The sequence below is a fragment of the Ovis aries genome, chromosome 6 (assembly GCF_016772045.2).
Source record: "Ovis aries strain OAR_USU_Benz2616 breed Rambouillet chromosome 6, ARS-UI_Ramb_v3.0, whole genome shotgun sequence".
NCBI classification, from domain to species: domain Eukaryota; kingdom Metazoa; phylum Chordata; class Mammalia; order Artiodactyla; family Bovidae; genus Ovis; species Ovis aries.
Window position 1 is genome coordinate 335151 of NC_056059.1, and position 72089 is coordinate 407239.

A 72089-nucleotide genomic window follows, 5' to 3' on the forward strand; every position below is an offset into this window, starting at 1 on the left:
GTGATCCAAGGTGCATGGCCTGGGAGGAGGTCACCATGGAGACTGTGGTTGATTCCAGGTATACGGCCTGGGAGGTGGGGTTACCCTGGACTGTGTACATGTGATCCCAGTTATTCAGTGTGGGAAGTGGGGTCACATTGGAGACTGTGGACGTGTGAGCCCAGATACAGTGTTTGTGGAGGGGTATCACACTTGACACTGTGGAAATGTGACCCCAGGTCCAGGGTCTAGAGGGTGTCACACTGAATACTGTAGACATGCAACTCCCGGTGCAGGATCTGAGAGGTGGGGTCACCCTGGAGACTGTGTGTGAACGTGGGACCCCAGGTACTAGGTGTTGAAGGTGGGGTCACACAGTAGACTGTAGACATGTGACCACAGGTACAGAGTCTGCAAGGTGGGGTCACCCCAGGGACTATGGACGTGTGACTAAAAGTGAAGGATTTGGTGAGGCAGCTCTCCCCAGAGACTCTGACATGTGATCTAAGGTGAATGGTCTGGGAGGGTGTCACCGTGGTGACGGTGGACTTGTGACTCCAGGTATAGGGTCTAGGAGTTAGGGTTACCCTAAGACTGTGAACATGTGACCCTGGTACAGGGTCTGAAGGTGGGCTCATCCTGGAAACTGGAGGTGTCACCCCATGTTTATGGTCTGAGGGGTTAGCCTGGATACTGCAGATATTTGACCCCAGGGACAGGATCTGCAAGGGGGCTCACCATGGAGACTATGCACATGGGACTCCAGGTACAGGACCTGGGAGTGGTATCACCCAGGGGACTGTAGACATGTGACCCTGATCCAGGGTTGGGGAGGGTGTCACCCTGGAACTTGTGTGCATGTGACCCAGGTGCAGGGTCAGGAGAGTTTCACCATGGAGACTGTGGACACGTGACTGTAGGTACAGGATCTGGGAGGTGGGTCACCCTGGAGGTTTTGGACATGTGACCCCAGATGCAGGGTGTGTAGAGGGGGGTCACCTTGGAGTGATAAAACTGGAAGTTTTATCCCAGGTACAGGGTCTGTGAAGAGGGGTTACCCAGGATACTGTGGATGTACGCCAGGGTATGTTCTGGGAGGGATTCACCACGAAGACTGTGGACATGTGACCCCAGGTGTAGGGTCTGGGAGTTGGGTTTACTCTGGAAACTGGAAATGTAATGCCAGGCACATGGTCTGGGAGGTGGGCCACCCTGGAGACTGTGGACTTTTGATTCCAGATGTAGATTCTGAGAGGTGGTGTCACTCTATAGAGTGTGAACATGTGCAGGGACTTAAGAGTAGACATGTGAACCCTGGTATTGGGTGTTGGAGGTGGGTCACACAGTAGTACCTGGGGACATATGACCCCCAGGAACAGAGTCTGTGAGGTGGAGTCGTTGTGGACATGTGACTAAAAGTGCCAAATTATGTGAAGGTGCTCTCCCTGGAGACTCTGATGTGTGATCCAAGGTGCATGGTCTGGAAGGGGATCACCAAAGAGACTGTGGACTTGTAACTTCAGGTATAGGGCCTAGGAGTTGGGGTTACCCTGCAAACAGTGGACATGTGACCCTTGGTAGAGGGTCTGGAAACTGTGGAGGTGTGACCCCATGTTCATGGTCTGGGGGGAGTTACACTAGATCCTGCAGATATTTGACCCCAGGGACAAGATCTGCAAGGAGGCTCATCATGAAGACTATGCACATGGGACCCCAGGTACAGGACCTGGGAGAGGTGTCATCCAGGGGACTATAGAAATGTGACACCAGGTGCAGGATCAGGAGTAGTCACACTGGAGACTGTATAAGTGTGAACCAGGTGCAGGGTCTGGAAGGTGGGGTCACCCTTCGGACTGTAGGCATGTGACCCCAGTCCAGGGTCTGGGAGGATGTCACCCTGGAGCTTGTGGACGTGCGAGCCAGGTACAGGGTTGGAAGGGTTTCATCGTGGAGACTGTGGACATGTGAACCCAGGTGTAGGGTGTGGGAGGTGGGTTTACTCTGGAAACTGGAAATGCAATTCCAGGTACCTGGTCTGGGAGGTGGGTTCATCCTGGAGACTGTGGACCTTTGAACCCATGTGTAGGGTCTTGGAGGTAGAGTCATTCTGAGGAGTGTGGAAGTGTAACCTTAGGTGCAGGGACTTGAGAGGTTACTCACCCCAGAGTCAGTGACATCTGACCCAAGATACATCATCTGGGAGGTGAGGTCACCTGGAAATGGTGTACATGTTACCCTAGGTGCAGGGTCTGTGAGGTAGGTCATGCTGGAGACAGTGGACATGTTACACGAGGTGCAGTATCTGGGTAGGGATTCACTCTGGATTGGGGAAGTATGACAACAGGTACAGGGTCTGGGAGGGTTGTCACCCTGGAAACTGTGGACGTGTGACCCACGTACAGTATCTGGGAAAGGGTATCACCCTGGAGACTGTGGATGTGTGACCCCCGGTACAGCATATGAGAGGAAGGTCACAGAAGAGACTGTGGATCTGTGAATCCAAAGACAGTGCTTGGGAGGGGTCATCTTGGAGACATGTGCCCTCAAGTACAAGGTATGAGTTGTCACCCTGGAAACTGTGGACATGTGACATCAGGTGTAGGGTTTGTAAGGGAATGTTACCCTGAAGACTGTGGACATGTGACCCCAGGTGCAGGTACTTCTGAAAGTTCAACCTGGAGCCCATATACGTGTGACTCCAGGTGAAGGGTCTGGGAAGGATTTACCCTGGAGACTGTGGACGTCAGAAGCCAAGTGCAGGGTCTGGGAGGATGGCCATCTGGAAAACTGTGGTTTTGGTACCCTAGCACAGGGTCAGGGAGGTTGGGTCACCCTGGAGAATGTGGACATGTGACCCCATGTATACAGTCTGGGGGGTATTGTCACCCTGGAGACTGTGGGTAGGTGCCCACAGGTGCAGGGTCGGGTAGGTGGGTGTCATAATGGAGACTGTGGATGTATAACCCCAGGAACAAGGTCTGGGAGGGTTGTCACCCTGGAGAGTATGCATGTTTGACCCCAGGTGCTGGGTATATGGAGACAGGTCACCTTGGAGATTGTTGACATGTGACCCCAGGTGCAGGTTCTGGGAAGAAGCTCACCTGGCAGACTGTTAGACATACGGCCCCAAGTACATGGTCTGGGATGTGGGGTCATCCTGGAGATAATGGACATGTGACCCCAGGTGTAGGGTCTGAGAGGGAAGGTTCCCTGTAGACTGTGGTTGTAAGACCCCAGTACAGGGACAGGGAGGTTGGGTCACCCTGGAGAATGTGGATGTAACACCATGTACAAAATATGGGGAGTACTGTCACCCTGGGGACTGTGGACATGTAACCTCATGTACAGGGTCTGGGATGGAGGTCATGCTGGAGACTGGACATGTGACACTAGGTTCAGGATCTAGGTAGGGCTGTCACACAGGACATTGTGGAAGTGTGACTCCAGTTACAGGGTCTGGGAGGGTGTCACTTGGGAGGCTGAAGATATTTCTTCCCAGGTACAGGGTCTGGGAGAGGGGTCACCCTAAAGACTGTGGACATGTGTCCCAGGTACAGGGTGTGGGAGGGGGTTTCACACTGGACACTGTGGACATGTGACCCCGCGTGCAGGTTCTGTGAGGTGGTGTCCCCCAGAGACTGTACATGTGACCCTAGGTACAGGGTCTGGAAGGTATGGTCCCCCTGAGGACTGTGGATGTGTGATTCAAAGTGCACAGTTTGGGGAAGGTTCTCTCCCTGCAAACTGTGGACGTGTGATCCAAGGTGCATGGTATTGGATGGGGTCACCGTAGAGACTGTGGACCTGTGAATCCAGATATAGTGTGTAGGGCTTGGGGTTACACTGCTGATTGTGGACATGTGACCCCAGGTGCAGGGTCTGGGATGTGGGGTCACTGTGGAGATTGTTCAGGTGTGACCCTAGGTACAGGATCTGGGGAGAAGTGTCATCCTAGTGATTTTGGAAATGTGACCCCAGGTGCAGGGTTGGATGTGAGTCAACCTGAAGACAGTGGTCATATGATCCCAGGTGCATGGTCTATGAGGGAGTCACCATGGAGACCATGGATGTGTGACTCCAGGTTTAGGCTCTAGGAGGTGGGGTAACCCTGTAATGTGGATATGTGATCCTAGTTGCTCGGTCTAGGGGGCGCAGTCACCCTGGAGATTGTGGATGTGTGACCCCATGTACAGTGTCTGCAGAGGGGTGTCACCCTAGGCACTATGAAAATGTGACCCCAGGTCCAGGGTCAAAAGGAGGTCACCCAAGAAACCGTGGACACGTGATCCCATGTGGAGGGTATAGGAGGTGCTGTCACCCTGGGAACTTTGGGTGTGGGACCCCAGCTGCTGGGTCTGTGAGGTGGGGTCTCTCTGGAGACTGAGTACACATATCCCCTGTTACAGGTTCTGGGAGGTGGGTTCATTTGGGGGACTGTGGATGTGTGACCCAAAGTGCAGTGTCTGGGTAAGAGGCTGACTCAGGAGACTGTGGGCTTGTGACAACATGTATATGGTCTGGGAGGGGGTAACCCAGGAGACTATACATGTGACTCCAGGTGCAGGGTCTGGAAGGTGGGATCACCCTGGTGACTGTGGACATGTGACCCCAGTTACTGGGTGCTGGAGGTGAGGTCACGCTGAGGACTGTGGACATGTGACTATAAGTGCAGGGTTTGGGAATAGGGCTCTCTCTGGATAAGGAGATCATATAATCCCAGGTGAATGGTATGGGAGGGGGTCACCATGGAGACTGTGGATGTGTGACCCTAGGTATATGGTCTGTGGAGGGGTGTCACCCAGGACACTGTGGAAATGTGTCCCCAGGTCCAGGGTCGAGAGGGGGTCACCCTGGATACTGTGGACATATGACCCCAGGTGCAGGGTCTAAAAGGTGAGGTCACCCTGGTGTCTTTGGATGTGCAACCACAGATGCAGGGTCTGTGAGGTGGGATATCACTGGAGACTGTGTATGCGTGTCCCCTAGTACAGGTTCTGGGATGTGGGATCACCCTGGGTACTGTGCATGTGAGACACAAAGTGCAGTGTCTGGGAAACAGACTGACCCTGGAAAGTGTGGACATGTGTCCCAGTGTGCATGGTCTGGGAGGGGGTCACCATGAAGACTGAACATGTGACCTGAGATGCAGGGTTTGAAAAGTGGGGTTACTCTTGAGATTGTTGATAGTTTACCCTGGGTGCATGTTCTGGATAGAGTCACCTTGGAGACTGTGGACATGTAACCCCTTGTACAGGGTCTGAGTAAACCCTGAGGACTATGGACATGTGACCCCAAGTGTAGTGTCTTGGAGGTGGGGTCACCCTGACACTGTGGACGTGTGATCCCAGGTGCATGGTCTGGGAGGAGGTCACCATGGAGACTGTGGACGTATGAATCCATGTATAAGTTTTGGGAGATGGTTATTACCCTGGACTGTGAACATGTGATCCTTGTTACTCAGTCTGGAGGGCAGGGTCACACTGGAGACTCTGTATATGTAAGCCCAGGTACAGTTTTTGCGGAGGAGTGTCATACTAGACACTGTGGAAATGTGTCCCCGGGTCCAGGGTCGAGAGGGTGTCACCCTGAATACTGTGGCCCTGTGACCCCAGGTGGAGGGTCTAGCATGTTGCATCACCCTAGAGACTGTGGCCATGTGACCCCAGGTGCAGGGTCTAGAGAGGGGTGTCAGCCTGGACTCTCGACATGTTACCCAAGGTGAAGGTTCTGGAAGTGGTTCACCCTGGAGATTCTGGATGTTTGATTCCAGGTACATGGTCCAGAGAGGTGTTTCACCCTATAGACTGTGGTAATGTAATCCAGGTACAGAAGTGGAGGGGGGGTCATCATGGAGACTGTGAAGGTGTGACCACAGGTGTATGGTATGCAAAGTGTGTTGTCCCTGGAAAGAGTGGACACTGACCTCAGGTACAAGGTCTGGGGAACTGGAGTCACCTTGGAGACTGGACACGTGACCCCAGGTACAGGGTCTGGGAGTTGGGATCACTTGGGGACTGTGGACATGTGACCCCCTGGCAGATTCTGGGGAGGGTTCTCACCCAGGAGACTGTGGACAAATGACCCCAGGTACATGACTGGGAGGTAGGGTCACCCTGGAGATTGTGGACATGTTCCCTCAGGTGCAGGGCATGGGAGGGTTTCACCCTGGAGACCATGGATGTGAGAACCCAGGTGCAGGGTTGGGAAGTTTGGTGACCCTGGAGACTGTGGTCGTGATACCCCAGTACTTGGTCAGGGAAGTTGGATCACACTGGAGAATGTGGACGTGTGACCCCAAGTACAGGATCTGGAGATAATTGTCACCCTGGAGACTGTGGACTTGTGACACCAGGTATAGGATCTGGGAGTGTTTAACAGGAGACTGGACATGTGACCCTAGGTGCAGGGTCTGGGGGGGGGGGTAACCCTGGAAACTGTGCACATGTGACCACAAGTACCAGGTCTTGAAGGCAGGATCACCCTGGAGACTGCAGACATGTGACACCAGGTACAGGGTCTGGGAGAAGGGATCACTCTGAGGACTGTGGATGAGTGATTCAAAGTACAGGGTTTGTGGAGGGGGCTCTCCTTGCAGACTGTGGATGTGTAATCCAAGGTGCATGGCATGGGAGGGGTCAACATAGAGACTGTGGTCCTGTGAATCCAGATACAGTGTGTAGGACTTGGGGTTACCCAGCTAATTGTGGACATGTGACCCCAGGTGCAGGGTCTGGGGTATGGAGTCACCCCACAGACTGTGAAGATGTGACCCCAGGTGCACAGGTAAGAGGGGAAATCTGGGGACAGTGGTTGGTGATCCCAGGTGCATGGTCTCGGAGCGGTTCACCATGGAGACTATGGATGTGCAACTCCAGTTATAGGGTCTGGGAGGTGGAGTTACCCTGGAGACTGTGGACGCATGATCCTAGTTGTTCAGTCTGGTGGATGGGGTCACCCTGGAAACTATGGACATGTGACTACATGTATAGTGTTTGCAGACAGGTGCCTCTCTAGACACTGGGGAAGTGTGACCCCAGGTCCTGGGTCTGGGAGGTAAGTCATGCTGGACACTGTGGACATGTGATACCAGGTGGAGAATCTGGGCAGGTGAGTTAACCTGGATATTTTAGCAGTGTGCCTCCAGGTACAGGGTCTGGGAGGGTGTCACTCTGAAGACTGAATACACTTGACCACAGGTACAAGATCTGGGTGGGAGGTCACCCTGAAGTCAGTGGGCATGTGACCCAGCTAAAGGGTCTTGGAAAGGGTGTCACCCTGAAAACTATGGTCATGTGACCACAGGTAATGGTCTGGGAAGATGATCACAGCAGAGACTGTGGGCATGTAACCCCAAATACAGTGCCTGGGAGAGGTCACCCTGGGAACTGAAGACATGTGACCTCAGGTACAGAGTCTGGGAGGGTGTTACCCTGTAAGGTGTGGACATGTGACCATTGTGTAGGGTCTGAAAAGTGAGTTACCCTGGATACTATGGACTTGTGACCGCAGGTATAGGCTCTAGGAATGGTGGTCACTCTGGTGACTGTGGACGTGTCACCCCAGGTGAAGGGTCTGGGATGTTTGTTACCATGGAGACTGTGGACAAGTAACCCCAGTATAGGGTCTGAGAGGATAGGCTACTGAGGAAACTCAAATTGTGACCCTAAGTATGGATCTGGGAAGGTGGCCACCAAGGAGACTGTGGACATGTGACCCCAGGTGCAGGTACATTGAAGGGGTCACCCTAGAGACTGTGGATATGTGACCCCAGGTGCAGGTTCTGGGGAGAGGTCTCTCACTGAAGACTGTGGATAAGTGACCCCAGGTACAGAAACTGCGAGGTGGGGTCACTCTGGGACTGTGGATGTCTAATAAAAGTGCAGGGTTTGGGGAGGGGGCTCTTCGTGGAGATAGTGGTGGTGTGATCCCAGGTGACTGGTCAGAGAAGGGATCACCATGGAGACTGTGGATGTGCGACTCCAGGTATAGTGTCTGGGAGGTGGAGTTACCCTAGATTGTGGACATGTGATCCTAGTTGCTCGGTCTGGGAGGGTTGGATCACGCTGGAGAATGTGGATGTGTCTGTGGAGTGTCACCCAGGTCACTGTGGAAATGTGACTCCAGGTTCAGGGCCAAGAGGGGGTCACTCTGGATACTGTGACCCAGGTGTAGGGTCTAGAAGGTGGGTTCATCCTGGAGACTTTGGCTGTGAAACCCCAGATGCAGGGTCTGTGAGGTAGGGTCTCCCTGGAGACTGTGTATACAGGGCCTGCAGTACAGGTACAGTTTCTGGGATGTGGAGTCAGCCTGGGGACTGTGGGCATGAGACACAAAATGCAGTGTCTGGAGAAGAGGCTGACCCTGCAAAGTGTGAATGTGTGTCCCAATGTATACGATCTGGGAGGGGGTCACCATGGAGACTGGACATATGACCTCTGGTCAGGGTATTGGAAGTGAGGTCACTCTTGGGATTGTTGACAGGTTACCATAGATGCATGGTCTGGCAAAGACAAACCTTGGAGTATGTGGACGTGTGAACCTAGGTGCAGAGTCTGGGAGGTGGTGTCACCCTGTACACTGTGGTTATGTGACCTCAGTTACTTTGCCTGGAGGTGGGCTCATCCAGGAGACTGGACATGTGACCCCAAGTAAAGTGCCTGAGAAGGTTTGTCACCCTGTAGACACTGAACATGATACCAAGGTGCAGGGTCTGGGAGAGGGTCACCCTGGAGAGAGTGGACATGCAACCCCAAGTACAGGGTCTGGGAGGGGGATCACCAAGAGGACTAAGCACATGTATCCCGAGGTAGAAGACGATGAAGAGGATGAAGTCACCCAGTGGACTGTAGAAATGTGACACCATGTGCAGGGTCAGGAGGGGTTCACCCTGAAAACTGCTTAAGTGTGACCCCAGGTGCAAGGTCAGGGAGATGGGGTCATGCTTCAGCATGTAGACATGTGGCCTCATTTCAGAGTCTGGGATGGTGTCACCCTGGAGCTAGTGGACATCCAACCCTGAGTACAGAGTTGGGAGAGGTTCACCATGGAGACTATGGACACGTGACCCCAGGTGCAGGGTCTGGGAGGTGGGTCACCCTGGAGACTGTGAACATGTTGCCCAGGTATAGGTTCTGGGAAGGGTTCACCATGGAGACTGGACATGTGACCCCAGGTGTAGGATCTGGGAGGGGGGTTAGTCTGGAAACTGGAAATGTGATCCCAGATACATGGTCTGGGGAATGAAGTCACCCTGGAAACTGTGACATCTAACCTCAGGTACATCATCTGGAAGGTGAGGTCACTTAGAGAAGGGATATGTTACCCAAGGTGCAGGGTCTGTGAAGGAGGTCATGCTGGAGACTGTGGACATGTGATACCAGGTGCAGGACCTGGGTAGGGGTGTCACACTGGAGATTCCATACTTGTGATTCCAGGTACATAGGCAAGGGGGACTGTGCCACTCTATATACTGTGGAAATGTGACCACAGGTGCAGTTTTGGGGAGGCGTCTCCCCAGAGACTGCAGAAGTGTGACCCCAGGTGCTGGGTCTGCGAGGTGCTTTTTCCCTGGAGAAAATGGACGTGTGACCCAAAATGCAGTGTCTAGGGTAGAGGCTGACCCTGGAGACTGTGGACATGTGACCCCATGTACATGGTCTTGGAGGGGGTCACCCTGGATACTGCAGACCTTTAACCTGAGGTACAGGGTTTGTGGGTTGTCACTGTGAAGACTGTGCACGTGTGACCCCGGGTAAAGGGTCTGGGGAGAGGTGTCACCCAGGGTACTGTGGAAATATAACCCCAGGTGAAGGGTCTGATGGAAGTCACCCTGCATACTGTGGTACAGTGACCCCAGGTGCAGTGCCTGGGAGAGGTCACCCTGGGGACTCTAGACATGTGACTGCAGGTACAGGGTCTGTGAGGGTGTCAACAGGGACATTGTGGACTTGTGACTCCAGTTTCAGGGTCTGGTTTGGTGGGGTCACCGTGAAGACTGTAGACGTGTGACCCCATTTACAGGATCTGGGGGTGTCAACATGGAAACTGGACTTGTGACCTCAGATTCAGGGCCTGGGAGCAGTGGGCACCCTGGAGACTGTGGACATGTGACCACACTTACAAGGTCTAGTGAGATGTGGTAACCTAGACACTGTGGACCAGTTACACCAGGTACAAGTTCTTGTGAGGTAGGCACTGGACACCGTGGACATGTGAGACCAGATGCAGTGTCTGGGATGTTTGTTACCCTGGAGACTTTGAAGATGAAACCTCAGGTGAAGGGTCTGTGAGGGGGTGGTCACCCTGAGGATGGTGGACGTGTGACACCTGATACAGTGCCTGGAAGAGATCACACTGGGGACTGTAGACATGTGACCTCAGAACATGCTCTGGGAAGGTGTCACCCTGGAGATGGTGGATGTGTGACCTCAGATATAGGGTCTTACGGGGTGTCACACTTGAGATTTTTGACGGGACCCCAGGTTCAGCTTCTGGGAGCGGTGGTCACCATGGAAAATGTACACGTGTGACCAGAGGTAAAAGGTCTGGTGAGGGGGGCTCAACCTAGAGCCTATGGGCATGTCACCCCAGGTCTAGGATGGGAGAGGGGGAGTTGCCCTGGAAACTGTGGACATGTGACCCCAGAAACATTTTGTGTGAGGGGTGCCGCCTAGGATACTGTGGACATATGACCTCAGGGGGACGGTCTGGGATGAGTTCACCCTGGAGCCTGTGGAAGTGTGATCTCAGGTCAAAGGCCTGGGAGAGGGGTCACCCTGGACCCTGTGGAAGTGTGATATCAGGTCAAAGGCCTGGGAGGGGCGTCACCCTGGAGACTGTGGACATGTGACCCTGGGTGCAGGGTCTAGGGAGAGGGCTCACTCTGGAGACTATTGGCATATGACTCCAGGTGCACGGTTTGGTGATATGGGGCACCCTGCCAACTGTGGACATGTGATCCCAGGTGCAGGGCCAGAAAGGGGGCATCATCCTGGAGACTGTGGATATGTGACCATGTACAGGGACTGGATGTGGGTCATGTGGGAGATGTTGGATATGTGAAGCCAGCTCCTCATCCTGGAGACATGAATGTGTGACACCATGTACAGTGTCTGGGAGGGGGTCACCATGGAGACTGTGGACTTGTAACCACAGGTACAGGGTCTGGGAGAGATTCAGCCTGGGGTCTGTGGACCTGTGTCCCCAGGTGTAGGTTCTGAGAAGGGGAGTCACCCTGGAGATTGGATGTGAGAACCAGGTGCAGGGTCTGAGAGCTGGGGTCACCTTAGGGAGTGTGGACGTGCAACCACAGGTACAGGGTTGGGAGATGGATTTACCCTGGAACCTGGACAAATGACCCCAAGGCCATGGCCTGGGATGTGGGACACCCTGGAGATTTTGGACATGTGACCCCAGGTACAGGTTCTGGAAGGGAGGAGTCACCCTGGGGACTATGGACTTGTGACCCAAAGTGCAGTGTCTGGGAAAAGGTTGACCCTGGAGACTGTGGACGTGTGATCCCATGTATACGGTCTTGGGGGTCACCCTGGATACTGCAGACATTAGACTCCAGGTACAGTGTCTGGGAGTGGTGTCACCCTTGAGAATGTGGCCATGTGACCAATATTCAGGGTGGGGTGAGTGACACCGTGGAGACTGTGAACATGTGACCCTAGGTACAAGGTCTGGGAGAGGGTAACCCTGGAGACTTGACATGTGAGCCCAGGTACTGGGTCTGGGAGGTGGGGTCACCCTGGACACTGTGGACACGTGACATGTGATCACTGGCTCTGTAAAGGAGAGCGAAAATGATGAAAGGACCAAAACCTTCACTGATTTCATAGAGTTTAGAAAGGACTGAACCAAGAAAGAAGAGATTAACATTTACAACTCTTCTTTCTTACACTACTCTCTATCTGCTCCACTTCACTGAGTTACCCATGACCGTAAATTGAGGTGGCACAGTTACTTCTGATCTCCTTAGCCATCTTGATTAAACTGTATAAATTTTCTTCTTGTCTTCTGAAAATGTTAGAAATTGCAAAGAACTTTTAAGAGAAAAATAAAACAAACACCAAATTCTTATGATGACATGTTGAAGAACAGGTTCAGAAATGAACACTTTGGTTGTAATATAAAATGAACTACAATTAGTATTTCAGACTTTCTTTTACAAGTTTAAATGGATATTATATTCAAAGTAAAAAAATACATTCATAAACATTAAAGCCTATTATATAAAACTGGCAGCAATCAACAGTTTATTTCTTAGTGTTTCTATATAAATAATTAACTAATTATTTTCTCCTTATTCTGCAAAACCAGATGGTCAATGCAATTGATCTCAAATTTAGGATTTAAAAAAAACCATACATATACAAAGTAATTCTAATACCTTTGAAAAATTATAAGACTAGGAAAGAACAATTTTAAACCCGTGTATATTTTATTATTATAAAGTTATAAAACATTAAATGGTTTTTCTTCTTAGACCAAGTAAGAATAACAATGTGCAGAAAAAGATAAAATAATTTTGCTCTGCAAGCAAGTAACTATACTTCAGACTTGAATTGCATTTGAATTTGCTATTTTCTCCCTACAAGAGAACCAGGAAGAAGAGAATCCAGGTGAAACTGATAAACTGCCAGGTGCTTTCAAACAACTCCTTTTCATAGAGGAACTTCTAAACAATCACAGTATTATGTGGGCTGGTATCTTTTCCTTCAGTCTTCTTCTGACAGACTCAGTGAAGTTAGATAGAGAAGACCTATATTTGGAAGCAAAGGAGAAAGAAACATATAAGAATTGTTATCCAGCAAACCAATTTACTCATTCTTAATTTCTTATTATAGCCAATTAATTATGAAAAGTTACTAGGGTTTTTTGTTGCTGAAATTAACTTCATATTTACTTACCTTTCAATATAAATACAGCATTGTATTTCTTTAATGGTCTGAATATATGCTATTAAAGAGGGTTTTATGTTAAATTATTTTTCATCTAATAAACCTTCTTTGCTCAGTGACCCACACTGGTAGTCTTAACTATTTTTAAAATCATTTTGGATATTGACCCTGATACTTGCACCTGCTAAGAAAGTTACTGATCAAATCAAAGATATCAGGACCCAAATCTTAATTTGGTGTATTTTATCTAACTAATAAAATTGTCCCTAAAAATGACAAACACTTTGTCTTTTTTTTTTTTTACTTTATTTTACTTTACAATACTGTATTGGTTTTGCCATACATTGACATGAATCCACCACAGGTGTACATGCGTTCTCAATCATGAACCCCCCCTCCCACCTCCCTCCCCATAACATCTTTCTGGGTCATACCCGTGCACCAGCCCCAAGCATCCTGTACCCTGCATCAGACATAGACTGGCGATTCGTTTCTTACATGATAGTATACATGTTTCAATGCCATTCTCCCAAATCATCCCACCCTCTCTCTCTCCCTCAGAGTCCAAAAGTCCACTCTACACATCTGGGTCTTTTTTGCTGTCTCGCATACAGGGTCATCATTGCCATCTTTCTAAATTCCATGTATATGTGTTAGTATACTGTATTGGTGTTTTTCTTTCTTTTCTTTGTATGATATCACTTATATGTACAACCTGAAAAATACAACAAACTAGTGAATATAACAACAACAAACCAAACACATGGATAAAGAGACCAAACTAGTGATTACCAGTGAGGACAGGGAAGCAGAGAAGGGCAAGGTGGAGATAAGGAGTCAAGTATATGTACCACCACTTTCTTATCCACTCGTCTGCCAATGGACACCTAGGTAGCTTCCATGTCCTAGCTATTGTAAACAGTGCTGGATGAACATTGGGGTACACGTGTCTCTTTCAATTCTTGTTTCCTCAGTGTGTATGCCCAGCAGTGGGATTGCTGGGTTGTATGGCGATTCTATTTCCAGTTTTTTAAGGAATCTCCACACTGTTCTCCATAGTGGCTGTACTAGTTTGCATTCCCACCAACAGTGTAAGAGAGTTCCCTTTTCTCCACACCCTCTCCACCATTTATTGTTTGTAGACTTTTGGATAGCAGCCATTCTGACCGACGTGAGATGGTACCTCATTGTGGTTTTGATTTGCATTTCTCTGATAATGAGTGATGTTGAGCATCTTTTCATGTGTTTGTTAGCCATCTGTATGTCTTCTTTGGAGAAACATCTGTTTAGGTCTTCGGCCTATGCTTTGTATCACTTATTTTTCTGGAATTTGGCTGCAGGAGTTGCTTGTATATTTTTGAGATTAATTCTTTGTCAGTTTTTTTCATTTGCTATTATTTTCTCCCATTCTGAAGGCTGTCTTTTCACCTTGCTTTTAGTTTCGTTCATTCTGCAAAAGCTTTTAAGTTTAATTAGGTCCAATTTGTCTATTTTTGCTTTTATTATTATTCTGGGAGGTGGGTCATAGAGGATCGTGCTATGATTTAAGTCAGAGAGTATTTTGCCTATGTTTTCCTCTAGAAGTTTTATGGTTTCTGGTCTTACATTTAGATCTTTAATCAATTTTGAATTTATTTTTGTCTATGGTATTAGAAAGTGTTCTAGTTTCATTCTTTTACAAGTGGTGGACCAGTTTTCCCAGCACCACTTGTTAAAGAGACTTGTCTTTTCTCCATTGTATATTCTTGCCTCCTTTGTCAAAGATATGGTGTCCATAGGTGTATGGATTTCTCTCTGGGTTTTCTATTTATATAGTTCAATTTTTTAAAATAGTCCTGAGGAATCTTAGTACTATAAGACAATTCAGTACTAGAATAGTACTAATCTTAGTACTATTAGACTATTGCTTAGTAATTAGTAATGCATTAGACTTCAATGCAATGGACTTAGAAAAGGCAGAGGAACCAGAGATCAAATTGCCAGCATCCACTGGATCATAGAAAAAGCAAACGATTTTAAGAAAAACATCTACTTCTGCTTCATCGACTATATTAAAGCCTTTGATTGTGTGGATCACAACAAACTATGAAAAAATTCTTAAAGAGATGGGAATACCAGGCCACCTTACCTGCCTCCTAGGAAACGTGTATACAGGTCAAAAAGCGATTTCAAATCCTAAAAGATGATGCTGTTAAAATGCTGCACTCAAAATGCCAGCAAATTTGGAAAACTCAGCAATGGCCACAGGACTAGAAAAAGTCAGTTTTCATTCCAATTCAAAGAAGGGCAATGTCCAAGAATGTTCAAACTACTGCACAATTGCACTCATTTCACATGCTAGCAATGCTCAAAATTCTTCAAGTCAGGTTTCAACAGTATGTGAACTGAGAACTTCCAGATGGACAAGTTAGATTTAGAAAAGGCAGAGGAACCAGAGATCAAATTGTCAATATCTGTTGGATCATAGAAAAAGCTAGAGAATACCAGAAAAAATAAACATCTACTTCTGCTTCATTCACTATGCTAAAGCTTTTGACTGTGTAGACCACAACAAACTGTGGAAAATTCTTCAAGAGATGGGAATACAAGATGATCTTACTTGCCTCCTGAGAAATCTATATGCAGATCAAAAAGCAACAGTTAGAAATGGACATGGAACAACAGACTGGTTCCAAACAGAGAATGTAGTATATCAAGGCTGTATATTGTCACCCTGCTTATTTAACTTGTATGCAGAGTACATCATGAGAAACGCTGGGCTGGAAGAAGCATAAGCTGGAATCAAGATTGCTGGGAGAAATATCAATAACCTCACATATGCAGATGACACCACCCTTAGGGCAGAAAGTGAAGAGGAACTAAAAAGCCTCTTGATGAAAGCGAAAGAGAGTGAAAAAGCTGGCTTAAAGCTCAACATTCAGAAAACGAAGATCATGGCATCTGGTCCCATCACTTCATGGCAAATAGATGGGGAAACAATGGAAATAGTGACAGATTTTATTTTCTTGGGCTCCAAAATAACCGTGGATGGTGTCTGCAGCCATGAAATTGAAAGATGCTTGTTCCTTGGAAGAAAAGCAGAGAAATTACTTTGTCTGCAAAGTACATATAGTCAAAGCTATTGTTTTTCTAGGAGTCATGTACAGATGCGAAAGTGAAAGTCGCTCAGTTGTGCCTGATTCTTTGCGATCCCATGGTCTAAACAGTCCATGGAATTCTCCAAGCCAGAATACTGGAGTGGATAGCCATTCCTTTCTCCAGGGGATCTTCCCAACCCAGGGATCAAAGATGTGAGAACTAGACAATGAAAAAAAAAGGCTGAGGACCAAAGAATTGATGCTTTTGAACTGTGATGCTGGAGAAGACTCTTCAGAGTCCCTTGGATAGCAAGGAGATCAAACCAGTCAACCCTAAAGGGAATCAATCCTGAATATTCATTGGAACAACTGATGTTGAGGCTGAAGCTTAAATACTTTGGCCACATGATGCAAAAAGCTGACTCATTTGAAAATATCCAGATGCTGGGAAAGATTGAGGGCAGGAAGAGAAGGGGCAACAGAGGATGAGATGGTTGGATGGCATCATTGACTCAATGGGATTGAGTTTGAGCAAATTCCAAGAGTTAGTAGCCTGGCATTCTACAGTCCATTGGGTCACAAAGAGTCAGACACAGCTGAGTGACTGAATGACAACAAAAGCAAAGCATTTTAAATATATGGTAGAGCAAAATATAACTAATTTTCACTTTGGAGCAAAATTTCATTATGGTTTGGATTTGCATTTTCCTGATGATTGGAGACTGTTGAGAATCATTTCATATGTATGTGGCTATATCTTCTGAAAAATGTCTATTCAGGTCCTCTGCCTATTTTTTAATCAAGTTATTTTTGTCTTTCTTTGTTTTTGATGTTGAGTTGTATGTTCAGTTCAGTTCAGTTCAGTTGCTCAGTCGTGTTTGACTCTTTGCGACCCCATGAACTGCAGCACACCAGGCCTCCCTGTCTATCATCAACTCCCAGAGTTTACCCAAACTAATGTCCATTGAGTAGGTGATGCCATTTAACCATCTCATCCTCTGTCATCCACTTCTCCTCCTGCCTTCAATCTTTCCCAACATCAAGGTCTTTTCAAATGAATCAGCTCTTCCCATCAGGTGGCCAAAATACTGGAGTTTCAGCTTCAACATCAGTCCTTCTAATGAACATCCAGGACTGATCTCCTTTAGGATGGACTGGTTGGATCTCCTTGCAGTCTAAGGGACTCTCAAGAGTCTTCTCCAATACCACAGTTCAAAAGCATCAATTGTTCTGCACTCAGCTGTCTTTATAATCCAACTCTCACATCCATACATGACTACTGGAAAAACCATAGCCTTGACTAGATGGACCTTTGTTGGCAAAGTAATGTCTCAGCTTTTTAATATGCTGTCTAGATTGGTCATAACTTTCCTTCCAAGGAGTAAATGTCTTTTAATTTCATGGCTGCAATCACCATCTGCAGTGATTTTGGAACTCCCAAACTCCCAAAAATAAAGTCAGCCACTGTTTCCACTGTTTCCCCATCTATTTGCCATGAAATGATGGGGCCAGATGCCATGATCTTCGTTTTCTGAATGTTGAGCTTTAAGACAACTTTTCACTCTCCTTTTCACTTTCATTAAGAGGATCTTTAATTTCTCTTCACTTTCTGCCATAAAGGTGGTGTCATATGCATATCTGAGGTTACTGATATTTCTCCTGGAAATCTTGATTCCAGCTTGTGCTGCAATCTTGATTCCAGCTTGTGCTTCCTCCAGCCCAGCGTTTCTCGTGATGTATTCTGCATATAAGTTAAATAAGCAGGGTGACAATATACAGCCTTGACATACTCCTTGTCCTATTTGGAACCAGTCTGTTGTAAGTTGTATGAGTTCTTTGTATATTTTGAATATTACCCCTTATTGCATTATCCTTTGAAAAATATCTTCCCCCATTGACTCAGCTATATTTTCAACTTGTTGATAGTTTCCTACAATGTGCAATTTTTTTTAGTTTGATATGGTCCCATTTGTTTATTTTTCATTTTGCTGCATTTGCCTGAGACAGATCCAAAAAAATATGGCTTAGATTGATGTCAAAGAGCATACCATCTATTTTTCTCTTCTAGGAGTTTTATGGTTTCAAGCTTTACACTTAAGTTAATTTTTTATATGATGTCAAAAGTAGGGTTTTTTTTTGAGATTAGTATATTCCTTTTTCTGACTGCAGTATATTTAAAAAGTAGTATATTTGTTTGCATATAGCTGTCCAGTTCTCCTAAATTGTTGAAGTGACTCTCTACCCCATTGTAGACCCTTGCCTCCTTCATTGTAGATTAACTGGCCATCCTTGCATGAGTTTATTTCTGGCCTCAGTATTCAGTTCTATTGGTCTATGTGTCTGTTTTTATGCCAGTAGTATACTGTTTTGATTACTGTGTCTTCATAATACAGTTTGAAATCAGGGACCATGATCTGAAAGCTTTTTCTTCTTTCTCAAGATTGTTTTGGTTATCTAGGGTTTCTCACATTTCCATAGAATTTTTAGAATTATTCGTGAGAAAAATTCCATTGGTATTTTGATGGGAATTGCATTGACTCTGTAGATTCCCTTAGGTAATGTGGTAACTTTAACAATATTAATTCTTCCAGTTCATGAACATGGTATATCTTTCATTTGTATTAATCTTTACTTTTTTTTATCAATGTCTAATAGTTTTATGAATATATTTTACCTCCTTACTTGCATTTATTCCTAGGTATTTCATTCTTGATGGAATTGTAAATAGGATTGTATCCTTAATTTCTCTTTCTACTAACCCATATAAATGCAATAGATTTCTGTGTAATTTGTATCCTGCTACTTTATTGAATTCATTGATGAGTTCTAGTAGTTTTTATGATATCCTTAGAATTCTGCATATAGCATGGGTCCCCAACCTCTGGGACTTAATTCCTGATTATCTGAGGTGGAGCTTTATTTTTATACATAATAATAATAGAAATAAAGTGCACAATAAATGTAATGCACTTGAATCATTTTGAAACTGCCCACTCGAAGTCCATGGAAAAATTATCTTCCACAAAACCCATCCCATGTGCCACAATGGCTGGGATCTACCTATATATAGCATCATCTCATCCACAAGCAGTAACAGTTTCATTTATTTCTTTCTGAATTAGAATACTTTTATTTCCTTTCTTGCCTGAGTGTTGTGGCAAGTACTTTTAATACTATGTTCGATTCCATTAGCAAGAGTGGGCAAATATTTCTTGTTCCTGATCTTGGAAGAAATGATTTCAGCTTTTCACTGTTAAGGATGATGTTGGCTCTACTTCTGTCATATATGATCTTTATTATGCTTAAGTATGTTCTCCCTATTCCCACTCTTTTGAAACTTTTAATCGAAAATAGACACTGCACTGTCAAAAACTCTTGCTCCACCTATTGAGAAAGGCATACTTTTTTATTCAATATGTTAATGCAGTTCTATCATATTGATTTATTTGTGGATATGGAACCATCTCTGTGATAAATCCCACTTGATCATGATGTGTTATCCTTTTAATAGATTGTTGAATTTGGATTGCTAATATTATGTTGCGAACTTTTGCATCTATGTGCATTAGTGATATTGGCCGGCCTATAATTATTTTATTTTTGGAGTCTTTTTCTGACTTTAGTAAATAGATGGGGAAACAGTGTCAGACTTTATTTTGGGGGGCTCCAAAGTCACTGCAGATGGTGATTGCAGCCATGAAATTAAAAGACACTTACTCCTTGGAAGGAAAGTTATGACCTACGTAGATAGCATTTTCAAAAGCAGAGACATTACTTTGCCAGCAAAGGTCTGTCTAGTCAAGGCTATGGTTTTTCCAGTGGTCATGTATGGGTGTGAGAGCTGGACTGTGATGAAAGCTGAGCATCGAAGAATTGATGCTTTGTTGGCGAAGACTCTTGAGAGTCCCTTGGACTGCAAGGAGATCCAACCAGTCCATCCTAAAGGAGATCAGTCCTGGGTGCTCATTGGAAGGACTGATGCTGAAGCTGAAACTCCAATACTTTGGCCACTTCATACGAAGAGTTGACTCATTGGAAAAGACTCTGTTGCTGGGAGGGATTGGGGCAGGAAGAGAAGGGGATGACAGAGGATGAGATGGCTGGATGGCATCACTGACTTGATGGACCTGAGTTTGAATGAGCTCCGGGAGTTGTTGTTGGACAGGGAGGCCTGGCGTGCTGCTATTCATGGGGTCGCATAGAATCGGACACGACTGAGTGGCTGAACTGAACTGAACTGATGATACAATGGCTTCATAGAAGGATTTTCAGTGTTCCTTCTTCAGTTTTTTTAGATTACTATGAGAAGAAAGGTGTTAACTCTTCTTCAACTGTTGCGTAGAATTTACCTGTGAAGGCCTCTGGTCCTAGACTTTTGTTTGTTGGGAGTTTTTGATTACTGATAAATTTGATTACTGGTAATTAGTTTGTTCATGTTTTCTATTTTTCCTTATTTAGTTAGTCTTAGGAGACTGTACATTTCTAGGTATTTATACATTTCTTTCACGTTGTTCATTTTATTGGAGTATCATTGTACATAGTAATTTCTTATGAGTCTTTGTATTTCTGTCTGTGCTGTTGGTTGTATCTGCTCCCTTTTCATTTCTAATTTTATTTATTTGGGCCCTCTTTAATTTTTTTGTTTTTTACTTCATGAGTCTGGCTAAATGTTTATTAATTTTAAAAATATGTTTCACTTATCTTTTTTATTTAAAAATTTTTGTCTCTATTTCATTTATTTCTGCCCTAATCTTTATTCTATTTTTATTCTTCATTTTTTTTTCAACTAATTTTGGGTTTCAATTTTATTCTAAATCCTTCAGGTATAATGTTAGATTGTTTACTTGAGATTTTTCTTGGTTCTGAGGAAGGCTTGTATCACTATAAACTTCCCTCTTTGAACTGCTTTTGCTATGTCCCACAGAATTTGGATAATTACATTTCCACCTTCTCTGTCTCAAGGTATTTTAAAATTTCCTGTTTGATTTCAACAGTTACTAAACAGTGGTTGCTTAGTCATATATTATTTAGCCTACATATGCTTATCGGAGAAGGCAATTATAGTTTATTGCTTTTTTTTTTTTTTTACACTTGTGGTTGATTTCTTGTCTCATAACATTGTGGTTGGAAAAGTTGCTTGATGATTTCAGTCGTTTTAAATTATTGATTTTTGTTGTTGTTGTTGTGACTTAGTGTATGATAGGTACAACGAAGACCTGTGCCACAACAACTGAGCCTGCAAGCCACATCTACTGAAGCCTGCACACCTAGAATTCATGCTCCTCAAGAGAAGTCACTGCAATGAGAAGTTCACTCATCACAACTAGAGAAAGCTCACCTGCAGCAACAAATAGCCAACATAGTCCAAAAACTAATTCATTAATAAAAAAAAAAGGCAATACTTTTCACATTGATCTCCAGATTAAACATACTGCTATCCAAGTCACAGCTGACTTTTTTGCAGAAACTACAAGCTAATGTTAAAATCTGTATGGGAATTCAAGTGAACTAGAATAACCAACAAAACCTTGAATAACTGCAGAATTGGAGGACTCATGCATTCTGATTCGAAAACATGCTACAATATTACAATAATCAATAGGACTCTTATAGGATTAATTCAAGCAGTGACATACAGATCAATGAAACAGAACTGAAAGTCCAGAAATAAATTCTTACATTTGTGGTCTACAGATTTTTGACAGTAGTGCCAGTAGTGCTAAGGTAATTCAGTGGGCGAAAAATACTAATTTCAACAAATGGTATTAGAGAATTTAGATATCCTCATGCAAAAGAAGTTGAACCCCTTCCTCACACCATACACAAAATTTAACTCTAAATATTACAGTCATAAATATAAAAGACAAAACTATAAAACTTTTGGAAGGAAATATAAATGTAAATATAAAGTATTTGTGACCTCGGATTAGTCAATGGTATTTTTAATACAACATATAAAGCACAAGCAACCAAAGGGGGGGTGGGGTGGGGAGACGAATTGAACTTTACCAAAACTAAAAACTTTTGTGCTCAAAAGACAACACTGAGAAAGTGAAAGGACAATAAATAGGATGGAAGAAACTAACTTTCAAATCATGTATCTGATGACGGCTATGTATTCAAATATATAAAAGTATGGATGTGAAAGCTGGACGATAAAGAATGCTGAGTGCCGAAGAATTGATGCTTTTGAACTGTGGTATTGGAGAAGACTCTTGAGAGTCTCTTGGACTGTAGGAGATCAAGCCATTCAATCCTAAAAGAAATCAGTACTGAATATTCATTGGAAGGACTGATGCTAAGGCTACTTTGGCCACATGATGTGAAGTAATGACTCATTGGAAATGACCCTGATGCTGGGAAAGATTGAAGGCAGGAGGAGAAGGGGATGACAGAGGATGACAGATGACAACAGAGGTATCACTGACTCGATGGACATGAGTTTGAGAAAGCTCCAGGAGATAGTGATGGACAGGGTGGCCTGGCATGCTGCAGTCCATGGTGATGCATTGAGTTGGACACAACTGAGCAAGTGAACTGAACTTTACATCTTAACTATTAAAAGACAAGTAAGTTAATTGAAAAAAAAAGTGCAAAGAATTTGGATAGACAGTTCTCTAAAGAAGATAGACACATGGTCAATGAGTACATGAAAAGATGCTCAATATGATTAGTCATTAGAGAAATGTAATCAAAATCACTGTAAGATACCATTTAACATCCACTACTGTGGCTATAATAACAAGTATTGGTACGAATATAGAAAAATTGGAACCCTTATATAAAGCTGTAAGGCATATAAATTGCTGCAATCATTGTGGCAGTTCCTCTATAAGTTAACACAGAAAAACTATATAATCCAGCAATCTCACTCTTGGGTATATACCCAAAAGACCTGAAAACATATGCACAAACAAAAACTTGTGCATGAATGTCCAGAACAGAATTATTCATAATAGACAAAGAGTAACGGTAGCTGACTCCCTTGCTATATATAGCAAGTTCTAAATAAATAAATTTTTCTTATTCTCATTGAGATGATCTGCCAGTTAGCTTCCTGAGAAAGTCAGAAGGAAAGGGATCCATGCATAGATGGAGGTAATACCTTCCATGACACATAGAGGAAAAGGAGGGTTGGTGTGGGTAGAGTGGGAACTGGATTAGGTGGGAGTCTTGTTTTATACTTGGAAGCTGACATGTGCTGACTTCCCTTTTCTCTATGATATGAGGCAAGGCCATCTTCTTTAAAATAATGGTCTAAAACTTAAAATGAGTAGAAAAGGTTAGAAACAGTTATTGTGGAGTGCAATGCAGTAAGTTGACCACAGAAATGCAGGTTTTTCCAGACAATTTGGGACTGGATGAAGAATTTGAAGCATTTCCAATCTGACTGCTTGTGTATTCTCCAACAGCAATAATATGCCTGTCTGAAGACTTCAGAATTCTTCCAAAACAATGAAATGAAGACAGAGCATCAGGAAAACCTGTAATACTGGCAGCAATTATGGAAATAATGAATTATACAATCTTAGCAAAAGAAAGGGACCAGTCAATGGTCATTGCTTCATTGGAATGAGGTTGGAATAGTGGCAGTGTCTGACCAAGCTGTGGATATGACAACAGGTGTGCAGGGCTGAAATCAGTAGAGGAACCCTTGGGAAAGACTGTATATTCTGCTTATTTTTCTTCTCTAATAGAATTTTAACAAAGCAAAGCAGAAGATATGTGGTTTGCATTGTTATTTTATTTTGAGTGGTAACAGGATTTAATTTATAATTAAAATATTATCAGGGGTTTTATTTATAAATTAGCAATATTCTGAAGAACTGTAGATACACTGAAAAGATTTTGAACATTTCTTTTGATCTGTCAGTCAGTTCAGTCACTCAGTCATGTCTGACTCTTTGCAACCCCAAGGATTGCAGCAAGCCAGGCTGCAGTTTCTATTGATAACTGCTTATAATTTTAAGATCAAGAAACTTTAGAATTCATATAACATTTTGATATTAATGATAATGTCAAGAGAACTGTGGCATTTAATAACATACAACACAATTAAAAATTTCAAAATACATCCAAAAGTGAAATGTGTTAAAGAAGTTAATAAAAAGTGATTTTGTTTTTCTCAAGTCACTTAAATACTCTTTTGCTATTAAGAACAGCATATTTTTCAAATATATATACTGCTATGTAATAATAAAGTTTAACTGATATCACTAATTGAATAACAGAACAAAAAAGTTATGCTACAAAGACATTTTAGATTCCTGAACATGATAGAGAACAGGTACTCTATTTTTTTTTTAATTTTAATTTTTTGGCTGCACCATGAGACATGTAGGGTCCTCGTTCCTTGACCAGGGTTGCAACCCTCACCCTTTGCATTAAAAGTGCAGTCTTAACCACTGGACCACCAAGGAAGTCCCTTTAATAGCTACTTTAACTAAATACCTGCAGAAAGAATTATTACACTCTTTGCAATGAGGAATCAGTTTGCAAAGTGAAGAAAACTCTGAAATTAGGCTTTAGTCTATCATATATACATATATATTTTTCATATATAGGAATAAACATTTATTATAATAATAAATATACATAACTACTATATTTTATATATTTACAAATTCAGTACATTGCATGTATTATCATTAAGGCATCAGGGTCTTTGTAAAAGAGCTTGATATCATCAGTAAATTAGGAACTTTAAAGATTTTCTCTGACATGATTCTTGGACACTGTGTAACAGGAGGGAAAGGGACAGGGCATAACTTTCTGAAGAATGACATAGCCCAAGGACACAACCTAAACAGATTAGAATCAAGGGGTCCAAGATGGCAGACAATTCAACTTTGACTAGACTTTGATTCTCAACTAGCAAGCTAAATGACACATCCAGAGGCACCACGACAGACCAAGACACTGTCAAAAGACCAAGGAATGGGTGATAGCCCAATTCCTGGAAATCTCCACCTCTTCCCCAAAATAGTTGGAATAATCCTCCTGTTCATTAGCATATTAAATTACTCAGGCCATACAAACTAACCACATGCCACATGCTACATTTTTCAGCTGCACTTGTCCTCTACAATGGCACAGAGGTCTGTGGAGTTTGCTTCTCTCTGAATCTGAATAAATCTTCTTATGTATCACTTTTTCTCTCACTGAATTCTTTCTGTGATGAGACATCAAGAACCTGAGCTTCCTAATAAAGGAAACGAGGTGCTGTGGGTTTTGGCTAAGTTCAAGTCATGGCCACATGGGTTTGAGTCCCAAGCTGGATTCAAGTACCAGCACATGGATTCAAGCCCCAATCTGAGGTAAACAGTTTCAACTGGGCTATGACTAAGAATACAATAATTTTCTATATTATATTTAGTTTTGTGCAAGACATTCCACAGATATTATACTCCCTGCAAGAATTCCCTATACTTGAAATTAAAAGATGCTTACTCCCTGGAATAAAAGTTATGACCAACTAAGACAGCATATTCAAAAGCAGAGACATTACTTTGCTGACTAAGGTCCGTCTAGTCAAGGCTATGGTTTTTCCAGTAGTCATGTATGGATGTGAGGGTTGGACTGTGAAAAAAGCTGAACACCAAACAACTGATGCTTTTGAACTGTGGTGTTGGAGAAGACTTTTGAGAGTCCCTTGGACTGCAAGGAAATCCAACCAGTCCATTCTAAAGATCAGCCCTGGATGTTCTTTGGAAGGAATGATGCTAAAACTGAAACTCCAGTACTTTGGCCACCTCATGTGAAGAGTTGACTCATTGGAAAAGACTTTGATGCTGGGAGGGATTGGGGGCTGGAGGAGAAGGGGACGACCAAGGATGAGATGGCTGGATGGCATCACTGACTCGATGAATGTGAATCTGAGTAAACTCCAGGAGATGGTGATGGACAGGGAGGCCTGGCATACTGTGATTCATGGGGTTACAAAGAGTCAGACATGACTGAGCGACTGAACTGAACTGAACTGAAAGGTATCTTCAGGCTATTCCCACACTATACAAGTTTATAGTCTAAACATTGGGGGCCAAGTCGTATTGTCAAGGAGCTTATATTCCAGTATTAATGATTTGATTAAATAAAGTAGAATATGATAAATTCCTTTAAATAACTACTGGTATAAATATAGTGATTGTTGAGAGTGGAAAATTATTTAAACCATTTGGATCAGGGTGAGCCTCATACAGAAAATAGAGTTGGAAGAGAATCCTGGGGGAGAGAGGCAGAGTTTGAACCTGGTAAGATGAGGGAGCAATACCTGGAAGTGCAGACACTTACAGCATAGATGTAGGGAAGCAAAAGTTCAGCTTGGCATTTCATGCAAAGATGGGAACAACAAAAGACAGAAACAGTATGGACCTAACAGAAGCAGAAGATATTAAGAAGAGGTGGCAAGAAAACATAGAACTATTAAAAAAAAAAAAAAAAAGTTCTTCATGGCCCAGATAATCACAATGGTGTGATCACACCAACAGCCAAACATCTTGGAATGCGAAGTCAAATGGGCCTTAGGAAGCATTGCTGCAAACAAAGCTAGTGGAAGTGATCGAATTCCAGTTGAGCTATTTCAAATCCTAAAAGATGATACTGTTAAAGTAATGCAGTCAATATGCCAGCAAATTTGAAAAACTCAGCAGTGGCCACAGGACTGGAAAAGGTCAGTTTTAATTCAAATCCCAAAGAAAGGCAACACCAAAGAATGATCAAACTCCTGCACAACTGAACTCATCTCATATGCTGGCAAAGTAAAGTTCAAAATCCTCCAAGACATGCTTCAACAGTATGTGAGCCATGAACTTCCAGATGTTCCAGCTGGTTTTAGAAAAGTCAGAGGAAGCAGATATCAAGTTGCCAACATCTGTTGGATCATAGAAAAAGCAAGTGAATTCCAGAAAAATGTCTACTTCTGCTTTATTGGTTATGCCAAAGCCTTTGACTGTGTAGACCACAAGAAACTATGGAAAATTCTTCAATAGATGGGAATACCAGACCATCTTACCTGCCTCCTGAGAAATCTGTATGCAGGTCAAGAAGCAACAGTTAGAACTTGACATGGAACAACAGACTGGTTCCAAATAGGGAAAGGAGTAAATCAAGGCTGTATATTGTCACACTGCTTATTTAACTTATATGCAGAGTACATCATGTGAAAAGCCAAGCAGGATGAAGCACAAACTGGAATCAAGATTGCTGGGAGAAATATCAGTAACCTTAAATATGCAGATGATACTACCATTACAGCAGAAAGTGAAGAACTAAAGAGCATCTTGATAAAAGTGAAAGAACAGAGTGAAAAAGTTGGCTTAAAACTCAACATTCAGAAAACTATGATCATGGCATCAAGTCCCTTTATGTCATGGCAAATAGATGGGGAAACAATGGAAACAGTGACAGACTTTATTCTCTTGGGCTCCAAAATCATTGCAGATGGTGACTGCAGCTGTGAAATTAAAAGACACTTGCTCCTTGGAAGAAAAGCTATGGCAAACCTAGACAGCATATTAAAAAGCAGAGATATTACTTTGCCTACACAATTCCATCTAGTCAAAGCTGTGATTTTTCCAGTAGTCATGTAAGGATGTGAGAGTTGGACTATAAAGAAAGCTGAGGGCCATGGAATTGATGCTTTTGAACCGTGGTGTTGGAGAAGATTCTTGAGAGTCCCTTGGACTGCAAGGAGATCCAACCACTTCATCCTAAAGGAAATCAGTCCTGAATATTCATTGGATGGACTGATGCTGAAGCTGAAACTCTGATACTTTGGCCACCTGATGCAAAGAACTGACTCATTGGAAAAGACCCTGATGCTGATGCAAAGAACTGACTCATTGGAAAAAAGACCCTGATGCTGGGAAAGATTGAGGGCAGGAAGAGAAGGGGACAACAGAAGATGAGATGGTTGTGTGGCATCACCAACTCAACGAGCATGAGTTTGAGTAAGCTCTGGGAGTTGGTGATGGACAGGGAAGCCTGACGTGCTATAGTCCATGGGATCACAAAGAGTCGGACACCTCTGTGTGACTGAACTGAACTGAATGTTGAGAGTCTAGCAAAGCTAGACTCATGGTATTGCTGCCAGGAAAACATTCTGTGTGGGGGCCTTAAACCAGTATCAGACTCTGAATGAAGTGCATGCCCTGGATAGCAGTGAAAGGTCACAAGCAGATGGAAGTTCCTGAGGTGACTTCCCAATAACCCTTGTGACCAACACCCTCCCTGCCCCTAAGGTCTGTTTACCTATGTGCCTCTTAGATAAGACCCACTGTGGCAGACCAAAACCCCAATCTTGTTCTGAATTGGTCAGTCAATTTGACTCATTGCCTAGGAATCCAAAGCAAACCACCACATGCATGCATGATGGTCCTCCTCTCTGTCTGCACTCTGCCAATTACCTTCCCATGTGGCCCCTTGAGGCATGCTGGGTGCTTCCTTCAGACCTGTAAGTAATAAACTTCTCTATTTCAACATATCTGTGGTCAGCTGTTTAAATAAGGCTCACTATTCTGTACTATGCCCCACTTAACAAATGTTAATTTAACAAAGTCAGAATACCCACACTCTGCCTTCAGAGAATTTCCACCATGGGGTGGTGGGGGAGGGAAGGAGCCAAGTCAGTTAACACATTATTACAATGCAGTGAGTCCAGTACTTTGACAAAAGTATACAAACAGTGCTGAGAGCAAAAAGTGGGCACTTAATAAAATCAGTAGGAGGTATCAAAACCAGGGAAGGTGTCTCAAAGGATGACTTGATAATAAGGAAAAGAATAAATGAACAGAAGTGTAGCTATAAAGTAAGACGTGAAAAATGGACTGACTTTAAAGTAATGGTAACAATTCTAGCTATTATCTGTTTAACACTTACTATGTAGTAGGTATGGTTATGATAAGGTACATGCCTTTACTAGCTCAATTTTACAGGCCTGAAAATGAAGGGAGGCTCACAAGGGATGAGCTGGGTGGCCAGAGCTAGAACTCAGGCAGTCCCTTCTTAACACTTACCCACTTTGAGGGAGGACAAGGGAGAAGAGGTGCTCCTGGAAAGATACCTTTTGTAAAGTGATGCTTGCTAAATTATGGAAGTTCTCACTTTAGCCTCCTGAAGGCTACAGACAGTTAAGGATTTTAATCAAGGTGTGACACTTTAATCAAGCTCATTTAATCAAGGTATGATATTACAGGTTAAAAAGACCATATGATAAAATGAAAAACGACTTTCCAGAAAGACACCTGGAAGCTGGAGTGAGTAGCTAAGGTGTGGAGGTCATGCTGGAGAGCTGTAAGAGGCATTGAGATAGTCATAGAGATAAAGGAGGAAGCAGGTTATCAAGTAGAAATGAAAGCCTGGGCAACCACATAGAACTGAACACTAGGGCACTGTGCTCAGAAGTGGTATATTTCACAGCACAGTGCCTAATACATGGCAATTTGGAGAACACAGGAGAAATATTTGAGTGAGAAGAATTAAAGAACCTATTTTTAGATATTCATTCAATAACTCATCAAATATTTCTGAAGAGTTGAGGACAGTTACCAGGTATATATCTATGACCAGAGCAAATTCCTGTTCTCATGAAACTTACATTCCAACAAGGGAGGAAGATACTAATCAAACAACAAAGTAAATATATGTTATGTATGTCACATGGCATTAGGTTTTATGGAGAAAAACTATCCAATAAAAGGAAAACAGAAGTATCTTGGGTAGGGTGAAAAACTGTTTTAAGATTTTATTTTGGTACTTCTTTTTTACATAAAAGATCATCAGGGAAATCCTTCCTGATGACATGAATGGTATTGGAATAGAGAGCTGAGTTATAGGAATAGCTGTGCAGAAGCTGTGGCTTATATCTATATATCTACTATGGCCCTGGGCTTCAAGTTTCTGCAGGGCAGCTGAGGTGACTCCAGATAGGCAGCTAGATACCCTGTACAGGTCCTGAAAAGCATAGTGATTTATTCCAGAGATGGTCAAAAAGGAGTATGGTATCATTGAAACCAAGGAAAGTTCATCCTACTATTTGACCCACAGAGACAGCTGATGTATTCATTGGATTCAAGAAGAAGGAAGTCACTAAAGACCTTTCCCAGAATGCTACAGGAGCAGTGCATTGAAACTAAATGGGAAAAAAGGAAGTACCACTTTTTTCAAGACATCTGACTGCAGAGAAGAACCTGGGTTGGTCACTAAAGAGCACCATGGGATAAATGGCACACCTTTTTTTTTCTTTCTTTTTTTTTTTTTTTAAAGATGAAATAGATCAATTTTAACATATTGAATCTGCTGGGGAAGAAAGGGAGTAATTGTTGGATCAAGGTTCCTGAGATATGGAGAGATTACCCATAACCAAGAAAGAAATCTCTTAATGAAAGGCCAGGAAGGGAAAACAGAGGACATTAAACAGATGTAGATGCATGCAGTTTGAGGGCAGGTCCAGTTTGAACCTTGATTATCTCCATTTTCTCTGGGAAGAGGAATTATCTCTTGTTGTGAGTTGGATAAGGATTTCAAAAAGTTAAAGGGAACTAGATAGAGGTCATTAAAGGTTTGAAATATAACCGAATGGGATTGAGAGATACCCAAAAGTAAGAACAGTTATTTCCAGAGAGCCCTGCTAATGTTGGAGACAAAATGCTCCATTGAAATGGAGATTCCATATTAAAGGCAGAAGTTGGCTTTTGGATAAGCCAAAAACTGAGAAGGGCCACAATAGGACAGAAAGAGTTTGGAAGCAGCGCAGAGATTTGGTAGAGGTGGATGGCTGATCAGAAGCCTGTGACTTTAAGTCATTAAGAATAAGGCAGACAGAACCAAAGTTGATCACACACAAGAGTGTTTGGGTGTGGAGAAAGCATAAAAAGCCCCACTGTGGTAGTGGAATGAAATAATACAAATGAACCTATATATATAAGATAGACTCACAGACGTAGAAAACAAATGTATGGTTACAAATGGGGGACAAAATGAGGAGAATGAGGATTAACAGAAACAACTACTATACATAAGATACATAAGCAACGAGGAACTATATCCAGTAGCTTATAATAATCTACAATGGAAAAGAATCCGAAAAAAATTTATAACTGAATCGCTTGGCTATACACCTGAAACAAACATACTATTGTAAATCAACTACAATTCAATAAAATTGTTTTATTAAAAAGCAGTTTTGTTAATTGTTTTGTTAAAAATACAGAACTATAAACACTTGTATTTGGATGGCAATCAAGGGTCTCAGTTTAAATTAGTGTGTTAATTTACCTTTAATGTGTTAATTTAGCTTTACCAAAACTATTTTCATAGCCATTACCTCTGAGAAAAGAGCATGGACTTTAGGGGAGTGTGAAAGTATTTTACTTTTGACTTGATATTCTTCCAGACTACTAGAAAAAAAATATTGTACCATGAACATGTATTATAATTATTATTAGAAAGCTAGAAAAAGTATGTGTTAACAGGATGTGTAGATAGCATATACTACCAATAAAATTAGGCCTATAGCAGGATGACACTGTTGGAAGTTGATATCAAGAGAGTTCAAAGACCCTACCTCATTTTCACTTTGTAGCTTTCACATCAACCTTTGAATTTGGATTTCCTGACACCCTTCTTTTGCTTTCCTTCACTCTAATTCACTTATAGCTGAAAGTGTTGCCAAAGTATTTTTGAGAAAAAAGAGTATCAAGAAAATAAATTTTATATTGAAGTAACTACTTTAATTAACTATTTATATTTAATTAACTATATTAATTATTTTTTTTAATTTAATTAGCTCAACTATTAGGAAATCTCACTGGGGATCTTTGAAAAAGACTCTGGGAGAAGGAAAAATGGAGTGAAGATAACATGGCTTTCCCATCAAATGAGCTGAAAGTCTAAACCACTCTAAAGGGTTAATTTGTAAAAATTCAAAGTCAGCTGTTTAGGTGACCTGTCCTTTTACAATCTTCCTTAACCCTAACCAAATCAAGTCAAGACAGGTGATTTTATCTAAAGCTTGTAGAAAACAAAGTGGACAAATGAAGGAAAGTTCAGCCTCAGAGTTCCACTACAAATATTTACAGCAATTTATCCAGCTGTCAAAGTATCTTGGTTGCTAGACATATGAAAAATATGCAAATATTCAGGATAGTGAGAAACCTGAAGACAACACTTAGAGCACTGGTTTGGCAAGATCTTGGGAAATTATCTTTTTTTTTCCTTTTTTATTTTTACAAAAAAATTATTGAAGCATAGTTGATTTATAATGTTTTAATTTCTGCTGTATAGCAAAGTGACTCAGGAATATATTCATATATATAAGGAATATATATATATTCCTGTTCACATTATTTTCCATTATGGTTCACTGGATATTGAATATAGTTTCACACAGGGAAATTATCTTAATGTTTCTCTTTTATTGGCTGTTATACTATCACTGGATTCCAAAATGTGACTTTTACACATTCGTCAAAGAACTATAGCTGGAATGCAGGACTAGCCTAAACACTGAGAAAATGAATGCTGTAACCTGAGCAGTTCTTTAAAAGGATTACCTGCCTTTTGTAAAGTATTGCCATTATTAAATGATTTATATGGCTTTCAACTTAAGTTTCCCTTTGGTTTACAAATTTGGTTTACAGGTCAAAATCTTCCTTAAGTTTGACAGTTCAAATTTCACTACTCTATCTTGTTTACTTACAGCCCTAGTTCTTAGGCAGGTGGTTTGTGGAGAAAGCCAATACAACCTGTGACTGACTAAAGGGTTTTTGTTTGCATTTGTGAGGCATCTTTTCCTGAAAATGCAGGAATTTCCTGGCTACTTCGAGATGCCTCTTGTTACCTTCAAAAAGTCCTGGAAAAATCTTGAACTTCCATTCCTTCTAAGCACTGATTTTACCATTATTTATTTGAGACTGAAATTCATTATCAACACACACCAAAGGATTTTTTAATATATATAAAAAAAGAACTTTTAAAGCATCTTTTAGTCTCTAATAATTGGCTGATCAAGAACTTCCTCTTGTATTTTTCTGGATTTTGCCCCCAAATTTATTTTTCATATTTTGATAGTAAAGAGTAACTTGTTCCAGATGCAGGTGTAGAGAATTTGGCTTTTTATCTCAGCCCTCTTGATAAATGCTTATTACTGAACTGCTCTTTCTTTATGTAATGCTCTACTATGGTCTTCACTGGCTTGAAAAGCATGCATTAAATATCAGCTACAGCAGCCATTTATTTATTTATTTTTGGCTCCAAAATCACTGCAGATGGTGACTGCAGCCATGAAATTAAAAGATGCTTACTCCTTTGAAGGAAAGTTATGACCAACCTAGACAGCATATTAAAAAGCAGACACATTACTTTGCCAACAAAGGTCTGTCTAGTCAAGGCTGTGGTTTTTCCAGTAATCATGTATGGATGTGAGAGTTGGACTATTAAGAAAGCTGAGGGCCAAAGAATTGATGCTTTTTAACTGTGGTGTTGGAGAAGACTCTTGAGAGTTCCTTGGACTGCAAGGAGATCCAACCAGTCCATCCTAAAGGAGATCAGTCCTGAATATTCATTAGAAGGGCTGATGTTGAAGTGGAACTCCAGTATTTTGGCCACCTGATGTGAAGAGCTGACTCATTTGAAAAGATCATAATGCTAGGAAAGATTGAAGGTGGAAGAAGAAGGGGACGACAGAGAATGAGATGGTTGGATGGCATCACCCACTCAATGGAGATGCGTTTGAGTAAGCTCTGAGAGTTGGTGATGGACAGGAAGGCCTGGCGTGCTGCAGTCCATGGGGTTGCAAAGAGTTGGACACGACTGAGCGACTGAACTGAACAGCAACTATTATTCCCCTGAATGAATAGTGCCATAAATGCTCCAGTCCACAGGCCAAAAGAATAGACTAATTTAGCAATTGCCTCTGTTATGTTAACCAGGCTGAGGGAAATTCCTATGACTTTTTTAAAAGGAAGATATACTTCATTAGAATTGAAGAGCTTAAAATAATTACAATGGAATGCCAATTTCTGATTTTTGTATTAAGTTATTTAAACTTGGGTGATATTTGAAGTTAACTGATTCAAGCAACACTACTGGTGATGGTGGTGGTGTAAAATCAGGAACAAAATTCTATTCAGAGTATATCCTTAAGGATGCAACCATCAATATTAATTCTATTAGTGAAGCTGGAAAACTGCTATGTCATTAAGTTGATTTTATATCTGAAAATAAACATTTTCAGGAAGAATATACTACTAAATATTGAGGTTAATACATCATCCATTTAGTGGAGCTGGGAAATTTTGTCTGAATATTTTCAAGCCTAGAATGGTGTTCATGTGCAACGTGCTTATTCTGAATAACATAGGGATATATTCAGATTTTTTCAAAACACTAGTTACAGATACATCTATTATTAATTAAATTCTTCTGGTGCCTGATTTTTTAATTATGTAAATTTTCAAACAAACAAAATAGTATTAATCCTCATATAACTATCACTCAGATTCAATAGTTATCAAGATTTTCCTACATTTTCCTCATCTATCCCATCAAATTATTAGAGCAATTCCCAGATATCATTTCATTTCTCTGTTAGTATGCAAACCATAGTATGCATTACTTCAAGGGACATCACAGTAAAGTCATTATCACATATTCAAAATATGAACAAACATTCTCAGGTACAGCTGACCTGGAACATTGCCAAAATGTAAACATTGCCAAAACCATTTTCCATCAGAAATACCTCAGGGGAAGGGCACTCGTGAATGGAGAGGAATACGTCTCCTCTTAAGGCCGTTGTGTCTGTGCAATTTTCTTCTCATTGCCAAATTAGCTGGGGGGGGGGGGGGGGAAAATATTAGAGCATTTACAGAAAATTAGTTGCTGTTTAATCTGAAGATTGTGAGGGAATATTCTAGATCCAAATTATACTGTGATTATCTGCTATCTGTTCAGATATGATTGTGATATAAAAAATTAATGGGATGTAAATGCATGGCAAGTATTCCTAACAGTTTATATTGATGCTGGGATCTAATAGAAAAATTCTCCTCCTACATGACTTCTTTCTAAATACTCCTAGACCTTTTAGTTTACGTTGTGAATTAAGTACAAATATTTCACAAGAATATTTTCCAAGTTGTTCTGTAATTTTAGAGGAGAAACAGTTTGAATAGCAATTCAATTGCTATAAACAGTAAGAAGGAATCATCTGCTTTCAGAGTTGCTAATTTGAAACATTTTTCTTATTTATGTAAAAAGGGCAGATCAGGAGACCTCATTTGAACTAATCTCAGTGATCAAACTTCTGGTTAACTAAAAGGCAGAAACTGAATGTTTACTTAGTTATATGCACCATTTTCTATTGTAAATGGATAAGTATACTTTCAAGGAAATAATCTAACATATTTAGATAGAAATGTTATCTCTCTATTTAAATTAGGCTTGGCTTTTTCCCTTAAAAAAACTATTTTTTTTTTAAACTTGCCAGTGCTTTGAACTCCTAGATGTTTAGTTTTGAAGTAAAAACACTTTAAAATAACTTTGTTTACTAAGTTCCTATTAAGAACAACAGAACAGATATAATCCTTGAAAAATATGTCAAGTAATTTAATATTATCCTGACCATACAGATTTTTGACTTTTTTATTTTGGCTCTATAAGCATAATAAAAAAAAATGGCACTTTTTAAAGTGACACATCTAACTATTTATCTAGAAATAACAACTCTTTTTACTTATAAGGACAATGTAACTATGATAGTTTTGGGATCGATTTTCTTTGAATTTAGAAAAGCAATGGTAGGATATTTATCATCATTTGCTATTTTGTTAAATATCCAAATAACAGACCTAACAGAATAGAAAACATATTTCTGAACTCCTACACACTCACTCCCAACCCCATTCAACCACCGACCCTACCCGCCCCCGCTCCATCCCCACCGCACTCCCTGCCCCAACAAGCACAGACCATTTTCAACAGAAACACAGTCAGGCTCAGAAGCCCATCCACACAAACAGATATGAAATCAAGTTACTCCGTTACAAATGGGAAAAGTCCTACCTTTTCTTTGTCCATGAATAAGTAGAAGACTCATCATAAACATGACAAATAGAAGAAAGAACCGGTGAAATCTCATTTTTCTGCCACTCCACAGTGGAGCTAAAGCTCACAAGGGAACCCCTCTCTGAATAGTCTGTGCGGTATCTGTGTGGCTCTCTTCACATTCTAAAGACAGACCTCAGAGAACAGCTAGCTGCGTTTTCCAGAAAGGTTAATGATCACAGCAGACAAGGTTTCTGGTGCTGTGAGGCAGTCAGAGCCCCTTAGGCCCCAGACCCCTCCTCCACCCGCCTCTCCCGCCAAGGCCACGCCCCTTTATTTCCATAAGTAAATATTGGTGACGCCAAAAGTCCAGGATTTGGGTGGCAATGTCAGCTGCCAGCCCTTGGGAGAGGCTGTCTGAGTCTGATCAGGCTGTGGGGAGTGTGTGGAATAGCACACTGGCTTGGCCTCCTCCCTCACTGTTTACATCTGTTTACACTTTGCGTTGTGCACATTGGTGCCATACCCAGAAACCCAGAGGAATGACAGGAAGTTGGTTTTTCTTTTCAGAAAGCATTATGAAGCTCTAATTTAGACCGTCGAATGCTTTGTGGTAAAGCAAGTGCCGAAATACTTTATCTTTTCCAAACCTATTGCAAAGTGGTGACTGTTTACCCCAAGTCTCAAAATATCTCAATCTATGTGGGTTTACATCAATAAACATTCCTAGAATTTAGAATCTTCTGAAATAAATCAGATTTTTTTTTAGTCTATAAAGTGCAGTTTCTAAAGTAATGCAGATAGTTTTCATCTGCAGTGCACCCAGGGTTTTAAAAAAACAATACAGTATTGTAAAGCAAAATAAAGTAAAAATAAAAATTTAAAAAATTTAAAATATAAATAAAAAAGGAAGTTCAGGCAAGCCATAAACTCATGAAATCTGGATTCTGTGAAGATTTACATATGGTAGCTGATATATTTCAGACATAATAATTATAAATGAGCTCAGAAGACAAAAGCATCTCCTGTCATCTTTTTCACACATGCTCCAAGATCACCTGTAGTTTTATTTATTGCCTGTTGTATATAGCTGTTATAAATGAAAATGACTGTACTTATGATAAAGCAAACTGAAATGGTAGTGAAGATACACTTGAATACAGGTAGATCCCAAATACCAAAATTAAAGCATAAGCAAATTATGAATTGCCAGGAATTTTGTTGCATTTCACTTTTCTAGATTCAGGCACTTGCTACTTAACCTTGGGTTTCCTGAAGTTTGATGTTAATGCATAATTTGCTCATTTTCAACATCAGTTTGTAGGAATTCCTGCCTACCTGCTTGTGCAAGCACTTCACAACAAGCATGTTTGTGCTCACTCAGTCATGTCCGACTCTTCATGGCCCTGTGGACTATAGCCCGCCAGGCTCCCTCTGCTCATGGAATACTCCAGGCAAGGATACTGGAGTGGGTCACCATTTCTTCCTTCAGGAGATCTTCCCAACCCAGGGATCAAAATTGTGTCCCTTGCGCCTCCTCATTGGCAGGTGGATTCTTTACCACAACAAGCAAGAACATACAGAAATTTTAAAAATCATTTTCTTAACATTTTGAGAATATTTGCCCATCTGGAGACTGAAAGTATGGGGTTAAAGGGCACCATGTACCTGTGCTGCATTTGTACATGACTCTATAATATCAGTTGAATACAAGAGTATGGATTCATGATATAAAACTGCCTCATAAATAACAAATATATTGTTTGGATTCTCCAACCCTTCCCCCCAAGCTTCTCAGCACAACAGACTGGAAAACTGCAAGCTGGAAAAAGTGTTAAATTAAGCAAATATAAATTTAAGTGTTGTATCGAGCAACAGGTCAATATAGATTTTGACAATGTAACTTCAGGCCAAGTCTTAGGTCTACTCAAAGATATAGTAGTCAGCCTTCTTTATGGATAATATAGTGAGTACCACAAACTGTGTATACTGATTGAAATTTTTATGTTTCATTACCAGGTGACCCACAGTTAACTCCTAGGATATAAACAAGTACTGTGGAAGATATTCCACTAGTCAGGATACAGCAAACTGCTGTATTTAAGTCATGTAACCAGTTTGAACATCAACATTCTCATTTTTTTAAACTGAGATAAAAATCCTTGTTTTCCACCTGAAAGAATTATAAAGGATTAGCAAGATAATGTGTTACACATTTATGAAAGTTAAGGCATTACTTATGTACATAATTACCTATTTACAAAGCCTATTTTAAATTATTCTTTCCAAAAATAACTTAGGAAGAAGAAGAAGATGATGATGATGATGAAGCAGTTGATTTTCACAGTATTAAAATATCATGCATAGGCTTCCCTCATAGCTCAGTTGGCAAAGAATCCACCTGCAATGCAGGAGACCTTTGTTCGATTCCTGGGATGGGAAGATCAGCAGGAGAAGGGATAGGCTACCCACTCCAGTATTCTTGGGCTTCCCTTGTGGCTCAGCTGGTAAAGAATCTGCCTGCAATGCAGGAAACCTGGGTTCAATCCTTGGGTTGGGAAGATCCCCTAGCGAAGGGAATGGCTACCCACTCCAGTATTGTGGCCTGGAGAATTCCATGGACTGTACAGTCCATGGGGTCTCAAAGAGTAGGATACGATGAAACAATTTTCACTTTCACTTCAATATTATGTATAAAACTGATGGGCAAACTGAAATGCTAGACATGGAACAGTGATAAGTGACCCAACATTTCTGTGGGATGTGGGTCAATAGCTGTGCAAATCATTCAGGATTGTACTGAACAAGCCAGCCTGGGGAAGTCTTAGTGGCAGAGGGGTAAATTGTAAAGGTGCAAGTGGCTCTGCAGGCAGTTCATTTAGCTTGTGGCTGGATGAAATAGGGAGTCGTCTCATTCACTTGAGCAGACCAGACCCCTCCATGTGCCCCACCTCACCATCCCCACCACAAACACACACATCGCACAAGTTGGTCTTGGAGTGGATAGGTGAGCACCATCCCTTTGGGCCAGTACTGTGCCAAGCACATTGTACAGATTACTGTTCTTGGTCCTCCCCAAACACTCAGCTCCCTGTTGATCTGCTGAGAAGAGCAACTACTAAAGAGAGTACAGCCTCTAAGTCTACATAAACAGAAAGAAGAATAGGTGGAATTCAAATTCCCTTACCTAGACTGTTAATCATTTGGTTCTCCTCCATTCTAAGAGCCAAATTCTAGTTCTTATAATAATAGCCTATTGAAGCTATTGGAAAAATATGGGTATGTTTAAAATATACTTTTTATGCTGGGTTCAAGAGTGCCCTCCCCAGATTCATTTCAGCCTGGAACCTGAGAAAGTGACCTTATTTGGAAATGGATTCTTTGTAGATGTAATAAAAGATGAGGTAATAATGGGGTAGTGTGTGCATGCTAAGTCGTTTCAATAGTATCTGATTCTTTGTGACCCCACGGACTGTAGCCCACCAAGCTTCTCTGTTCATGGGAATTCTCCAGGCAAGAATACTGGAGTGGGTTTCATGGCCTCTTTCTTGCTGATCTTGCTCACAGTGCCAACTGTCTTGCTGTATCTCACTGTGCACACTGTTCACTGAACCCATGGTGGGCAAGATGCAAGCTGAGAGGCTGGAAGAAAATGTGAGGAGCTGTAGGAACTGCAGATGCATTTATTCTCTCCTGACTGGTGCAGCAGCCATAGCAGCAGACATAACATAACCATAACATAGCCATAACAGCCAAAACATAACCTCATATAACATAACCATGATGTTGCTCCAGTGTAGCCCCAGTGCAGCAGTAGCCAGGGCTTTCATGGTGAAGCTCATACAGAAGAACCGCACCAAGTAGCCTGTGAGCAAATGAGTACCTCCTGATATGCCTGCACAGTGCAATAAGTGATCTCAGCTGTTACATAACCGTGCAGAGTCACTGTTTACAGGACACGGGGTGAGAGAGCGTGAGAGCATGGGGCTAGAAAGCCTGACTGGTGCCATCTTGTTAATTTTCCCACATCTTCCTCCAAGGGACCTTCCCAACCATAGTGGGGTAGACTGGGCCCTCAATCCAAAATGACTGGCATTCTTATGAGAAAAGGAGAAACATGGGGACATACAAGGACAAACAGGGAGAATGCCACATGACAACAGAGGTGGAGGTTGGAGTTAGGCAGCTACAAGCACAAGATACCCAAGATCGCCAGCAACCACCAGAAGTTAAGAAAGAGGAAAGACTATCTCTGATCCTCTAAGAAAAAATCAACCCTGCTAACACTTGATTTTAGCCTTCTGCCCCCTGGATTGATGAGATAATGCAGTTCTTGTTGTTTTAAATTAGCAGTTTGTGGTACTTTGTTACAGCAGCCCTAGGAAATCAATATACTTTTAATATTCATATTTTCTATAAATAAATATATTCTGTATATAATTCTATATAAACACACTTACTTTGTATGGTGGTATGCTCTATATGTCAGGTATTTCACAAATGTCTTATTTAGACATGATAATATGATGAGCTTCATCTCCATTTTACAGACAAGAGAACAAACTCAGAGAAGTGACTTGCTGAAATTAAATAGCTGATGGCAAAGCCAAGGTGAGGCCTGTCTTCACCCAGCTCAGTGCTTTTTCCTCCTGTTTTTGATCCTGTACCCGTTTGTCTTGCAGTTCTACCCCATCTGTCTTACCTTCGCCTCCACTCACATCGCCCTTTTTGCTCCTGCAGCTCTCTCCTTACGATAGTGTACTCTCCAGCTTGCAGCCTCTCTCCTGGGCTGCTTCTTATTCAGGCTCATTTTGTCAGATATCTTAAAACAGAGTCTGCCTGGTTGTTGTACTCTATGCTACCTTGTCCTCAGTATGGGGCTCACACTTTCACCTGAATCCTGAAACCAAAGTGTTTTGTATAAAATAACATTAAACTCTCAAATAGGCTTTTTCTGTAAACACTTTTAACCATCCAAATTAGGCTACTCTCAGCTCATATTTTCTTATTTATTTTTGCTAATGCCATGTGTTTCTCTTCTTTGAAAAGACTTGCTCTGTTAATCCCAATTTTTCTTAACTGAAATCCTACTAGTTGTTCAGGGTTTAATCCAATCACTCAAGATCAGTTCAACAAATATTTGTTGTGTCCTTAAAGTATTGCCATATTCCAGAGTCTGGCTCTAGGTACTACATATGAATAAAATGAGGAATCACACTTGGTTCGTACTCTTGAATTCAATGTTTACTCATTAAACTTTATCTAATTTAATTTTTTTATAAATTCACTAGATTTCCTCTATAAGCATTTCTTGATTCTTGCCAACTAAACATGATTTCAATTCTGTTCTAGGAATCTGGAAAATGTCCTCTATTATCATAGCCTTTTCACAACCACAGTACTTAGTGCCTCCATCGTGTGCCATCCAACATCCTGGTCTGACAGTTTCTTGAGGACACATGGACTCCTGCAGAAATAAAACTCCCTGAGTGGAGAGACTTTCCCTTTCTCTTTTTGATGTGTTCTCTGGAGCCTAGAAATATTGAATTCATGTTGACTTGAATTTGGAAATCATGAGATATTAAAAAAAAAAAAAAGAATGAGAACTTAAAACAAGAGTGACTCTAGAAGTGATTACGTGTTTAGTCACTCAGTCGTGCCCATGTCTGACTCTTTGTGACCCCATGGACTGTAGCCTGCCAGGCTCCTCTATCCATGGGGTTCTCCTGGCAAGAATACTTGGGTGGATTGCCATGTCTTCCTCCAGGTCCTCCAAACCCAAAGATCAAACCCAGGTCTCCTGTATTGCAGGTGGATTCCTTAATATCTGAGCCACTAGGAAAGCCCAAGAATACTGGAGTGGATAGCTTATCCCTTCTCCAGAGGAACTTCCCAACCCAGAAATCAAATCGCAGGTGGATTCTTCACCAGCTGAGCTATGAGAGAAGCAGGAATGATTATAGGAATAAAGAAAATTAATATGTGAAAAAAATTTCTAGAAAAGATAAATAGGGGGGAAAAAGAGAAAATCAGGAATTAGATCAAATACTAGGATAGCTATTAATGGATTTTGACCTTGACAAAGATAGAAATTAGGTTGCCATTCAAATCTGGAAAGATATATTCTGTAACTGTTCTCCAAAACTTGGAGGAAATTTTATGTTATCTTCATTATTATATATTAATTATCTAACTTTCTGTTGAATAAAATTCCACTCTATCCTAGGAAAGTAGATGTTAATATTACAAGGATCTGCTCTTGATTTCTGGTTAACCATCTCTCTCTTTGTGGTGGGATTAGCTCCTGCCCATAGATGGGAACATTTAAAACTAATCCTGGTGGAGACAGAATACTGCTTAATTTAGAAGCTCCCTTCCGAAGAGTGTTTCTTCTTTGATTCCTGATTGCTTAGGTAGATGATGTTATTTCCCATTCCCAGTCTTTCTCTGACTTTATTTAACTGCCTGTGGCCTCATTTCCTTCTATTCCTCTGCTTTCTGACTCTGAATTTCACACCAGTACACTGACCTACCTCTGGCTTTTGATCCTTAGTTCCCTTTTGACCACTTCTGGGTCTACACTAACTCCATGCCTTTTAGTTTTCATTTCCTGTATTAGCTCTCCTAGGGCTCCCTTAATTATCTACTGCTATTCTTGGGTCCCAAATTAATTCTGAAGAATAAAACTAATAAAAGAAGTTGTAGAAAACAGAATCCTAGCAAATAAAAATTTGATTGATTCTGAAAGCATGTGTGACAAAAATTTGCATTATTTCTACTTAGAGGAAATGGTGAATTAGACATATTAGAGATATCAAATGTATAAAATTAAAACATTGAGTGTGTTAAAGTATGTATTCAGTACAATGCTCACTCAAAAATCTCTCCAGCATCTTCTTGGCTACATGTGGCTAGCTGGAAAAACCTCACCAATCATAAATGCTGCATCAAGCTAATATCTGAGCCAAAACACATGTTTTCACAAGAAACCATAACTCCAAAAAGGCACACACTACTGAGAGTATGCATATCTTCCTAGCCCTCATATGCCTGAAAAACTGTGGTGGGGGGTAGGGGGAAACAGTTATTTGCTCTAAACTCTCAATTGGGCTTCCCTGGTAGCTCAGCTGGTAAAGAATCCATCTGCAATGCAGGAGATCCTGCTTCCATTCCTGGGTCAGGAAGAGTCAGACACAACTGAGTGGCTAAACACAGCAGACTCATTTTTATTTGGAACAAAAATAATAGAGGTAGCAACATGTGTCGAACATTCAGACACCACTACATTGTGGCAATTGTTACTCAAGCTACTGGGTTAAAATTGTTGACCATATGGCATCAAGAAAAATTTTGTCATTGCAGCAGGTTAAAAAGTTATATAGGTGATCTTTATATGTTTTTGTAATGAAGAATAAATTAGGTAAAAATCAGTCAATTGCATAGGAAAAATCCCAATTAGTAATATTTTTCTTTAAAAAAAGAAAGAAGTGAGACATTTTTTGGATTTACCATCTCACCCCTTCTTTTAACCTTGTTTATATGTTTGTTTTAGTCAAAAATAGTCTCAAGAATTTTCAGAATAAATCCAAATGATGCCAAGACAACAGTGATGTTTTTTATTGGGTGAATTATGTATAATATAAAGCTGCTAATAAATTTTATGTTGGTATTCTTTAAGGTGTATTTAAGATTTTGAGAATCGGAATTTTGAATCTCTTTTGAACCACAGAGCTCAAGTGGTCTAGATTTTAACATTCAACTGATAGAACAGAAACTTGATATTTGAATCTTGGCTTGTGATGATTTTGTTCATCACCAAAAGTGAAGATAATTTGGTGTGATGGGAATAGGATTATTTTGGGAGTCAGGCTAAGATAATTGAAATTTTAGTCCTAACTCCTGTCACTAAGTCATATGGTTTTGATCAAGTTATTTTATCAGTTCTTTTTATAAATATGAAGTATTTAGTCTTTAAATTTACAAATTCTAAGTTCTCTGAAACCCTAATGTTTGGCTCTACTTCAGTTTCCTTTGGCTGGAAATTTTAGAGGGTTCATTAACTGATTTAATAAAGATGAAGTGAACGGTTGTTATATTCAGGGATTTTGTTGCATTTTACAAGAAAGAAAAATGTAAGCCCAAGGCATCCATGTTAAGTTGACTTCTCAGAGGTTACACAGTAATTGATGTGTAGTTGATGAAGTACAGAAAATTTGTTGATCAATTTCCAAGCATTTCATCCTTTTAGTCCTGACCTTTATTTCACTCCCTAGTAACAGCCTGCAAAATTTCATTTATCTTTCGCAGAGAATCCACTCCATTTAACATTATCCCAGGGTGGTTGGTGAGGTCTCTAGCATTGCTGCATTTTGCCTGACTCTCTTCCCAATAACTAATCAAGAAAAATTTTCAACTCTCTCTTTTCTACAGTGAATACCCACATAAGCTATTTGACAAGGATCCTGTTTACAGTTGTCTGTCATGTCTCTTGACCCAGCTGGAAGGATAATTTTATTATTATTTATTATGGTGCTACCTCTGCATTCCCCAAACTTGGCACCTGAATTAGAAATGTTTGTGATCACTCAATTATTGTGACTATTTCAGATTTGTTAAGCCCATATCACACACAACAATATTCAAACTAATTTATATACTATTGAAGTCCAATAAAGATCCTAGAAATATAAATATTCTATGGCTATTGGGGACGACAAGGTATGAGATGGTTGGATGCCATCACTGACTCAATGGACATGAGTTTGAGCAAGCTCTGAGAGTTGATGACGGACAGGGAAGCCTGGTGTGCTGCAGTCCAGGGGGTTACAAAGAGTCGGACACGACTGAGCAACTGAACTGAACTGGAATGTTGGAAATGAAATTCAATCTCTTACTTCATACAAAAGAGAAAACTGGCATTAAAAGGCTTTCAGAAGGTCAAAACAAGTTAATGAGAGAACAAACATGCACCATAACGGTGCTTGCTAGACACAACTCTAATGTATCTATCCCATTAAGCTTCTCTCTATCACCTTCTATGTGCCAAACATTATTGTAAGAACTTTTTACTTGAATTAACTAATTTAATCCTCACAACAACCAACTTATGTCTGTTTTACAAATTAGGAATAGAGAAACAGTTTTCCAAGCGTACATAACTAGAACTCAGACTGGATTCTCTGGGAAAGAGAAATAATATCTTGCAGAATGTTACTAGGGACAGAAATAAAGGTCAGGATTGAAACAATAAAATGTTTGAACTCAGACAGTGAGACATCAGAGTCCCTCTTCTGAGTTGCCAGCTATCTCGCCACAGCTGCAGGACTAAAACAATCCTTTAGTGTGTTTAATTTTGTGGGGCTTTCCTTAATATTTACAGTGAAAATTATTTTATATTTTTAATAAAACTTTATTTGAATTTTAAGTTTTATTCATATCTTGTCTTCAAATGAACAAACCATATTAGATTTCTGCTGATGAACTCCTGGTCAAATATTATTTTTCAGAAATAAAAAATGATTATAGTAGTAAAACATGCATGCATGTATGTATGTGAAGGAGGAAACAGACAGAACAGGCTCCATCTTGAAAGCAGGACTCCATCTTGGCCCGGACTGTGGACTCTGAGCTATATGCCGAGTATCTATGGAAACAACATACCAACTGGAAAACCAGGCCCCCTGGATGGAACCCCAAGGCTTGTAGCTAGGCTCTCTGTTGTCTAAAAGAATACCACAATTATCTGTGTAACTGAATAGAGTCATAAATGCTATTATGCTTATTGGGATATGACCACAGTCTTATTGATAATTGTCCACTGTTAACTACCTTGGCTTAAGGCATATGAATCACGGGTTAACTTTGATTGTATCTTTCTTTTCCTTTGTTTAGACTAGTTTCAGGGAATTTGGGGAGGTGGGTTTGGGCACGTACACTTAGGGTATATAAAGTTTTCAGAAAAACTGGTCAGGGTCCTTGGCTAAGAGGAGACTCTGCCTCGGGCCTGCCGATGTAATGAACTGCACTCCACTATGTGTATTGTCCTTCTGAGTGAGTTTGTTTCCTGGAACGCGTGGCTACAACATTTGGTGCATGGGCCGGGAAACTCCTCACTTTGAGGAGACAAGTCCCATTTGAGACTACTCCAAGGCCTTGTGGCTCAAATCTTCTAGAGGGAGGAAGGCGCCTTGCTCTTCTGGAAGGATTCTACTTCTCAATGCCTGGACCTTTCACTTTAGCGGGTAGTGGACAGCAGCAAGGGAACTGAGCTCTCAGGTGAGGAGGAACCCACTCGGTAGGGTGGAAGAGGGGGCCTGATCATCCCCCCTGGGAGGGATAAGAAGGGGCACAGACCCGCAGGAGCCTGGATTAGGCAGGTGGAAACGTTTGCTTGGTACACAGGTTGGCAAGCGTGTTAGGGTTTAAGGAAGGAAATTTGTGAAGGTCATTTAGTAGGTGGTGTCCACACCGTCTTGGGGAAAATTATTACCAAGGAATTGCCAAGGGATTTTTAGGAGAAGAAACTTGGTTTTTGTGTGCTCATATTCTGCTTGCATCAAGGAGGTGTCTCATCTACTATGAAATTCTTGACCCTCTCAGAATTGTCAGGCTAGAAGGAGGGGGATACAGAAGTGAGTATGAATTGGCTTTTCCGGAGACGGCTGGGACGTGGGATGTTTACCCCATCTGTATTTTCATCTGCACCTGATCGAGCCCACCAAGGCAGAATGGGCTTTAAAACTTAAGGGAGAAACAGTCTTGGACCACGTGACATTCTGGTTTGGCTGTGCTGACTGGCAGATGAAGGCATGCAGATCCCCCTTCTCCCTCTGGGATCTGGAAGGTAAGGCTCTTCTCACCTCAATTAGGAAGGAAGCAGAATGACAATTAAAGGGTCATTGAGTGGAAATATCAGAAGTACATAGGGTACTGAGAAATTCGTAGAGAGAACAAAAAGAAAAACTAGAAGAAGGTCCGAGATTGTAAGCAAGATGGGGGAAAGTGAATCTAAGGCAACTGTATTGGTGTGCCTGATTAAAAATTTAAAGAAGGGATTTCGAGGAGACTATGGAGGAGGAGGGGACGACAGAGGATGAGATGGCTGGATGACATCACTGAAACGATGGATGTGAATCTGTGTGAACTCCAGGAACTGGTGATGGACAGGAAGGCCTGGCTTGCTGTGATTCATGGGGTCGCAAAGAGTCAGAAACGGCTGAGTGACTGCACTGAACTGAACTGATGGGGTGAATATGAAGCCTAACTGCCTCCACATACTCTGTGAGGTCGAATGGCCCCTGTGGGAATAGGATGACACCAAAGAACACCATGAACTTAAAAATAGTGGAAGCAGTCTGTCTATACAGTAGTCACAGGAGGGCCAGGACACCTGGATCAATATCCATATATTGACTCATGGCTAGGGTTAGCTCAAGACCCTCCTACTTGAACAAGGTTCTGTATCCAGAAGGGAAAGGGAAAAAAGTATTAATGGCACAAAAATTGACTGATGATAAAAAAGTAAATTCTACAGGATTTGGATGAGGATGACCTGACCACTCTCCCAGACTGGATAATGATGCGCTTGCCTCCCAGTGCTCCACCAGGACTGGAGGCTGCCTTAATGCCCAATCCAGGGCCAGGTGAAGTTCCTGCAGCAGCCACTACTCTTCCACCAGCTCTCCCGGAGTTTGTAGAGCCGCCATTTTGGCAGGCTCCAATCCCAGCAATGGAGACCTCTGATCAATGCCCCCAGAATTCCACCTCAGCTGGACCTTCTAGATTGTTTCCACCTCTCCCGGTGAGTACTGATGGGAAGGGGGAAGAAAACACTGCAATGAGACAGAGGCTGTGCTCCACCAAGGGACAGGGGGAAAGAACCCCACTATAGATGCGCCTCAGAGAGCTACAACAGCCTCCAGTTCAGGACGCATGGGGCACTACCATCAGCCCCCTATTATTACCAGCCATTTTCCTCTACAGATATATTAAACTGGCAGAGACACGCTCCACCATACTTGCGGGAGCCAAAAGCCATGATTAGGCTAATGGAGACTATTTTTCCAACCCACCACTCTACATAGGATGACATAATCCAACTACTAGTCTCCCTTTACAGCACTGAGGAAAGACACAGGATCCTGAGGCTAGAAAATGGTTAAGAGAAATGGCACCTGAGGGTACTGCAAACCCTCAGTAGTGGGCAGAACTAGCCACCCCTGATGAGAGGCCCAATTGGGACTGTAACACAGAGGAAGAGAAGGACCACATGGGGAGATATTGGGTGGCTACGTTATGAGGTCTCACAAGGGGGGCCCAAAAAGCTATGAGTACTGCAAAACCCTACAAAGTGATTCAAAGGGAAAGCAAATCACCCTCTGAGTTCTGCGAAAGAAAGTGCGAGGCCTATAGACTTTATGTGCCAATAGACCCAGCCAGAGGCTGCTGGGTCTCAGATGGTAATAAATGCAGCCTCTGTGTCTCTAGCCTACCCTGAAAATGTCAGATGGTGGGACACCAAGTGATTCATGAAATTTTATACATCCCCGAATGCCCAGGACCTTTGTTAGGCAGAAACTTGCTATCTAAATTGGGGGCACAAGCGACCTTTCCCCCCACGAAAGACCCACTGTTCAAGCAGGCTCAACCACCTACTTACTCTTCCTCTCAGTAACCCCTCAAGATGAATGGAGGTTGCATAGTCTCCTGGCAAGGAAACCAGACCAGCTAAACAGTCAAGAAAGAGAGTTAACTCAACAATTCCCTGAGGTCTGGGTGGAAGACAATCTCTGCACCGCCCCCCGCACCCCACCCCCCTGCCCCGCCTCAAGCTTGCAAAACAAGTCCCACTGGTAACAAAACTTAAACCTGGTACAATTACGTCAGCTCCCGCCTTGGGCCTGCCAGACCTTGCTAAGCCATGTACTCTTTATGTGACTGAAAAGGACAAGGTGGCTATGGGAATGTTGTCCCAGATTATGGGGACATGGGACAGAGCAGTGGCTTATCTCTAATCAGCTGGACAGTGTTGACACTGGGTGGCTGGGATGCTTATGGGAGGCAACTGAGCTGATTTTGGGCCAAGATTTGTTCATAAAAGTCCTGCATGAGGTCAACACTCTCCTGCGAGGGGACCCTCATAAATGGCTGTCATCATCCCAGATTACTCAATACCAGGGACTGTTATGTGAAAACCCCCATATTACTACTGAGCCTTGTCAGGCCCTGAATCTGGCCACTCTCTTTCCTGTGGGAGAAGGTGGGCCCTCACATGATTGCAATGAAATATGCCAGCAGGCCTGACTTGAGAGACCAGCCAATCCCGAACCCAGATTTGGTCCTGTACACCAATGGCACCAGCCTGGTGAAACAAGGACAATGGCTGTTGGGATACGCAGTAGTCATGGAAGAAACCATCGTTGAAGCTAGCTCTCTGATATCACACTGGTCCACTCAACAGGCCGAACTATATGCTCTAATCCAGGCCCTCCAGCTGTCAAAAGGACAAAATCTCAGAACTGCACTGCATGCTCACAGGTCAATGCTGCCTCTCGGCACAGACAGAAACCTCCAGGGATTCAGGTAAAAGGCACGCTGCCCTTTGAACACCCGGAATTGGACTTCACTGAAATGAAACCTCGCCAACACTACCATTACCTGCTGGTCATAGTATGTACGTTCTCAGGACGGGTAGAAGCTTTCCCTACCCAGACTGAAAGAGCATCAAAAGTAGCCCGGTGCCTGCTTAGGGAGATAGTCCCCAGATTTGAATTTCCTACCAGCATTGGATCGGACAATGGCCCGGCTTTCGTAGCTGATTTAGTATAACAAGTAAGCAAAACTTTAAACATCAAGTGGAAATTACATACCCTTTACAGGCCCCAGAGTTCTGGGATGGTGGAAGGAACCAACGGGACACTTAAAGAGACACTCTCCAAGTGGACCTTAGAGACTGACTGTTCCTGGGTGGACTTGTTTCTGACAGCTCTGCTCAGACTCAGGATGACGCTACAGTCCCATGGCTCTTCTCCATACAAAATTGTATATGGGAGACCCGCTCCCCAAATAAAACAGGTATCAACAAATTTGCCTCAAGTAAGGGGAGATGAGATTTCACAGCAGATGGAACAACCTGGTAAGGTAATAAATCAGGTAACTAAGTTTGTAGAAGAAAGGGTGCCATTCCCCCTTGGGGAACAGATTCACAAATTTGTGCCTGGGGATCAGGTGTGGTCAAGGACTGGAAACACGACTCCTTGGCCCCACATTCAGTTCAGTCACTCAGTGGTGTCCGACTCTTTGCAACCTCATGTATCGCAGCACACCAGGCCTCCCTGTCCATCACCAACTCCTAGAGTTCACTCAGACTCACGACCATTGAGTCAGTGATGCCATCCAGCCATCTCATCCTCTGTTGTCCCCTTCTCCTCCTGCCCCAATCCCTCCCAGCAGCAGAGTCTTTTCCAGTGACTCAACTCGTCGCATGAGGTGGCCAAAGTACTGGAGTTTCAGCTTTAGCATCATTCCTTCCAAAGAAATCCCAGCGCTGATCTCCTTCAGAATGGGCTGGTTGGATTTCCTCGCAGTCCAAGGGACTCTCAAGAGTCTTCTCCAACACCACAGTTCCAAAGAATCAATTCTTCGGCGCTCAGCCTTCTTCACCGTCCAACTCTCACATCCGTACATGACCACAGGAAAAACCGTAGCCATGACTAGATGGACCTTAGTCGGCGATGTAATGTCTCTGCTTTTGAATATGCTATCTAGGTTGGTCATAACTTTTCTTCTGCCAATTTGCCTTGGTTCATGGGCCTGACATTCCAGGTTCCTATGCAATATTGCTCTTCACAGCATCAGAATGTTGTTTCTATCACCAGTCACATCCACAGCTGGGTATTGTTTTTGCTTTGGCTCCATCCCTTCATTCTTTCTGGAGTTATTTCTTCACTGATCTCCCATAGCATATTGGGCTCCTACTGACCTGGGGAGTTCCTCTTTCAGTATCCCATCACTTTGCCTTTTCATACTGTTCATGGGGTTCTCAAGGCAAGAATACTGAAGTGGTTTGCCATTCCCTTCTCCAGTGGACCACATTCTGTCAGACCTCTCCACCATGACCCGCCCATCTTGGGTTTCCCCACGGGCATAGCTTAGTTTCATTGAGTTCGACCAAAGCTGCGGTCCTAGTGTGATTGGAAGGGTCCATACACTGTTGTTCTAACCAACCCGAATGCAGCTAAAGTTGCAGGTGTCACTTCCTGGATCCACCACACGAAGGTGAGGAGAGCATACCATGCAGACCCGGAGGACGCCGAGCGGACCACAGGAAAGGACCCCACTGGGCCCCATGAAACCAAGATCATCTTAAAGAAGAAATAGAGATGAAGCTCTACAATCAACTGCTGCTGCAAGGACTTGCCGGTGTCATCTTGAGACTAACCATAGTTTCAGTACAAAGACGGGCCTGTGCTATAATTAAAGTTGAATGTTGTGTATTTAATCCTGATTTATCTGGCTATATATCAGCCACCTTAGATGACATGAAAGGTCAGGTAAAAGTTATGTCTGATGATCATTTTCCTTTTTGGACTTTGGTCATATCTTGGGTAAAGGGTGATTGGTGGAAAACTATATTTACCATTGTTATAGTTGCCCTGATAGGTCTACTTTGTGAACACTTATTTTGCAGTGCATTATAAACTTTATAACCAACCCAAAGGTTGATGTCGTTCTCCCAAAATGGAGGTCGGAGAGTCAGGGTGCAGTATATCCCTAAGAATGATGCCCATACTATGTGTTAAGAGCATCAAGACGGGGGAATGAAGGAGGAAACAGACAGAACAGGCTCCATCTTGAAAGCAGGACTCCATCTTGGGCCGGACTCTGGACTCTGAGATATATGCCCAGTATCTATGGAAACGACATACCAACTGGAAAACCAGGCCCCCTGGATGGAACCCCAAGGCTCGTAGCTAGACTCTCTGTTGCCTGAAAGAATACCCCAATTATCTGTGTAACCGAATAGAATCATAAATGCTATTATGCTTATTGGGATATGACCACAGTCTTATTGATAATTGTCCACTGTTAACTACCTAGGCTTAAGGCATATGAATCACGGGTTAACTTTGATTGTATCTTTCTTTTCCTTTGTTCAGACTAGTTTCAGGGAATTTGGGGAGGTGGGTTTGGGCACGTACACTTAGGGTATATAAAGTTTTCAGAAAAACTGGTCAGGGTCCTTGGCTAAGAGGAGACTCTGCCTCGGGCCTGCTGATGTAATGAACTGCACTCCACTATGTGCATTGTCCTTCTGAGTGAGTTTGTTTCCCGGAACACGTGGCTACAGCATATGTGCTCAGAGACATTTAATAATTTAAGTTAGGATATTACTTTCTTGTGAACTGCTTTAAGACATCTACTTACTCTGTAATATAAGCACAAATCTCTGTGGAAGATGTAATACTAACTTACCAAGAACTAAACTAGGGGGATAACTGTGTCTCTTTTTATTCCTGTCCCTTTGCTTTCTGAAAGCAAAGTCTCACACTAATTTCTTTTAAAAATTTTGTAAGCTAACACATATGGATCCAATTACTTAATGGTCTGCAGAGTTGTAAGGGCAGTTGCTTCTACCAGTTTTAGCAATTTTGCTGGATCTCCACTGCAAACTGAAGGATGGCTCCTCTAACTGACCCTTTGTCCTTTTTGGAGGAAGCCAATCAGTAGCAGACAAAACTGGATGAGTGTTATAGGTGTTTCTGTGTGTCTGTGTGTCTGTGTGTGTGTGGGGGGGGGGGGGGGGCGGGGCAAATGTTTATGGTAATCTAGTCATTTTGAAAGGAAAAGAAAAAAGTACCAAGTAGGAACACCAAACCAGGAAAAGACAAAGAAGGAGAGGGAGCAAGACAAAGGGAGGGAACTTGCATATTAAGGAATTTCAATGCAGTCTATTTGTTTACTGTACGGAAAATCTGTTTCACAAATTCAATTACCATATAGCATGGTTGCACCTGGTAAAATATAACACTAAAGCCACACTGAGTTAAACGCATTTAAGGAAGTTGTAGAGCTGGAATTACAATCTCATGGAAACAACTTGAAATTTTCAAAATAGTTTCCTAAGCAGCAAATCACATCTCAGCATGAGAGGTAAAAGACTGGTTAACATTTCAATGGTTCCTCCTAATTATAGCAGAGGGCAACACAATGTTATTTTCCATGAAAATCTCACCTTAAAAATAAAATTGAAAAATGTGACCAACCTCCTCACTTTAAGTTTTCTGCTGTAATTCCGCTCTGTTTCTCTGATTCCTGTTTAGTCTCGTTCTTGGAAAAAAATCGAATGTAGGAAGATTGATATCAGTGAAATAGGGTGGAAGGAAAAGTGCAAAGCAGAATTACTAAGGAGATGGCTTTCTCCTCCACCATCTTGGAGACCATATTTCTTTTAATAATATTTTCAGTGCTACCTACAGGTAAGGAATGAAGCATAGATAATCATTAGGTGTTCAGTTCAGTTCAGTCCAGTTGCTCAGTTGTGTCCAACTCTTTGTGACCGCATGGACTGCAGCGCACCAGGCTTCCCATTCTACCACCTACTCTTGGAGTTTACTCAACCTATGTCCACTGAGTCAGTGATACCATCCAAATCATCTCATCTTCTGGCATCCCCTTCCCGTCCCACCTTCAGTCTTTCCCAGCATCAGGCTCTTTTCCAATGAGTCAGTTCTTCACATCAGATGGCCAAAGTATTGGAGTTTCATCTTCAACATCAGTCCTTCCAATGAATATTCAGGACTGATTTCCTTTAGGATGGGCTGGCTGGATCTCCTTGCAGTCCAGGGGACTCTACAGAGTCTTCTCCAACACCACAGTTTAAAAGCATCAATTCTTCTGCACTTTATAGTCCATCTCTCACACCCATGCATGAGGACTGGAAAAACCAGTTTCGACTAAACAGACATTTGTTGGCAAACTAATGCCTCTGCTCTTTAATATGCTGTCTAGGTCGGTCACAACTTTTCTTCCAGGGAGCAAGTGTCTTTTAATTTCATGGCTGAAGTCGCCATCTACAGTGATTTTGGAACTCCCCAAAATAAAGTCTGTCACTGTTTCCATTGTTTCCCCATCTACTTTCCATAAAGAGATGGGACCAGACGCCATGATCCTAGTTTTTGGAATGTTGAGTTTTGTTTTGTTTTGTTTTCTTTTTTTTTAGTTTTTTATTTTTTTACATTTTAAAATCTTTAATTCTTACATGCATTCCCAAACATGAACCCCCCTCCCACCTCCCTCCCCATAACATCTTTCTGGGTCATCCCCATGCACCAGCCCCAAGCATGCTGCATCCTGCGTCAGACATAGACTGGCGATTCAATTCACATGATAGTATACATGTTAGAATGTCATTCTCCCAAATCATCCCACCCTCTCCCTCTCCCTCTGAGTCCAAAAGTCCGTTATACACATCTGTGTCTCTTTCCCTGTCTTGCATACAGGGTCGTCATTGCCATCTTCCTAAATTCCATATATATGTGTTAGTATACTGTATTGGTGTTTTTCTTTCTGGCTTACTTCACTCTGTATAATCGGCTCCAGTTTCATCCATCTCATCAGAACTGATTCAAATGAATTCTTTTTAACGGCTGAGTAATACTCCATTGTGTATATGTACCACAGCTTTCTTATCCATTCATCTGCTGATGGACATCTAGGTTGTTTCCATGTCCTGGCTATTATAAACAGTGCTGCGATGAACATTGGGGTACATGTGTCTCTTTCCATTCTGGTTTCCTCGGTGTGTGTGCCCAGAAGTGGGATTGCTGGGTCATAAGGTAGTTCTATTTGCAATTTTTAAGGAATCTCCACACTATTCTCCATAGTGTTGAGTTTTAAGCCAACTTTTTCACTCTGCTCTTTCACTTTCATAAAGAGGCGCTTTAGTTCTTCTTCACATCCTGCCATAAGGGTGGTATTATCTGCATATCTGAGGTTACTGATATTTCTCCTGGCAATCTTGATTCCAGATTGTGCTTCATCCATCCTGGCATTTTGCATGATGGGGTCTGCATGTAAGTTAAATAAGCAGGGTGACAATATACAACCTTGATGTACTCCTTTCCCAATTTGGAACCAGTGTGTTGTTCCATGTCCATCTCTAACTGTTGTGTCTTGACCTGCAGACAGATTTCTCAGAAGGCAGGTCAGATGGTCTGGTATTCCCATCTCTTTCAGAATTTTCCACAGTTTGCTGTGATCCACACAAAGGCTTTGCATAGTCAATAAAGCAGAAATAGATGTTTTCCTGGAACTCTCTGCTCTTTAAGTGATCCAGTGGATATTGGCAATTTGGTCTCTGGTTCCTCTGCCTTTTCTAAAACCAGCTGGAACATCTGGAAGTTCACAGTTCATGTGCTGTTGAAGCCTGAATTGGAGAATTTTGAACATTACTTTGCTAGCATCTGAGATGAATGCAATTGTGTGGTAGTTTGAGCATTGTTTAACATTGCCTTTCTTTGGGATTGGAACAAAAACTGACCTTTTCCAATCCTGCAGCACTGATGAGTTTTCCATATTGCTGGCATATTTAGTGCAGCACTTTTAGGATTTGAAATAGCTCAACTGGAATTCCATCACCTCCACTAGGTTTGTTTGTAGTAACATTTCCTAAGGCCCGCTAGAGTTTGCATTCCAGGATGCTTGGCTCTAGTTGAGTGATCACACCATCGTGGTTATCTGAGTTATGAAGATACTTTTTTATAATTCTTCTATGTAGTCTTGCTATTTCCTCTTAATATGTTTGTTTCTGTCAGGTCCACACCATTTCTGTCCTTTATTGTGTCATTTATTTCTGTCCTTTATGCCCATCTTTGCATGAAATGTTCCCTTGGTATCTCTAATTTTCTTGAAGAGATCTCTAGCTTTTCCCATTCTATTGTTGTCCTCTATTTCTTTGCATAGATCACCGAGGAAGGCTTTCTTATCTCTCATTGCTATTCTTTGGAACTCTATATTCAGAGTAGAATCTTAATGTAGAAAAGGAATATATTTCCTTTTCTCCTTTGCCTTAGTTTCACTTCTTTTCTCAGCTATTTGTACAGGCTACTTACAAAAAAAGACAACCATTTTGCTTTTTTTTAATTTCTTTTTCTTGGGGATGGTCTTGATCACTGCCTCCTGTACAATGTCACAAACCTCCACCCAGAGTTCTTCAGGCACTCTGTCCATCAGATCTAATCCCTTGAATCTATTTGTCACTTCCACTGTATAAACATAAGAGATTTGATTTAGGTCATACCTGAATGCTCTGGTGGTTTTCCCTACTTTCTTTAATTTAAGTATGTCATAGACCTAGATAAAATAAAGAATTCCACTGAAAATGTGAGAAGAATATCGAAGAAATGGCTTAAAGGTTGTCTAAGCTTCCAAAATAGCATGTACAGCATAGACTCACCTTGACAACAAAAAACAAGAAACGCACAATTCCCATCTTATGTATGCATACGGGAAAAAAAAATATATGTAGCATTATCCTGTAGTTATCATTCGCTCTCTCTGCATAGGGGAATTTTAAGTGCTCTTTTCATCATTGAGGGTTTGTTTTGTTTATAGAGAGCATATATTGCTTGTGTAATTAAAAATAGTTGATCATTGTTGAAAACGGATTTGTTATACTATTCTTTCTTCTTTTATGTTTAAATCTTTCACACTAAAGAGTTTAGAAACTAAGCTAGAAAATGTTAGAAAATAAAAACCACTTGAGACATGGACTAATACTTCAAGTGGCTATTGGGGCTTGTTGGGAGTAAGTGTGGTGACAGCAAATATAGTCAATAAAAAATCTTGACTTTGTAGGGGAGAACAAGATGGTGGAGGAGTAGGTGGATGTGGAGTCCATCTCTCTCCATGGATACATCAGGAATATACCTTCAGACACAGAAGTGCATGCAGAACACCAGCTTAGCGCAGAGAGGAGGACCTGACAAGTGGAAAAGAATATATAGAACCATGTAACACTTGGTAGGACAAAGGTACTAGGGGAAAAACCAGGAGGGTGAGTAGGACTGGACCTGCCCTTGGTGGCTGGGGGAACTGAAGCAGGGGTATGATCTCAGTGGGGCAATTATCTAAGTCAGAGGAAAAACATTTAAGGCTGAGAGTGAAAGAGCAGATCTGTGGCAGCCTAAATGGAATGAGAATCAGACAGTCCTTGCCACAGCCATACATATGCGAGGCAGGAATCTGGGTTTCCGGGAAGGTGCAGTGGCTGGGAGCTGGACTTTAGGGATTTGGGAGATTGGGGTGGGAAATGCCTGTGAAGGAAAGCCAGGAAGCCAGGGAAGCAAGGCCATACTACTGAGTCATGCATAGGGGGTGGCGCCGTCACCATAGCCTCTCTCTGTCCACAGGCCAGCATCAGCAGCTGAACAATAGAGAGGTGGGCCCATCAAGTGCCTGATCCACTGAACTACAGAGTAGGATCCCACACAGGGTGCCCCTTTAAGTGCATGATGTGCTGATCTGCAGAGTAGGACCCCAGTCAGGGGAGTCCCCTCTATGTGTCTGATGTGCCGAACAACAAGGGAAGGACCCCAGGCGAGGGATCCCTCTAAGTGCCTGAATGCGAGGAGCTACAGAGAAAGACTGGCCAAAGAGGCTTCTGATCGCCAGCTACAAGAGGCTCAAAAAAAGACTCTGATAGGGCCATAACTCCCTATGTGGAGGCAGTCTGTGTCCCTGAACACTTGGCGCTGCCAGGGTCACTGCAAGCCAAGCAGCTGCACCACTTCACGCTCAACTCTCATTGGCGCAGAGCTGCCACCAGCAAAAATGATAAAAAGTCTTATATTTATGTGTGCAGAGTCGCTTCGGTCCTGTCTGACTCTTTGAAGCCCTGAAGACTGTGGCCTGCCAGGCTTCTCTGTCAGAGAGGGGGTTCTCCAGGCAAGAATACTAGAGTGCATTGGCCAATACTGGTTGCCATGCCCTTCTAGAGCACTATGTTTCCTGCTACCCTAGCCGCCAAGCCCCCTGAGAACCTGGTGTTGCCAGAAACTGTGCGACTCAAGCAGCTGCACCATTTCCACACCTGGCCCTCACAGGGGCAAATCCAAGCCTTCCAGGGCAGCTGGTACAGATATAATTTTTGGTGTCCTGTGTTCGCCCGGTTAATCTATTGTACTTAATTTTCATTTAACTGTTTGATTTTGCTTATAGGTGTATATGTATATGTGTATATTCAGCCACACTTTCAAAATAGAAAGTTATGTTATATTATGGTATGAACCTCTGCCTTTCCATTGGGCTTTTGCAGTTTTATGGAGTGTTCTTTTCCCCCGCCCCCTTTTGTCTTTCTTCTTCCATTCTATTTGCTTTACTCTTTTGTAGAATTTTAATTTTTACTTTTTTAAAACCTATTATATTTTTTCTGCATTTATTCCTTCTTTTGCCTTTCCTACTGTACTTTTCCCCTTGCAGTTAATCTTTAATGTATATGAATCTTCTTCATCTACCTCTATTTAACTTTGCATATCTATTCTTTCTTTCTTTCCTTTCCTCACAACATATTTGTTAGTTTTGTTTTCAATGCTTTATTCCCCACTTGGCACCTTGTTTTAGTTTTGTTTTCCAGTTTGTGCTTAAGTTAGTTTTGTTCTTAACTGGTAATTATACTTTTTTATTTCCTTTGTCCACCAGATCAACCTACTGTACTTTATTTTCGTTGGACTGTTTTCACTTTGATCATGGGTGTATATGTATATATGCATATTCCATGATTTTGATTATTATTTGCCTAATTTTGCAACTGCTATTTGTCTGGGGTTCATCTTTGGTTTCTCGTTTTTGGATATTTGTTTTACTCTCCTTTAATGCCATAGCAAACCACTTCTGAAATCTTTGTTCCTAACCAGAGATCAAACCCTGAGCCTTTGGAGTGGGAGAACTGACTCCAGGACCCTAGACTACCAGAGAATTAACCCTAGGGAGTATCACATAGTCAGAAATTGACAGTAACACAATAATGGTAGGAGACTTAACACTACTCGCACCAATGGACAGATCATCAAAACAGAAAATTAATAAGGAAACACAAGTCTTAAATGATATGTTAGATGAGATGGATCTCACTGATATCTATAGAACATTCCATCCAAATTCAGAAGAACACACCTTCTTCTCAAGTGCACATGGAACATTTTCCAGGAATACCATATCCTGGGTCACAAATCAAACCTCAGTAAACTTAAGAAAACTGAAATTGTATCAGACATCTTCTCTGACCACAGTGCTATGAGACTCGATATCAAATATAAGAAAAAAAAAAAACTGTAAGAAACACAAACCTATGGAGATTAAACAACAAGTTTCTAAATAACTAACAGTTTACTGAAGAAACAAAAGGGAAATAAAAAAGAATCTTAGAAAAAAAATGACAATGAAAACAGGACAACTCAAAATCTATGGGATTCAGCAAAACCAGTTCTAAGAGGGAAGTTTATAGCAATACAATCTTACCTCAAGAAACAAGATAAACATCGAACAGACAACCTAACTGCATACCTAAAGCTACTTAAAAAAGAAGAAGAAGAAAAAAAAAATTAGTAGAACGAAAGAAATCATAAATAGCCTAGCAGAAATAAAAGAAAAAGAAATGAAAGGAGAAGCAGTAGGGAAGATTAATAAAACGAAAAGCTGGTTCTTTGAGAAGATAAACAAAATTGACAAACACCTAGCCAGACTCCTCAAGAAAAAAAGAGAGAAGAATTAAATCAACAAAACTAGAAATGAAAAAGGAGAGGTTACAACAGACAATGCAGAAATACAAAGGATTATAAAAACAACCATATGGCAATACAATAGATAACCTGGACGAAATGGACAGATTTGTAGAAAAGTTCAGTTTTCCAAGACTGAAACAGGAAGAAATAGGAATTGTGAACAACCCAATTACAAGCACTGAAATTGAGTGGTGATAAAAAACAACTCCCCCGAAACAAAAGCCCAGCACGAGATGGCTTCACAGGAGAATTCTATCAAACATTTAGAGAAGAGCTAATGTGTATCCTTCTAAAACTCTTTCCAAAAATTGCAGAGGAAGGGACACTTCCAAACTCATTCTACGAGGCCACCATCACTCTGATACCAAAACCAGACAAAGACAACACACAAAACAGAAAACTACAGGCCAATATCACTGATGAACATAGATTCAAAAATCCTAAACACAATTTTAGCAAACAGGATTCAGCTACATTTCTAAAAGCTCATACACCATGATCCAGTTGGGTTTATTCCAGGGATGCAAGGATTCTACAATATATGAAAATCAATCGATGTGATACACCATATTAACAAACTGAAAGATAAAAACCACCGGGTCATCTCAATAGATGTAGAAAAAGCCTTTGGCAAAATTCAGCACCTATTTATGATTAAAACTCTTCAAAAAATGAGCGTAGAAGGAACCTACCTCAGCATAGTAAAGGCCATACATGATAAGCCTACAACAAACATTACTCTCAGTGGTGAAAAACTGAAAGCAATTCCCCTTAAGATCAGGAACAAGACAAGGGTGTCCACTTTCACCACTATTATTCAGCATAGTTCTGGAAGTCCCAGCTACAACAATCAGAGAGGAAAAAGAAATGAAAGGAATCCAGGTCAGAAAAGAAGAAGTAAAGCTCTCACTGTTTGCAGATGACATGATACTGTGCATAGAAAACCTTAAAGACAGTATCAGCAAATAACTGGTGATGAACAGGCAGGCCTGGCCTGCTGTGATTCATGGAGTCGCAAAGAATTAGGCACGACTGAGCGACTGAACTGAACTGAAGTGAATCAGTGAATTTAGCAAAGTTGCAGGATACAATATCAATACACAGAAGTCACTTGAATTTCTATATAGTAAAAATGAAAAATCAGAAAGAGCAATTAAGGAACCAATCCCATTCACCATTGCAGCAAAGAGAATTAAATACCTAGGAATAAACTTACCTAAGGAGACAAAATAACTGTACACAGAAAATTATAAGGCACTAATGAAGAAAAGCAAAGATGACATAAATGGATGGAGATATATTCCTTGTCCCTGAGTAGAAAGAAGCAATACTGTGAAAATGACTATACTACCAAATGCAATCTACAGATTTAATGAAATCCCTATCAAAATGCCAATGGCATTTTTCACAGAACTAGAACAAAACATTTCACAATTCATATGGAAACACAAAATACCTGAAGAGCCAAATCAGTCTTGAGAAAGAAGAATGGAGCTGGAGGAATCAAGCCTCCTGACTTCAGGTTATATTACAAAGCTGCAGCCATCAAGAAAGTATGGTACTGGCGCAAAAACAGAAATATAGACTGCTGGAACAAGATAGAGAGCTGAGAAGTAAACCTATGCACCTATGGGTACCTTATTTTTGACGAAGGAGGCAGAACATGCAGTGGGGCAAATACAGCCTCTTGAGTAAATGGTGCTGGGAAAACTGGACAGCTACTTGTGAAAGAATGAAATTAGAACACTTCCTAACACCATACACAAAGACAAATTCAAAATGGATTAAAGACCTAAGTGTAAGACCAGAAACTATAAAACTTTTAGAGGAAGATATAGGCAGAACACTCAATGACATAAATCAAAGCAAGATCCTCTTTGACCCACCTCCTAGAGTAATAGAAATAAAAACAAAAGTGAACTAGTAGGATCTGATTGAACTTAAAAGCTGTTGCACAGCAAAGGAAACTATAAGCAAGGTGACAAGACAACTTCAGAATGGGAGAAAATAATTGCAAATGAAACAACTGACAAAGGATTGATTTCCAAATTATACAAGCAGCTTATACAACTCAATACCAGAAAAACAAACAACCCAATAAAAAAGTGGGGAAAAGACCTAAACAGACATTTCTCCAAAGGAGACATACAGATGGCTAACAAACACATGAAAGATGCTCAACATCGTTCATTATTAGAGAAATGCAAATCAAAACCACAATGAGATTTCACCTCACACCAGTCAAAATGGCCCTCGTCAAAATGTCTACACACAATAAATGCTAGCAAGATTGTGGAGAAAATGGAATACTCTTGCACTGTTGGTGGGAATATAAATTGATACAGCCACTATGGAGGATGGTATGGAGATTCCTCGAAAAACTAGGAATAAAACCACCATGACCAGGAATCCCATCCTAGGCATATACCCTGAGGAAACCAAAATTGAAAGAGACCCATGTATCCCACTGTTCACTGCAGCACTATTTTCAATAGCTAAAACATGGAAGCAAACTACATGCCCATCAACAGATGAATGGATAAACAAGTGTGGTATCTATACACAATGGAATATTCAGTTCAGTTCAGTTCAGTCGCTCAGTCGTGTCCGGCTCTTTGCGACCCCATGAATCGCAGCATGCTAGGCCTCCCTGTCCATTACCAACTCCCAGACTTCACTCAGACCCACGTCCATTGAGTCAGTGATGACATCCAGCCATCTCTTCCTCTGTCGTCCCCTTCTCCTCCTGCCCCCAATCCCTCCCAGCATCAGAATCTTTTCCAATGCGTCAACTCTTTGCATGAGGTGGCCAAAGTACTGGAGTTTCAACTTTAGCATCATTCCTTCCAAAGGAATCCCATGGCTGATCTCCTTTAGAATGGACTGGTTGGATCTCCTTTCAGTCCAAGGGACTCTCAAGAGTCTTCTCCATCACTACAGTTCAAAAGCATCAGTACTTCGGCACTCAGCTTTCTTCACAGTCCAACTCTCACATCCATACATGACCACTGGAAAAACCATAGCCTTGGCTAGACAGAGTGAAGTGAGTCAGAAAAAGATAAATACCGTATGCTGATACATATGTACGGAATCTAGAAAAATGTACTGAAGAATTTACTTACAGGGCAATAATGTAGAAACAGACATAGAGAATAGACTTATGGACATGGGGAGAGGGGAGGAGAGAGTGAAATGTATGGAAAGAGTAACTTGGAAACTTACATTACCGTATGTAAAATAGATAACCAACGGAAATTTGCTGTTTGGCTCAGGAAACTCAAACAGGGGCTCTGTTTCAACCTAAAGGGGTGGTATGGGGAGGGAGATGGGAGGGAGGTTCAAAAGGGAGGGGATATATTTATACCTGTGGCTGATTTATGTTGAGGTTTGAGAGAAAACAGCCAAATTTTGTAAAGCAATTATCTTTCAAAAACTTGATTAAAAAAATAAAACTGCTAGAAATTAAAAAAAAAAAAAAAAGGAGATGTCAAGAATACCCAGAAGAACTATACAAAATTGATCTGCAAGACCCAGGTAAACACAATGATGTGATCACTCACCAAGAGCCAGTCATCCTGGAATGCAAAGTCTAGTGGGTTTTAGGAAGCATCACTACAAACAAAGCTAGTGGAGGTGATGGAATTCCAGTTGAGCTATTTCAAATCCTAAGAGATGATGTTGTGAAAGTGCTGCTCTCAATATGCCAGCAAATTTGGAAAACTCAGCAGTAGCCACAGAACTGGAAAAGGTCAGTTTTCATTCCAGTCCCAAAGAAAGGCACTGACAAAGAATGTTCAAACTACCACAAAATTGTACTCATCTCACACACCAGTAAAGTGACGGTCAAAAATCTCCAAGCCAGGCTTCAACATTACATGAACTGTGAACTTCCAGATGTTCAAGCTGGATTTAGAAAAGACAGAGGAACCATAGATCAAATTGCCAGAATCCACTGGACCATTAAAATAACAAGAGAGTTCCAGAAAAACATCTATATCTGCTTTATTGGCTACCCAAAGCCTTTGATTGTGTGGATCACAACAAACCGTGGAAAATTCGTAAAGAGATTGGAATACCAGACCATCATACCTGCCTCCTGAGAAATCTGTATGCAGATCAGGAAACAACAGTTAGAACTGGACATGGAAAAACAGACTGGTTCCAAACTGGGAAAGGAGTACATCAAAGCTGTGTATTGTCACCCTCTTATTTAACTTTTGTGCAGAGTACATCATGCGAAATGCCAGGCTGAATGAAAGCACAAGGTGGAATCAAGATTGCCAGGAGAAATACTAATAACCTCAGATAAGCAGGTGACATGACAATTATGGAAGAAAGAGAAGAACTAAAGAGCCTTTTGATGAAAGTGAAAGAGGAGAGTGAAAAAGTTGGCTTAAAACTCAACATTGAGAAAGCTAACATCATGGCATCCAGTCCTATCACTTCATGGTAAATAGATTGGGAAACAATGATGACAGAGAGACTTTATTTTTTGTGTTCAAAATCACTGCAGATGTTGACTGCAGCCATGAAATTAAAAGACTCTTGCTCCTTGGAAGAAAAGCTGACAATCCTTGACAGTATATTAAAAAGCAGACATTACTTTGCCAATATGGTCCATCTGGTGAAAGCTATGGATTTTCTAGTAGTCATGCATGGATGTGAGAGTTGGACCATAAAGAAAGCTGAGCGCTGAAGTACTGATGCTTTCTAACTGTGGCATTGGAGAAAACTCTGTAGAGTCCCTTGGACTGCAAGGAGATCCAACTAGTCCATCCTAAAATAGATCAGTCCTGAATATTCATGGAAGGACTGATGCTGAAGCTGAAAGTCCAATACTCTGGCCATTTAATGCCAACAACTGACTCATTGTCAAAGACCCTGATGCTGGGAAAGATTGAACGCAGGAGGAGAAAGAGACGACATTGGATGAGATAGTCGGATGGCATCACTGGCTCTATGGCTATAAGTTTGAGTAAGCTCTGGGAGTTTGTGATGGACAAGGAACACTTGCATGCTGCAGTCCATGGGGTTGCAAAGAGTTGGACACAACTGAGCAACTGAACTGAACTTAAAAGGGTAGATTGAAATCTGTCCAAGTTTAATTTACAAAAATTAAAAATATGACTCTCCACAGTGAGCTGTCACTTCACATCTTGCAGAATGGCTGTCATTAAAAAGGACAAAAATTACATATTTTGGTAAAGATGTGGAGAAATGGGAACCCTCCAATAGTACTGACGGAAATGTAAATTAATATGGCTGTGATGGAAAACATTATGATGGCTTCAAAATTTTTTTTTACAAAAAAGAACTACCACATTATCCAGCAATTCCACTCTTGGGTATACATCTGAAAAAAAAAAAAAAAAACTAATTTTAAAGTATTGTCCCATTGTCCATAACACTATTGCTTACCATTGCCACGATATGGAAGAAACCTGGGTGTCCATCAACTGATGAATGTATAAAGAAGTGGGGTATATATATATATATTTATATAATGGAGTATCACTCAGCTATAAGAAAGAATGAAATTTTGCCACTTGCAGAAACATATATGGACTTGGAAAGCATTATACTAAGTGAAATAAACCAAACAGAGAAAGACAAGTACTGATGATATCTCTTAAATGTGGAACTTAAAAAGTACAACAAATTCGCAGATATAACGAAAAGAAGCAGGATCACAGATACAGAGAACAAACATGGTTACTGTGATGGGGACAGACATGTAATATAGGGGTGAGGAAGGAGACACAAACTATTGAGTGTTAGATAGTCTCAAAAATATGTTATACAACATGGGGAATATAGGCAATATTTAATAATAACTGTAAATGGAAAGTGACCTTTAAAATTTATAAAAACCTTAAATTAAAACAAACAAACTAACTAAAAATTCCCATGCCTTTTACAAATATAAAGTGAGCATGTTTCAAAGATTTATATAACTCATTAATGAGGAAGCCAGAAGGATGGCAAAGCAGGTTCAAATGGTTATAGGGAAAAAAGAGAGTTCATAGTTTCTGAAAGAAAGTATGATGAAATAAGATTGTTACATTAATTATACAACTGGTTAAGATCCTACAGGGCAATACAAATGTAACCTTTGACTTATCTTTTTAATAGAAAGTTTTCATGTCTCTACTGGACAAAGTACATCTGCAATGCTCTTGGACAAGAGTCTTTGCATTGTTATCAGTTTTCTACAATGTAGCATATATCCCTAAAGAATAATAAAATAGTGTGATCAACAGTAAATAGCAAAGCAAAAAAAGTACACAGATTTAGAAGATTTGGTGATTCATGTGGAAGCCTGTTAGATAATGCTTCAATATGACTTTGAAAAGTCATGTGATCATCCTTTAGCCTGAAGACTTTGGATATTTATTCCTTAAATCAAAATAGCATAAAAATCTGACCCAGAATTACCTATTTAAAAAATATTGCAAGATTTTTTTTTTAAATTGAAGTATAGTTTATCTACAATGTTGTATTAGTTTCTGGTGTACAGATGTGTTCCATTAGAGGCTATTACAAAATATTGAATATAGTTCCCTGAGCTTCACAGTGGGATACACATATACAGTAGTGTGTATCTGTTAATCCCAAACTTCCAATTTACCCCCCCTCCTCCTCTGCTCTTTGGTAACCATAAGCTTGTTTTCTGTGTCCATGAATATATTACAAGACTCCTCTTGAACATAATAATTTACATTATTATTTTCCTCCTTGAAATAATATTTCTAGTTACCTTCCCCATATAGAATTTATTCTAATTTAATATATATTTTTGACTCTTATTAATCACTATTATTTTCTGCAACAACTAATATTTAAAATGCTTTCTTGTCATAAGGCTCATAAATGTCTAAAAAATATTATTCTGCATTGAGTTTGCTAATCAGTATTAATAATACACAAGTGATAAAACCAACTAAGAATTTTTATCAACAGTTACATGTGAAGGAGTTCCCCCCCCGCCCCCATCAAGCAATTCGTAGATGTCCTCTACCCAGAGAGAGCATCAGATTACACAGGTTAAGGGTTCAGTCCTAAAGCCTGGCATGTCCCCCATCCTCCATCCTCTTTAGACTCAGAACAAGTCCAGGTTGTCACCTGTGCTTCTGACTGAAAAGCTATAAATTACAGTTTTCAGGGACTCCATTCTTCAGGTTTGATTATTTTGCTGGAGTAGCTCATTGAACTCAGTGAAACATTTATTTACTAGATCACCATTTTTTAAAATTCATTTTTATTTATTTGCCTCACTAGGTCTTAGCTGCAACACAAGGGTTCTTTATTTGCAGCTTGTCGGAATCTGGGCACCCAGAGACCATGGACACTCAGTGTCCTTTCCTCATATGTTGCCCTTCGCATCTCTTCTATTTGGCTATTCTTAAATTATAAACTTCCAGTTAAAATAAAACAGTGGTATAGGGACTTCCCTGGTGGTCCAGTGACTAAGACTGTGTTCCCTGCAGGGGCCCCAGGTTTGATCCCTGGTCAGGGAACCAGATTCCCACATGCTGAAAAAAAAAAAAAAAAAAAACAACAACACAAAAACCTGTGTGTTGCAGCTAAGACCAAGTGCAGCCAAATAAATAAATAAATAATGAGTTAAAAAAACACACACACACACAAAAATGATGATCTAGTAAATAAATGTTTCTCTGAATTCTATGAGCTATTCCAGCAAAATAATCAAACCCTGAAAAATTAAATTATTGACCATAGGTAACTGATTCAAACTCCAGTGGCTCTCCCCTCCTACTAAGTCAGAGGGTGGGACAGAAAGGTTCAACCTTCTATTCTTGGTTGGCTTCTCTGGCAACCAGTGACCATTTTCAGGTGTTTTCTCAAAGTCACCTTATTAACATAAATCCAGTAGTAATGGAAAGGGACTTGTTATAAATAACAAGATGCCCATTTCATCTTATAACTTTCAAGTGATGCTGGGAGCTGAGGACAAGAGACCAAATATTAAATTTTTGCTATTCTTATAGCTCAGGAAGCGCCAAGGATTTTGGAAGCTGTGAGACAAGAACAGTAGACAAAAGCTAAATATGTGCATGATAAATATATTTTGGTCATCTGAATAATCAAATATGTATTTCTTATAGATCACAATATCACACAAAATGTATTATAGTTTTAATTAAAATCATTAAAAGTAAAATGAAATATTTATTGGAAATGCACCTCTTAATGCATTAAAATTGACAAGACAATTCTTATTGTCCTTTTAGTGGTAGTACATTAAAGTAAGATCCTGAAAAGGAAAGAGAGATGCCTTTCCTTTGAAAACAGAAGAAAGATAATTTTGAAAAAGGAAAACAGGAAGGAAATTCTCATTCCTCTTGCATGGGAACATTTTGTACAGATGAATTTTAGGAAACATATATATATATATGCAAATATTATATTCGTAATTTGTGGTCATGCTCAGTCATGACTGATTTTTGCATCCCCAAGGACTGTAGCCTACTGGGTTCCTCTGTCTATGGGATTTTCCATGCAAGAATATAAAAGTGGGTTGTCATTTTATCCTCCAGGGGATTTTCCCAACCCAACCCAAAGATCGAACTACTATTTCTATTGGCAGGCAAATTCTTTACCAATAGTGCCACCTGGGAAGCCCAACAAGATTAAGCCAGTCTTGGTTTAATTAAACCAATCCTCTGGTTTGTGTGTGTTATGTAGACTTTTTGTGACCTTTTAGAGTGTAGCTTGCCAGGCTCCTCTGTTCATGGAATTTTTAGTCAAAAATACTGAAGTTGGTTGCGTTTCCTCCTCTAGAGAATCTTTCTGATCCAGGGATCAAACCTGTGTCTCCTGTGTCTTCTGCATTACAGGCAAATTCTTTGCCTGCTGAGCTATCAGGGAAGCCCCATTGATTTATAAGTGATTTATATTTTAAAGATAATAATCCTATAAATGACATACATTTAGCAAATATTTCTCATTTGTCGATTGTCTTAACTTAGCGTTATATAGTGTTAGTCACTCAATTGTGTCCAACTCTTTGCAACCCCATGGACTGTAGCCTCACCAAGGCTCCTCTGTCCATGGAATTCTCTAGGCAAGAATACTGGAGTGGGTTGCTGTTTCATAAAAGGTTTTCTTTTCAATATTTTATTATGAAAATTTACAAACACAGAAACATTATAAGAACAATATATAAAACATATTTACCAAACAATTATGCTCAACAATATCTTAATAATTTGCCACCTTTCCTTTATTACATCACTGTATTTTTGTTAAAATATTTCAAAATAGGCCGTGAACAGCATTCCACTTCACATCTTCATGATTTAGCAGAGATTTCCTAAGAACGGAGACATTTTCATCTATCTAACACCAGCATCATCATCACTTCAAATATGTACACCTAGTCTAGAGAAGTTTATAGTTGTGTCACTAAAATTCTAAAAATAAGTAAATAAATAAGCCTGCTAGCCTTCAAACTCAAAGGAGATCTTTCAGTGACTAAGTTCTTCATTCTCATAAAATTTCTAGCAAGCCTAGAAGAAATTATGGACATCACAAGTTAAAAAATCATAAGATTTTTTTCTTCTTTTTTTCGCCACAGCTGCAGGGAAGAACAGGGCAACAGAAAATTCCCCCCCTCCCAGATTGTGAGAAGCCCAAGTCACCCTTGATCATCCCACTCTCTCTCTTTTTTCTAAATATTCCTCGTAAAGTAATTCAAATGGGCCCAACAGTTCAACAAAAGACACCTGGGAATGAGGGCCTGAAAGGCAGCTATGGGAGTTGTTAACCTCATATAAACATGAGTAAACAGACCAAATAACAGCTTGAAACAGTTAGTTTTACCCTCCTTGAATCATCTGGAAGTGCAAGTCACTTGTCTTCCAGTTACCTGCCATCTCCCAGGCACAAAGGTGTCTGTGTCAAACATTCCCCAGCAGAGCAGTCCTCCTTTCAACATATCTTGGTTTAGTTAAAAAAAAAAAAAAAAGCTTGTGTTCCCAGGTTTGTTTTTTGGTTGTTTTTTTTTTTTTTTTGCAACCACATATGTAATAAAGACAAATTTGGGTTCTTTTCCAGTCTTTTACATCTACTCAAGTGAAGAGGAACTAAAAAGGCTCTTGGTGAAGGTGAAAGAGGAGTGAAAAAGTTGGTTTAAAGCTCAACATTCAGAAAACTAGGATCATGGCAACTAGTCCCATCACTTCATGGGAAATAGATAGGGAAACAGTGGAAACAGTGTCAGACTTTATTTTTTGGACTCTAAAATCACTGCAGATGGTGATTGCAGTCATGAAATTAAAAGATGCTTACTCCTTGGAAGGAAAGTTATGACCAACCTAGATGGCATAGTCAAAAGCAGAGACATTGCCAACAAAGGTCTGTCTAGCCAAGGCTATGGTTTTTCCAGTAGTCATGTATGGATGTTGAGAGTTGGACTGTGAAGAAAGCTGAGCACTGAAGAATCGATGCTTTTGAACTGTGGTGCTGGAGAAGACTCTTGAGAGTCCCTTGGACTGCAAGGAAATCCAACCAGTCCATTCTAAAGGAGATCAGTCCTGGGTGTTCACTGGAAGGACTAATGCTAAAGCTGAAACTCCAGTACTTTGGCCACCTCATGTGAAGAGTTGACTCATTGGAAAAGACTCTGATGCTGGGAGGGATTGGGGGCAGGAGGGGAAGGGACGACAGAGGATGAGATGGCTGGATGTCATCACTGGCTCGATGGACATGAGTTTGAGTGAACTCCAGGAGTTGGTGATGGACAGGGAGGCCTGGCATGCTGCGATTCATGGGATCTCAAAGAGTCAGACACCACTGAGAGACTGAACTGAAAACTGAATATTCCACCAGAAGAGGAAAATTTTATCATTGAAATCTAAATTAAATAATGCAAGATAGAGATTATAAAATGTGTGCTCATTTTAACCTTCTAATTAATGTAACTATTAAAGTTTGGGAGGAATTCAAGCATTTTATTTTTAGCTATGACTTAGAGGCTGGCAGTCATTAAAGACTCAGCACCTGCTCAGTGAAACTTAATGAAAAACAGAAGCAACTCCCTTTTGCCATGAATTCAAACAATTTAAAATTATTTCCAGTAATAGGCCTGAAACCCATTATGAAAACTGTGGGGGTTTTGTGCCCTGGAATTTACAACATTAGAAATTCCTTGGAACCAAGAACTGGCTGTAGCAGCAGAGAGGGAAGCAGGTGTCCACAATTATGTGGCATCCAATAAGGCATCCATGTGGGCCCGATCCAGCCAGCCCAACTCACTGACTACACTGGTAGGTGTGGATGAATTTTCTCCTGTACTTGGCCATATGTCTTCCTGGCATTTAAGTTCAAATTCTATTTCAACATACAGATGCTACTTTTCCACATCCTACTGACTCATAAAAAAAGCATGAATGATAAAAGTACTAGCTAATATTTATGAGTGTGCGTTTTATTTTTTTCCCCCAATTTATGGGCTCCCTTTGTGTAAACTGTCTTACTGCATGACATGTAAAAGACATGCAATCAAGTTCTGTGAATCTATTATATGTTTTCATTTTTCAATATTTCACAGTAATCTTTCAAAAGACCATGAATAAGTAATAAAGCTATCTGACAGGTAATGAAAGTGGGGCTTAAAGCAATTTCATTACTTTCTGAAGGTCATACAGGAAAATGATACTAGGCCTTATTACTCATGTGAGAGAATTGAGACTATTACTGAAACTCTCTGTTAATTTCATGTTTGTACTGCTGAGTTCTTTAGGTTTGGTTCACGTCAGTTCTTTCTCTGCTTAAGTAGCAAGGCTCTGGGTGTTTCTACCCTTGGTAACTTCCATACCCTGGGATAACAATCTGGAAGAGGAGTGCTGGAGGAAATGTAGGAACTGTCATGCTATTTGCTGTGATGGAGTCCAGTCAAATCTCCACCCAATAGAAAGGGCAGACATCAACATCCATCACCATGGGAGGGAGCAAGAGAACCGAGGTGACTCAGGGAGTAGAAGGCTGAGGAATGGAAGTCACACTGCTGAGTTTCAAGGATATCACAATATTTCTGATGGAGGACTGAGGCCAAACTCTGGAAAGATGATCATTAGATAGCTGTAGTCAAAGTAATGAGATTGGTAAGGACCCCTGGAATCATGAAAATCTTGCCACCCAGTTCAGTGTATAATACCAGGCCCCCCTAGGTCTTCTCACCAGATAAGAATGCCTCTGTCTTGCTGCTTCCTCTGACTGCCAGATCTTCTGTTCCTCCTCACACACTTCACATCAGGACAGGGGACACAGGGAGCAGCAATGGG

The 72089-nt window shown here is 41.3% G+C and overlaps 1 protein-coding gene across 1 annotated transcript; it reads right to left on the bottom strand.

Moving 5' to 3' along the window:
- Positions 1-12057: 12057 nt before the first annotated feature.
- Positions 12058-36287, bottom strand: APELA (apelin receptor early endogenous ligand). Its single transcript, XM_027971382.3, has 3 exons — positions 36023-36287; positions 34701-34790; positions 12058-12745 (listed from the first exon to the last, which is right to left on the bottom strand). The coding sequence occupies exons 1-2, from the start codon at positions 36096-36098 to the stop codon at positions 34702-34704; spliced, it is 165 nt and encodes a 54-aa protein (XP_027827183.1). The 5' UTR covers positions 36099-36287; the 3' UTR covers positions 12058-12745; position 34701.
- Between the last annotated feature and the right edge of the window lie 35802 nt (positions 36288-72089).

What these genes read in the sequence shown, in the direction of transcription:
- APELA (XM_027971382.3), bottom strand. Translation starts at nt 36,098, where the DNA reads ATGAGATTTCACCGGTTCTTTCTTCTATTTGTCATGTTTATGATGAGT. An exon ending in TATTCATGGACAAAGAAAAG is followed by an intron (nt 34,791 to 36,022) that starts GTAGGACTTTTC and finishes CCCCCCCCCCAG; the next exon opens with CTAATTTGGCAATGAGAAGA.